Here is a 72,089-nt window from a genome sequence, read left to right on the forward strand (position 1 = left end):
CTTGAGATTGACGATGTTTGTCTTGTGCTGCTTCAGCCTTGACATCTTACGGCTCACCGGAGCTGCTCCAACGATAGAATGATCCATCACAACAGAGCAGTGCCCTGGACGCCGTCTACAGATTCCTCAGATCTTCCTCCACACCTCCGACAGCCATCTCTGCCTCAACTGCTTCAGCGACCAACCCAATGATGTCGAGGTCGACACAGCTACGGCAAAGAGGTTGTACACTTCTTGCATCACTTATTACTATACATTCACGTCGATCCATTAGGGCTTTTTTGGTTCAACGGAAAAACGTCGATCCACTGGTTGTTACCATCACTCTAAATTTCTGCATGCTCTCCTTACATAATCTCACCATATTGTTTTCGTATGCATGTCAGATATTGTACACAGTCATGTTGAACATGTAGAGAAAAAGAGAAGAGTTTTGTGCGGTAATACAATGTCAGGCAGACATCGCTCCATGGTGGGTTCAATCGCAAACCCTCCCCACCTCTCTCCAGATTGTAATCCAGAGGAAGATATCTGTTCTGAGGTGGATTCAGATGCCGCTGACCACTCCTATTTACCCCCAAGGTGTTTGCTCTACCTTGGCATGATGATGTTAGTCATATCATGCATACGTTGCCTTGCAGTGCCTACTTTTGACATCATATATGTCATCTGCTTAGTTTAGACATGTTCTGTAATGCCACCTATTTAGTTTCTATATCATATATGGGAATTATGCAGTCTCATGTCTTTTAGCCAGCCATAATATATGTGAAATGTGCAATGCCAGCCTGTTTAACCAGGAATCATATATTTGAATGATATCTTGCCCATCCTTTTCTTCATTACATTTACATTTGTCGACAATGTTTGTACATTAAACTACTCTTCCTGTGAATCAGCCATTTGGGTGAGAGATGGAAAAATCTGGAGTGAAAACAAGGCCTTTAGAGCAGACAGTGCTACCTGTCGAAGCAGATCTCTTATTGGGTCCCGATGGCTCCTCGGAAATGGATTCAGAGACAGATGACCAGTCCTATTCCCTCACTGATGTGTATGCTCTAACTTGGCATGGTTATACTACTCATATCATGCACATGGTGTCTTGCATTGCACAGTTTAGACATCATATACACAATATTCAACACCATGTTCTTAGTTCAGACATCATATCGAATGCCCTCTGTTTAGCATATAAATCACATATGTGAATTAAATGATGCGATCCTGATTACTTCTATAACATGTAGGTGAATTATGTCATGCGATCTTGTTTAGTTATTCATCATATCTTTGAATTATGTTATGCTATGCTATCCAGTTTAGATAGACATCATATATGTGAAATTATGTCATGTTATCTGTTTTAGTTAAACAATATACATGTCAACTCTTTCATGCCCTCTTTTTTCCACACTATCTATTGCATCTGTCTCTCATACAATGTATGTACATTCAACTATGTTTCCTGTTTATCAGCCACTTGAATTGGAGCGGGTGATGCCAGTATCTAGCGGACTAAAAACACGGTCTTCAAATAAAACAGTGCTACCTCTTGGTGGAGATAGCACCCCGGTTGTACATGCACAAGAACCAGCCCTACCACACATAACCCAAACTCTCGCAGATTGTACCCCTACTGCGATGGACAGAGAACCAGCTTCACCCAATCTAACCCCAACCCCAGCCGATAGTAACCCAGTTCCTGTTGACACATCACCATCTCCACCACAGAGCTCCCAAACAAGAGCAGTTAGTAAGGCAGCTCCAATGCCCAAAGGGCCAGTACTATCATGGCGAACCCCAACTCCACCAGTTAGTATGCCTATTCCTGTGGAGGAAGCACAACCAGCTAGTCGTAGTTTAGCATCTATCACATTTGATGTTGTTAAATCGTATGTGCGTATCTTCCCATCTTGGAAATATTATACTGAAGATGAAGGAAAATGCCAGTTGCAGGTGTTTGTCCAGGAGTTATGTGTAAGTAATGTTATTCATGGCAATTACTTTGCTTCGTCCCATACATCCTACCTCCATGATGGTTATAATACAACAAATTTTCCCATTTTTCTCTATAGAGAAGGACCGATTTGGAAACTCAGGATGAGGTAACCTGTGCTAATACCTCTGCTATCTTCAAAAATGCTTGGTGGCAGTGTCGGAATTACCCGAAGAAAACGTACTTCACTGGCAAAGAAACTCATCAAATTCCCTTACGTTCTCCTGAGACACATTTACTGGACGATGATTGGGAATGCCTTGTTCTGTACTAGTCCCGAACCAAGAATGTGGTAAGGTCTATGAGCTCATTTTCTATTTTTAAGTATTATATTCTTGCGTCTTACTGTACTCTGTTCATGTAGAACAAGTGCCTAAACCTGAAGAACGACTGTTCTAATTTAAGATTCCATTGCTATCATAGTTCAAAAAAGCGCTAGGCGTTAATTGTGCATTTTGCCACCGCCTTGCGCTTTACTGACCAAAGTGCATGCTTATGCACAGTTATGCATAGATTAAGCGTAGTTATGCACAATGCATTTTGCCAATGCCTAGAGCCTAGGCGCGCTGAAGCGCTCGCTTAGGCGCGCCTTTTTTTAACTATGATTACTTTGCTCTTGTATCACTGTATTTACTCATACAAACTTATTTTTAAATTGAAGGATCGAATCGAAACTCCAATGGCACAGCAGGTATGTTCACGCATGTTTCTTTAACAGGTTTGCTCTTATCAATAGCTCTTTTGATTTCAATTTCAATTGTGTATACAGTTGACTTTCATATCATGCACATTACTAGCATCACAACAGAGCCAATAGTGTTGTTGTACATGTAGACCCGTGGTACCCATCTGAAATCTTGTTGTGCCATGTAGTTTCCCATGCTTTGTATTCTTTCACTGTTGCTTTGTCTTGAACTGATATGATTTGAACTGTGTCTCTATTTTGATTTGGCAAGACAATGCAGTGACCATAGGACATAGATATATGTTTGTTTGATGCTTTTATTATGTACTAGTACTTGGCAATAGAAGACTTGGTAGTTTAATCATGTCCACCTTACTAATGAACTCGTTCACCGAAATGAGTTTCATATACTAGTACATGCTAAACTTGTTATGTGTCTGCTTGTTTCTTCTTTTAGAATGCAGATAAGGTTCAGGATAGTGACACATCCTTGTTAGTCTCCAACAAAGCTGATAAAACAGCTAAGGAAGACTATCTTGAAGACAGCGAGACAACCCCAAAGTCTTGTCTTGGTTTAGTGTTCGAGTTACTGGCCACTACCGCTTGCACAAGCTATTCAAACTCACTGTCTGAATCAGTTCAGTTTCTTGAGTCTCAACTACAAGCTGAAAGACATCGACCAGCTGTGCTGCGACAAGAAGCGGAAGGACTGCGGAAGTCCCTGGAGCATTCAGATGCATACTTTCTGGTGCAACAGCAAGCGCTGGAGGATTTTAGCGCCAAACATGACAAAGCTAATCAGCTTGCTAAGCTTATTGCCAGCATGGTGGATACCCAGGATAACGTTTCTTGAGCTCTTCTGAAGTTGTTTCAGTTATGCTCTTGTTTTGCTGCCGCGTTTATTTGCACTGGTGGCCAATTTTGACGGCCAGTGTATGTAATGTGCTGCTTTGTTCCCTATATTTGCACTGGTGGCGAACTTTGATGCCTAGTGGATGTAATATGTGTAATAGAGGTAATAGGCTAGCGTTAATTGCTTGCTTATTTATTTCCTTATTGTCTTGTTTTGTTGTTTGCTTGTAGTCACAATAGCCTATTTTTGGTAACTAGGCCAAAATAATCATGGCAACACACTGACTGTTGTAACCATGGGCCTCATGCAGGCCGTATGATCCATGGGCCTTCTTCCGGCCGTACGATCCATCGGCCTTCTATACGGGCCTTAGGGTCCATGGGCCTTCTACGAGCCGTAGGGTCCATGGGCCTTCTGCGGGCCGCAGGGTCCATGGGCCTTCTACGGGCCGTACGATCCATGGGCCTTCTACGGGCCGTACTATCCATGGGCCTCATACGCGCCGTAAGATCCATGGGCCTTCTACGGGGCGTATCATCATTTCGCCAATCATGGGCCGTACTATTCATGCACCATAACGGGCCGTTAATAGGCCGTATTTGATAACTCTATGAAAACAGCCCAACTGGTTTTTTTAACATGAAAATGGCCCAACGTATTAACGTTCCGCAAACTGGCCGACTGTAATGACGGGCTGAATTTGGCCCACAAGCAGAAAATGATAGTAACGGGCCGTATGTAACCGAATGTTGCAAATGAGCCCAAGAATCAATGGGCCCTGAGAAGGCCGAAAGACAACTTGGGCTGGAAACGGCCCAATGGAATAACGGGCCTTTAATGGGTATAACGTGATACACTATTCATTACGGGCCAGTTTCACCACGGGCCGTTAATGGGCCAAGAGTTACAAAGGGCCTCATATGGGACGAAAGAAGTCATGGGCCACACATGGGCCGGAAGTTAAAACGGGCTGGAATCATATTGGACGGCCCAGATGACGCTACTGGGCCTAATTCGGATAGGGCGTAATGGGCCCTCAGTTAGCGGGCTGTAAATGGGCTATATGCAAATAGGCAGTTAACAGGCTTTCTGTGGGCCAGCCCGCCACCTTTTGACCAAGTCAAACGGGTCGGCCTTTTCACAGGAATGGGCCTCTGTTGGGCCGTGCCACATGTCGCCGTATCATAGGCGCCTTCGGTCCAATGAGCAGATGACATCTGTGCCAGCGGTGAGCGACACGTGTTTCCTCCAGCCAATGATGATTTTACACGTGGAAAATCCCCATTGGTCGGGGCTGTTAATGGGTTATCGGATCCAAAACCCGACCCGATAGCTTAACGGTGTTCCATTACGGTGGATGCCACGTGTCGGTCACCCTTGACGAAAGCACTTCTATGACGCGCGATTTATCATCATGGAAGTGGACACTTCCGTGATGATAATTTTGGTAATGTCATGGAACACTTCTACAACAGCACAGGTATGACTATCTAGATTCTGTCATAAATTTGTCATGGATGTACATGCATGACAAAAAACGCGACCTACTGTGACAAACACATATCATCACGGAAGTGTATTTTTTTGTAGTGCTAGCTTTCGGCTTCACCCAGTCTGAGGTACACATCCGGCTGATCCGGCAGTAACAATCGCACAGGTGCTCCCCTTATGCCCTAGCCGAACTAATGGGAACGTAGGGCATAAACACAGGAGCCAGGCAACCCAGCTTGGCCAAAACTTATGTCATATCGATGCATATAATGGCGAAAAAAAGTACATATGGAGAAGCAACACATATGTAATGGGCATAAAGCCCGGGAGATAATTATATTAAGCTTCTATATAAGAAGCCCCTAGGTATATTGAGCGCACAGGGCGCGTCAAGATTGTGTAGTCAAGACACACTTTAAGCTTTTAAGGCCATAAAGAAAAAGGAAGAAAGAAAGAAAAAAAGCAGCTATAACTTAAAAAAGGGGCGGAGGTAAGGACACGAACATAGAGTCTGGCACTAGGCGTAGAATCTTCGGAGTCTGGCCGCGTTCCATGGGTTTGGCTCGAGTCGATTATCAGATGCATCATGCAGACGGTATGCTCCTCCGGTGAGAACTTTATCAATGATGAAGGGACCCTCCCACTTGGGCTTGAGCTTGTCCTTTTTCTTCTCTGGTAGGCGTAGAACGAGTTCGCCAACATTATAAGTTTTGGCACATACTTCTATGCTTTGATACCTTCGGGCCTGTTGCTGATAGAATGCGGAGCGGGCTTTTGCGACATCACGCTCCTCCTCCAGGGCATCTAAACTGTCCTGACGATCAAGCTCGACTTCTCTCTCTTCGTACATGCGCACTTGAGGTGAGTCATGAATGATGTCGCAGGGCAATACCGCCTCTGCGCCGTACACCATAAAAAATGGTGTGTATCCGGTAGTGCGATTCGGCGTGGTCCGCAACCCCCATAGTACGGAGTCGAGCTCCTCAACCCAGTGCGTATCTGATTCCTTCAAGGATCACACTAGTCTGGGTTTGATGCCGCTCATAATAAGACCATTTGCTCGTTCGACTTGACCGTTTGTTTGGGGGTGATAGACGGAGGCGTAATCGAGCTTGATGCCCATGTTGCCGCACCAAGTTTGAACCTCGTCGGCTGTGAAGTTGGAGCCATTATCAGTGATGATGTTGTGGGGGAAACCGTAACGGTGTACGACCGCTGATATGAAGTCTATCACTGGTCCGGATTCGGCCGTTTTAACTGGTTTGGCTTCTATCCATTTGGTGAATTTATCCACCATGACCAACAAGTATTTTTTTCTTATGGTTTCCTCCTTTAAGGGGTCCAACCATATCGAGCCCCCGGACCGCAAAGGGCCAAGTTATGGGGATTGTTTGGAGAGCGGTAGGTGGCATATGGCTTTGATTTGCAAAAAGCTGGCAACCGACGCAATGTTGGACGAGGTCCTGTGTGTCTGATCGGGCTGTTGGACAGTAGAAACTTGTACGGAAGGCCTTGCTTACAAGGGCCCGAGCTGCAGCATGGTGGCCGCCGAGTCCAACATGAATTTCGGCCAAAAGTTGTCGTCATTCCTCTTCGGAGATGCACCTTTGGAGTACTCTGCTAGCGCTTTTCTTATAAAGCTCTCCCTCGTGAACCTTGTAGGCTTTGGAGCGCCGCACAATGCAACGTGCCTCATTTTGGTCCTCAGGGAGTTCTTGCCTATTTAGGTAGGCTAAGAAGGGTTCTATCCACGGGGCAATGACAGCCATAATCACGTGGGCCGAAGGTGTTATTTCGGTGGCGGAGCCTCCGATTACGTCAGAGTGTTCGGGATCTGGGGTTGTGGTCGGATCCAGACTGTTATTGCCGATCTCCCCTTCCCACACGACGGACGGCTTGAACAGCCTTTCCAAGAATATATTAGGTGGAACGGGGTCGCGTTTAGTGCCGATGCGGGCGAGGATATCCGCCGCTTGATTGTTTTCTCGGACCACATGGTGGAATTCAAGCCCCTCGAACTGAGCTGACATTTTGAGGACGACATTGTGGTAAGCCGCCATTTTTGGGTCCTTGGCGTCAAAGTCTCCATTTATTTGAGATATTGCGAGGTTCGAATCCCCACGCACTTCTAGGCGTTAAATGCCCATGCAGACTGCCATCCGAAGACCATGCAACAGAGCCTCGTATTCGGCTACATTGTTGGAGTCTGTGTATAATATTTGGAGTATGTATTGAACTGTGTCTCCGGTGGGGGATGTCAGGACAACGCCTGCTCCCAGACCAGCCAGCATCTTAGAGCCGTCAAAGTGCATGATCCAACTGGAGTACGCGCCGTACTCTTTAGGGAGTTCGGCTTCTGTCCATTCGGCGACGAAGTCAGCCAGTACTTACGACTTAATGGCTCGTCGTGGTTTGTATATGATGTCGAACGGGAGGAGCTCGATAGCCCACTAAGCAATCCGGCCCGCGGCATCGCGGTTATTTATTATATCGTTGAGTGGTACTTCAGAGGCCACCGTGATTGAACACTCTTGAAAGTAGTGCCGTAGTTTCCCGGGATGCCATGAAGATTGTGTATGCTATCTTTTGATAATGTGGGTACCGTGACTTGCATGGAGTGAGGACAGTGGATACGTAGTATACCGGCTTTTGAAGCGGGAACTTATGTCCGTCCGTCTCTCGTTCGACGACGAGCACTGCACTTACAACCTGGTGTGTTGCAGCTATATATAACATCATGGGTTCGCCGATATTTGGTGTGGCCAGGATTGGATTGCTGGCCAAGAGGGCCTTTATTTCTTCCAGTCTGGCCGTAGCGGCATCCGTCCACTCGAAGTGTTCAGTGCGTCGAAGAAGGCGATAAAGAGGTAGTGCCTTTTCTCCCAATCGGGAGATGAAGCGGCTTAGGGCAGCCACACATCCAGTTAATTTCTGGATTTGCTTGAGGTCTGTTGGGGTAGCCAACCTTGACAGAGCTCGGATTTTAGCCGGATTTGCTTCAATTCCTCTATTGGAAACAATAAATCCCAATAGCTTTCTGGCAGGTACGCCGAAAACGCATTTTTCCGGATTGAGCTTGATGTCATATGTTCGGAGATTTTCGAACGTAAGCCTCAAGTCGTCTATTAAAGATTCGACGTGTCTGGTTTTGATGACCACATCATCTATGTATGCCTCCACTGTTTTGCCGACTTGTTTTTCCAGGCATGTCTGAATCATGCGTTGATAGGTTGCACCGGCATTTTTGAGCCCAAAAGGCATGGTGTTAAAACATAAGGGGTCGTATGGTGTGATGAATATCGTTGCGGCTTGATCGTACTCTGCCATCTTTATTTGATGGTATCCAGAGTATGCATCGAGGAAGCACAATGAGTCGTGTCCTGCGGTAGCGTCGATGATTTGATCGATGCAGGGGGGAGGGATCCTTGGGGCAAGCCTTATTGACGTCCTTGAAGTCGACACATAGGCGCCATGATTTGTCCTTCTTTGGTACCATCACTAGATTTGCTAGCCAGTTCGGATGTTTTATTTCTCTGATGAATCCTGCCTCGAGTAACTTGGCTAGCTACTCTCCCATGGCTTGTTGCTTAGGTTCTGAAAAACGCCGAAGAGTCTACTTGACCAGTTTGTATCCCTTTAGTAAGTTTAGGCTATGCTCGGCCAGCCTGCATGGGATACCTGGCATGTCTGAAGGATGCCAGGCGAAGATGTCCCAATTCTCGCACAAGAACTCTCGCAGTGCGGCGTCTATTGTAGGGTCCGTTGGGTGGACCTGGAATTTGACTATTTCGTCCGCTGGTTTGAAAGAGGTGGACTTGGGTCGTTTGTCGAGTATCACATCGTCCCTGTCCACTGTGGAGCGTAGCGCAGTTAGTTCTTCGGTCGCGAGGGCTTCGGATAATGACTCAAAGGCCAATGCGGCGGTTTTATTTTCGACGCGGAGTGCTATGTCCGGATGACTAGCTAGAGTGATGATTCCATTGGGCCCAGGCATCTTGAGCTTCATGTACCCGTAATGGGGTATAGCTTGGAAGCTCGTGAATGCATCCCGCCCTAAAAGGGCATGGTATCCGCTACTGAACGGGGCCACTTGGAATGTGATTTCTTCGGACCTATAATTCTCCGGCGTGCTGAATACCACATCTAGTGTGATTTTTCCCGCACATCGTGCCTCCCGACTAGGGATGATTCCTCTGAAGGTCGTGCTGCTTTGCTCGATGTGGCTCTTGTCTATTTCCATTTTGTTGAGAGTTTCCTCATAGATGAGGTTTAATCCGCTGCCGCCGTCCATGAGTACTTTAGTAAGCCGGAAGCCGTCCACAAATGGACTAAGGACCAAAGCGGCTGGTGCTCAGACTGTTCGGAATGGAGGTTCGTCACTGGCATTGAAGGTTATGGCCGTGTCGTTCCATGGATTTATTTCTGCGACATGGCAGACTTCGGCGAGGCTGCGGAGTGCTCACTTGCGCCTATTATTTGAGGCGAAAGTCTCGAAGACTATCAATACTGTATTTTTATTTTCCGCGGGATGATGCTCTACGGTATTGTTGATGAGGAGATCCTCGCCGCTCCTGGCCACCTGCCGGAGTATCCAACATGCTCTAAGGCTGTGTGTTGGTATGGTATCTGGTGTACTGTGAATTTTGCATGGCCCATTGCGCCATCCCTCCAATACGGTTCCACGCCCTATAGTGGGCTTTGGTTTCTTTGTAATTGGACCGGGTGACTTGCGAGAGTGCACCCTTTTAGTTCGGACAAGGGGTTTAATGAGAGCCGGAGGATCCCAGAATTTTTTTTGGGTTTTCCAGGCGCTTTCCATCTCACAGTACTTCTGTACTATGGCCGCCAAGTTAGCAAAGTGTGCTATATCACAGCGACTTATGGCATTGAGGATTCCCCTGTCCGTGCAATTTTTGTAAAAGAATGAAATTGCGTCTTCCTCGCGGCAGTCCTTGACCTTGCTCATTACAAGGAGGAATCTGGCCCAGAAGTGATGTACTGTCTCTTGGGGCTCTTGTCTAATGTGGGAAAGATCACTTGTATCTGGGTGGGTGGGTAGATTTAAGTCCAAACCCTGACCCGATGTGAGACCCAGAGGCAGAGGAGCTTCCGAGCTTGGCAGTTCAGGCTCTCGGATGTTACCCAATTTTTCTGGCCCGCTGTCCGATTCTAGGTTCGGAGCTTGGGCCATGTCCTCCCGTAGACGGGTATCCGGCTCGGAGAGCTCGGGAATCCAGACATAGTTCATCCTCAAAATAGAGGAAGAATCGCTGCATTGCTCCTCCACCACCGCTATCTGATGGGTGACCGGCGGAGAGTTAGTCTCCCTTTTTTGGTCGGATTTAAGCCTGATCCGATCATAGTCTGTAACGACTCCCAGGGCGGCGATGCGATCCAAGAGCTCATTCAGGGAGGAGAGCTCCATTGGATCCATCTGCTCGGTGAATTCTGAGCTGACGTTGAGGCTGTTTCTGATGACCTGAGAAGTCATCGTCGGCGCGGCGGCCGAACGGGCGGTCATGACGAAGCCTCCTAGTCGGAGAGTTTGGCCTACAGCCAGGGCTCCCCAGAGGTGATGTTGTCCTTGACAACAAGGCGAGCCATCAAACCTTACCGTGACGACACAGTGGAACTCTCAATGAAAGCACCAATGTCGGTGTCAAAACCGATGGATCTCGGGTAGGGGGTCCCGAACTATGCGTCTAAGGCTAATGGTAACAGGAGGCGGGGGACACAATGTTTACCCAGGTTCGGGCCCTCTCGATGGAGGTAATACCCTACTTCCTGCTTGATTGATCTTCATGATATGAGTATTACAAGAGTTGATCTATCATGAGATCATAGAGGCTAAACCCTAGAAGCTAGCCTATGATTATGATTGTTGTTGTCCTAAGGACTAAACCCTCCGTTTTATATAGACGCGGAGGAGGCTAGGGTTACACAGAGTCGGTTACAGAGAAGGAGATCTACATATCCGAATTGCCAAGCTTGCCTTCCACGCAAAGGAGAGTCCCACCCAGACACGGGACGAAGTCTTCAATCTTGTATCTTCATAGTCCAACAGTCCGGCACAAGTACATAGTCAGGCCGTCCGAGAACCCCCTAATCCAGGACTCCCTCAACGAGCGCAATAAAGGATGAAAGATCAAGCCGATAAGCATAGAGTGGAGCATGTTTTTGCTGTCGGTGATCAGGTTTACTTGAAACTTCAACCATATGTGCAGACCTCAATTGCTCGTCGCTCAAACCAGAAACTGGGTTATAAGTACTTTGGTCCATATACCATCATACAACGAGTGGGTGCTGTGGCATACAAACTTGATGTGCCTAGGTTTTGTCAGATACATTCAGTGGTGCATGTTTCGCTGTTGAAGAAAACCTTACCGGCAAACACTTCAACTCAGCCTGATCTTCCTTTGGCGTATACCGCGGTGGACTCGGGTATTGTGCCTCTCTGTTCCTTGGATACTAAGTGGGTGCAGGCGGGCACAAAACCACAGGAGCTGGTGTATATCCAGTGGTCTTCACTACCAGAAGCATGGTGTACCTGGGAGAACAAGCAGAGTTTGCTGAAGCTATTTCCAAATGCTCATGTTTGGGGTCAAGCAGGCAATCAGGACCGGGGGAATGTCATGGAGGTGGTCCCAGAGGCCCAACCCAAGGTGACAACGACGACCCAACAAGGCGAGTGAGCGCAAGGGCCCAATGGAGAGACTGTCGCCAGCGAGTGCAAGTGGCTATGTAAGCGTGCGTGCATTAGATAGAGGGGCATCGATGAAGGAACTGAAATACCCTTTCCTGTGTTCTCCTCTCCTCCTACCTCCTCTCTAATATTGTAATATTGTACCTTGAATCTCTCAAATCTGAGCGTAATTGATCCCAAATTCCTATTTGGTGCGCTGCCATTAGGTCAGGGTCGTTACACCACAGTACCTTTCAAACCCTTTCTACACGCCGGAAAGGTGGTTCAACTCATTGCACAATACGTTTCTGAAGGTGAAATTCTCTTCCCAGCAACACCACTTAATGCATTGTAGGACCTCTCTAATTTTCTTTACAAGGTTTATTAATTGTGCTAAGGAAGCCAGAAAAGCAGATGCATTTTCCATTTTCTTTCCGAGTCATCGAAGTCACTTCTAACTTGCTTCTACTATGCGCGCAATGCTCCAGGAATTGAAAAAAGTCAGCAACCTCACATTAATCTCAAGTCAAGCTATCTCTCTAGCATTCAAACCCTTGTGATATACAAATAGTGTGTGTGATCATGATAACATCTCTCGTTCTTTTGTTGTGCTAATGCAACCATTTCTAGGGCTATCTGGTCGGCAACCCTATGACAGACCCAAAGTTCGATCGCAGCTTCCAGGTTCAAGCTGCTCATGGCTTCAATATAATATCTGATCAAATATTCGAGGTAATAAAAAAATCCATTCGCTTTGACCAAAAGTGTGGCGACAAATTTTGTACTGTGTGTCAATCTAAAGAATTCATAGCATGTTTTATTTTTCTTTCCCAAAGGCTGCAATGAAGAACTGCAAAGGATATTATGTAAACCACGTGAATCAAATGTGAGCTAGGTGCTACAAACCGTAAAGAGTTTAAGATTCATGTATTAACCGTTTTGTTAGGAACTTATGGTACTACAAGTGCCAGCACCAGCTAGCTAATTCATGCACATCCCTTCTGCAGCTCATTTCCGAAGTCCTAGATGCACACATCTTGTGCAAAAAGTGTGTCTTCTCTGTGCCAAAGCCCACAAATGATGTGGCAATAAGAAAAAAATCTGTTAGAAGAATACATCGAGCTAAATGAGGCGCCTGGTCGACCTGCCGTCGATTGTCTTGCCAGTCTTCCATTACCCTTGAAGTGCAAGCTTGATTAAGATGTGACAATGTCATATGGTTGTCACACTATTCTCATATCACAAATTTTAGCTGGAATACCTTTCCAAACTGCAGACATACGGTTACTACCTGTCATACTTTTGGATGAACAACAACATGACTAGAGATGCTCTCGGGATCAAGCAGGTAAAGTAACAATTATGTTTTGCTAGAAATATCTTTCAGATTATTCATGTGGGATTAAAACACCGGCAAGTCTAGTACCAACATCATCTCGAACAATATTTATTGACAAATAAGAATTTGCCAAGTAGGGGACAGTCGGTGAGTGGGTAAGATGCAAAAGAGAACTCCCCTACAAATATGACATGTCAAGCAGCATACCATACCATCTCAACCTCACCATTAGAGGTTATCGTGCACTCGTGTATAGGTGAGAGCGAGCATCAAAATAACTTTTCTTACTCATAATTGCAGCTAATTTTCTTCCAGGCCTTCTTACTAAAACCCTTTGTGTACATGATCGTAGTGGAGACCATGATCTCCAGGTGCCTCAGCTCAGCACGCAAGCGTGGATAAGATCTTTGAACTTTGCCATAGTCAGTGACTGGAGGGCATGGCATCTCGACGGCCAAGCCGTGGGTCAAGTCATCTGACTCCTTTTCTTCGCATTTATTCATACGGAGAACAACAACTTTATGAATAAGCATGGTGTAACATATTCCTCTATCTTTTGTGATGAGAAATGCTACTTTTTTTGTGCAGATTTACCATTGGATACGCAAACAATTTCACATTTGCAACAGTAAAGGTGGTCTGGTTTTCTTCTTCTTCTTTTTTGCATGGAGTCTTGTTTTCCTCTTTGTACCATGTTGTCCATGGATTGGATTGGATGATAAAACTGTTATGTGGTAGATATATCTAATAGAGCTCCTGATCACTTGTTTGTGTAGGGTGGTGGCCATACTGCTCCAGAGTACAGCCTGAAGAATGCTTTGCGGTGGCCGAACGCTGGCTGGCCAATGAGCCTCTCTGATGAATTGACCATACAATTTTTATCTCTTAGCACAAATCTTTTTGCATTTTGCTTCACTCCACCTGTAAAAATCCACTGAGCGGTGATGTATGTCAAATGAAGTTTTTTCAAGAGGTGATATCATCAGAGGTCATAAAACTTACGCTGGATGTTCAGTTTGGTGCTAAAACTTAAAAAATACAGATTTATGGTCACCCAACTTGCGTTTTCGTGCAAATACGGTCACTTTATCCGCATCGGACGCTATCCCGTGCTTACGTGACATGCCAACATGACTATGGCCCACCGTAAGTGACAGGAACCATTTTTTGCAGAAACGCCCCTGTTTTGTATTTAATTGCACAAAAACCTCCTCATCAGCATGCGTGTTCCACTTAAGAGAGAAATGATAAATAAAAAGTTCATGCGCACGTACGCTTGACAGAGATATGAGAAACAAAAAGGCCGCACAGGGCTCGAATTCGCTACGCCATGCATGCAAATGCCTGTTGTTACGGCATATCTCTCTCAAGGTAGTTTTGGTGATTGATGACAACATGTTTGCGGACTAATCTTGTGCTTTGAATTATTCACAGATCCTCCCCTGGCACGAGACGCCTTCTTCCCTTCGGAGTGTATTTCAAGACGGTGTAGCTCTTTCGTTTCTTTCTCGGTGGACTAGTTGCGTAGAGGGCACCGTACTATCAAGAGGGGGTCCGCTGGGGTTTTGCATGGATGGAATCATCACGTACACATCAGTTTCTCACCCTCCGAGCATTTCCTTTCCATTGAAGAGATCTCTCCTCTCTCTTCCTTGTCCTGTCTGGGTCAAAGCGGTAGTACCGCGCATCCAGCGGTAGTACAGCTGAGAAGCCACAAGCGGCAGTACCGCTCCGCAGCGGTAGTACCGCCCGTGGCTCCACGACAGTAGTACCGCTGGGGGCCTGGCACCTCCGCCTTGTCCTCAGCTTCTTTGAGAGATTTCTTCTCTCTCTCTTGCGCCCCAGCGGTAGTACCGCACTGCCTGTGGTACTACGGCCGAAGGGTTACAAGCGGCAGTACCGCTCCACAGCGGTACTACCGCCCTTGACCCCACTGCCGTAGTACCGCTGGGCAGTCTGGTTCCTACTGCCTCGATTCGAGAGGTCTTTTTCTCGTGTCGGGTTTTGCGGCACTAGTCACGGTTGTAGTGGCGGTAGTACCGTTCCAGGAGCGGTAGTACCGCCCTACCACCGCGGTAGTACCGCATTTGGGTCTGTTCCCTACTAGTCTCCTCAGCGTGGCAGTATCGCTGGATGGCGCGGCAGTACCGTTGTCCTGGCGGTAGTACCGCCCTGTGCGGGGCTGGTTGGTGGGGGGCAACGGGATTGTTGCACCCACTATAAAAGGGAGTCCCCTTCTTCCTTCTCACCTACCTCTTTTTCCCCCAAGCTCCATTTATTGCTCAAGCTCCATTAAATACTCCAAGCTTCATTTTCGCCCGATCTATCTCTCTAGCCAATCAAATTTGTTGATTTGCTAGGGAGTGGTTGAGAAGGCTCCGATCTACACTTCCACCAAGGGATTTTCGATTCCCCCACTCATCCCTAGCGGATCTTGTTACTCTTGGGTGTTTGAGCACCCTAGACGGTTGAGGTCACCTCGGAGCCATATTCCATTGTGGTGAAGCTTCGTGGTCTTGTTGGGAGCCTCCGATTAAGTTGTGGAGATTGCCCCAACCTTGTTTGTAAAGGTTCGGTCGCCGCCTTTAAGGGCACCAATAGTGGAATCACGGCATCTCACATTGTGTGAGGGCGTGAGGAGAATACGGTGGCCCTAGTGGCTTCTTGGGGAGCATTGTGCCTCCACACCGCTTCAACGGAGACGTACTTCCCCTCAAAAGGAAGGAACTTCGGTAACACATTCTCGTCTTCACCGGATCCACTCTTTGTTATCTCTTACCTTTACTTGTGCGAGCTCTTTAGTGTTTCTACCCTTACTTGCTTGTATGCTTGTTGTTATTGCATCATATAGGTTGCTCACCTAGTTGCACATCTAGACAGCCTACTTTGAAGCAAACTTTAATTTGGTAAAGAAAAGCTAAAAAATTGGTAGTTGCCTATCCACCCCCCCCTCTAGTCAACCATATCGATCCTTTCACCTGTGCCAACCACTGCACCAAGCACGTGTTTAAACAAATATACCTTACTTCACTTTATAGTGAAAAGCAGGGTTTAGCTGATATTTTCACAAACTTGCAAGCTGGGGCCACCTACTGGATGCGCACTACTAATTACTGTAACGTTCCAAGCTTTGTTTTTTTTTCTAGTTTCAATTTATATATTTTAATGCCAAAAACTTTTGAATTCAAAATCCATTTGAATAAATTCTGGCGAAAAGAATCCGCTGATCCTCGAGTAGTTGTCGTTGCCAATACATAAAATTATATGTTTCTCCTTAGGCACATGAACTAGTACGAATTTCAAAATGGCAAAAATTTCGCTCATCCTCGATATGGCCACAAAATCTTTGAGACAAATCAACAATTTTTTTGTTTGCATTCAAATGATTTAAAATTAAAAAGCCTAGATAAAATAAAATATAACACATAATGAATATATCATTTTTATCCTGATGTTAGTCCATTAATTAGCTAGCAACTGGCCCAGATTTGAATCTTGTGTAGGTCATATTTTTGCCAAAAAAACATATTCGGTACAAAAATAATCAAAATGTTTGTGCCTCATGATTTGAATTCTAGACCTAGAGGTGTGAAGAAAACTAACCTGCCACGGTACAAAACTGGAATTTTAATTTTAAGTGATCCAAGTCCATTTTGACATACGAGTTCAAATTAACCATAAAAATATTGAGGGGAATGAAAACAAAAATTGTGCACCCTCTAAATCCGTTTAGATAACTTGATATTAGAGCAAGCTTATTGCTAATATCATTTGTCTTTTTATATGCTTGAATATATGGTTGTCCCGGCCAAAAAAGAATTTATTTGTCGGGTTGAACAATATAACAGCATATGTACCATGGTACCAGACAGCAAAGCATGTCCAGTGTGCTAGTTAGCACGTGAGACTGGAGTGATGAGTTGCTGGTTCAAATCCACATGGCCTGATTAATTTTTAAATCTACAAATCTTTCTCACGTCCACTAGCAGGTGGGTCCCACATAAAGGTAGAAAGAGTAGGCTGACTGTCAAGTGAGACCTATGTGCGAATAAATTATACAGCCATAATTATTACGTGGGTATGAATTATACAACCGTATTATAAAAAAGCTGGGGTTGTTTCTGCAAAAAGGACATCACACATGTCACACCTAATGGCTCCGCCACCAACGGTCATTGACAGTGGGGCCATGCATGTGTGGCACGCCACGCAAGCGGCGAAAACGCCCACGTACACGCTTTGTGACCGTATTTGCACCAGAACGCAAGTTGGATGACCACAAATCCGTATTTTTGAAGTTTTAGCACCAAACTGAACATACAGAGCAAGTTATATGACTCCTGGTGATATTACCTCTTTTTTCAACACCCCATCTCTCGCCCTTGCGCAATTAATCGCCTCTAATTGTTATCTACCTTGAAGATATATGGAGTCCTCGGGACCTCATATTAGTGTGGTGCACGTTGGTGAAGGAGCCAACACGCATCCTCCCTTCGCCCCGCGAGCCTTTTGGGCCGCCCATGTGCGGGAGGCGGTTCACCCCTTGTTTTTCTTTTTTCTTCTCTTTTGTTTTGTTTTTGTTCTATTCTTCATTAAAATAATTAGAGAATTCGAAAAGTTCCAATATCCAAAAAATGTGAATTTTGAAAAAAAAGTCTTCAAGAAATCATAATATGTTCACGGATTCAGAAAACGTTCTTGATTTAAAAAAAAGACCGCATATTCAGAAAACATTCGTGATTTTAAAATCAATGTTTGAAAATTAAAAAAAGTTCGCGATTTTGAAAACAAAAGGTTTTTCATTTAAAAAAAGGCCATATACTAAAAAAATCACGAATTAAAAAAATGTTTCATCTATTTACAAAAATATATTCATGAATTCACAAAAGTTCATGCATTTATAAATAATGTTCAGCTTAAAAACTATTAATGTTTTCAAAATAACAAAAAAGTTCATGAATGAGAAAAAAATCGTCGACTCAGAAAATTTCAATGATTCAAAAAAGATTCACGAATCAAAAAATGTTCGCAAATTCAGAAATGTTCATGACTAAAAAAAATCACAGTTTCATAAAAAATGTTCGTATATTCAAAAACCTTCAAATATTGTAAAAAATATTCGAGATCAAAGAATGTTTGTTAATGAGAAAAATCTTCATGAATTCAAAAAATGTTCCGGAAATTACAAAAATGTTTGCGAATTTCAAAAATTGTTCCCTAGTTTGACAAAAGTTCATAGATTCACAAATTTTTTCTCAGATTCGAAAAATATTTCATTTAACACAAAAAAGTGTTCACGAATTTAAAAAATTCATCCAATTTTTTTGAAAATGCATGTGAATTTAAAAACATGTTAATAATTTCTGAAAAATAGCGAATTTCTTAAAATATTTGCTAATTCGAAAAAATCACAAATTTCATAAATATTAATGTATTTTGAAATTGTTCACAATTTCAAAAATATTTGTGCCTTCCAAAAAGTGTTCACTAATACTAAAACTGTTCTTGACTTCCAAAAATGTTCATTGTTTCTCAGAAATATTCACTTATTTAAAATATAATCACAAAACAAAAAGTAAATATGGAAAAAATAAATAAAAAATAAGTAAAAAACGAACATGGAAAAGGAAACGGAAAATCGGGAATGAAATAAATAAAATTTAAATAGAAATGGAAAAATGGAAAAAGTGCAAATAATAAAAATAGTGTAGTTAAAAAGAAGAGGAAATGCCAAATGAAAAAGAAATAAGCCGGTTCAGGGAAGTTTCTAGAACCGTCGCCAATCGGTTGCGTAAAAACCAACATGGGCCGGCCGAAACAGAATAGAAGCGTACGGAAGGGGCTACACGTCAGGTAGCTATTTGGCGTTGTCTCAAAAAAAAAGGTAGCTATTTGGCGACCTACACGCCAAATAGGATATACGTGATCTGGGGTCAAAGGACGGCGGCAACAAATTTGTGGGCATGTGACGCTCTAGAGAGGGGGACCTCCTGTACAGCGCTCGTTGCGCCCGTAATGCAACCAGCGCTCACGCCTAAGCATTCATGGGCCGGCCTAGGCAGGCTTCACGCGCGAGCGGCTGAGCGGGTGCCTGGTTTGCCAGTCCGCTTGTTGACCGATGAACCATTGAGTGTAAAAAAACGAAAAATCCAGAATTTTTTTGCAAAATCATAATTGTTTCTGAATTCAAAAGATTTCATGAAATGTCAAAAGGGTTCACACATTTTAGAAAATTTCATGATTTTGAAAAAAAAAGTTCACAATTTTTTAAAAAGTTCATCAAATGTAAGAAAGTTCATTTTTAGAAAAAATAGCAAATTTCAGAAAAAGTTCGTTGATTTTGAGTAAAAAATGACAAATCGAAAAGTTTCATCAATTTTTTTATTTTTTTCATCGATTTTTTTATGAATTTCAAGAAAAAAATCACAATTTTAAAAAGTCCATCAATTTCGAAGTAAAATATTGCTTTTTATAAAAAGTTCATGAATTTGCAAAGAATTCATCGATTTTGAAAAATTGTTCATGGATTTTGGAAAAAGTCTTCATGAATTTAAAAAAACAAAAAAAGGACAAGAAAAGAGAAAAAGTAAAAAGAAAGAAAAAAGAAAAATAATTATAATAACCGCCCAAAAACTTACCAGTGAACCGAAAAAAATAGTTTAGGAAGCTTCCGAAAACCGGGGCTGCCACAAACAAGGGAGATAATAAAAAGAGAAATGGAAGTAATCTATTACGTTTGGTGCGCTGTCGTAGTAGTTAGTGTGTTGCTGTGTGAATTGATTGATCACGAGTTCTTTTGGAATTTGAGAGAGAAAAGAAAAAAAGAAGATGGGCCGGCCCCGCTCGTGTGTATGTGTGGGGGGCGGGGGGTATGCGCCAGTTGGCAGAATTGCCTTTAATGGGCGCTTAAAGCGCCATATAGGAAATGTCCTAGAGAGGCGCCATGCCCCCTTCCAGGTCAAGCCCATGGGCTTTCACCCAGGTCTGGCCTGGCATGGTCGGCACCCCGGCGGCTTGGGACCCATAAATAGTTGAGTTTTTTCATTTATTGATGTTGTTCTCTGATGTTTTCTGCTAAACAATCCCCTAAAAAAGATAAACAAGATTGTTTAGTAGTAAATTGGAAATGTTACAAAGGTTGTTTAACTTCATGAAATTTTAAACATAGCAATCACAATAAAAATAAATGCTAAGTTACTGGAAATGACGTTTCACCTGAGAAGTCATTCCCTTCACCATAGAAACACATAAGCTTTATCTTGATGCTTGTATGATCGATTGCTCGATAATATTCTGCAAGACGCAAAGGCTTTGTACATGTATTTATCGCTAAATTGCTTTTTTGATTTCCAAAAAAGGAGGTTTGGACTGCACTACAGAATGGTTGCTCTACAAAAAAGAAAATTGAGCGGTTTCATTAAAAAAAATAGAGCAATGCAGAGAAGGGAGAAGATGGACAAGATTAAACTCTAAATTCGAACACTTTACTTGTAACAATTTACAATTTACAGCTTAGCTCTTACAATTTGCAATTTACATGGACTTTGGAATACCCCAAGTCTTGTTCACCTTGTTAAACTACCCGTGGAATCCTGAGCGCCAAGCCTTTGATCACCTTGACATTTCCAAAGTCCACTGATACTACACAATACATCACGCTGTTCATGCACGCCCACAGGCTACGGCTTCCTACGCCTCGTATTTGCAGATGTTCTCGAATCCCATGTACTCATGCCGCGCGATCTTGTGGATCGTGTTGGAGATGCCGACTCCACCTGCACAAAAATTTCAGGGCCCGATGTTCGGTTTGAAACCATGTGATGGTTGCATCACTTGCACTGAGAGTGAGGGGAGGGAAACCTGGTACCTAGAGAGAGCGCGCTGATGAAGATCATGAAGGACAATATGAAGACGATGATCGACGCCCGTCCTAGCAGATCAATTAGCTTCCTCACAACCCTCTGGCCGACGATCGCAGCGAAAAATGCCAGGATGGTCAAGTAGACAGCTGCACAGGTTTCACTTCAGAGTAAGTAACAAGTGCTAGATAATCATGGGAGGATATATCAGAGAAAATAGAGGTAGTACCATATGGCACAGGGAACCGGTTCAGGAGGTAGTACTCTACGACGGACATGGAAGATGAGAACATATCGCGAAGGTGGCTGTAGCACTTGCGACCTGCAGTACAGACAGGTCGAATGTGCGATAAATAGGTAGTAGAAAGTAGAAACCATGATCAATACATAAGGTTATTAACATGAGTGAACAAAGATCGATTTACTTGCGGAGGAACACCGAGCTCCAGGAAGAGAGGCCCCATGATGGAGCCCCCACCGACGCCAAGCAGACCGGCAACGACACCAGCGGTGACGCCCAAGAAGCAGTACACCAGTAGCTGATGAGCTTTCAGGCTGTTCTGCTCATTCCTCTTTGATGATATCACCCTCCTCCCCTGCACCAAACCTACTGCCTCGTACATGGCCACCCCAACAGACACAGGGATCTGCGCACGTATCCAACATGTAAATGACCTACGGATCCATTTTGTATGCGCTATAGTTCAATACCTAGCTGAAGAAAATCGGTACAGTCAGTACCTGGAGTAAGTTCAGAACCCAATACCAGATGGAGCAAGTTGCCATGTAGTTCTGCAAACATGAAGAATTACATAAGCCAGATGTTACGGACAGGAATTTGGTGAACATGGTTCCACATGCACCCTTTTATGAATAGTAAATTAAAAAAATACTAGAAAAAAAATAAAAAATCTAAATATTTTTTTAACATACATAGTCGACTCATATACTTGAGTATGAAGTTTTATGAAGAAATGACCCTAGGCAAAAATGACAAAATAGACGCTATATTAGAAAACACTGTTTGCTGAATAGTAAGGACCTTATTGTATTTTCTTCACTAAGGATACTACGAGTATCTTTTTTCACGAAACTTCACACATGAGTAGAATGGTCGACCAAGTTTGGTAGTCCAAAAAAATTCAGAAATTTTTCGAATTTTTCTAGTATTTGTTTTGAATTTACTACGCATGTGGGTGCGCGTGGAACCATGTTCACCTGTGTATTTTCGAGATGTTACTGTCAATTTCTATTTCTCCGGACGTAAATTCCATACAGTATCTTTCTTCGCAGTATGAGTTGCATGCATGTAGTAGTTTGCCATTTAGAATATCTTCCTGTGCATCCTGAACTAGATTATTGAATACTATTATGGATAACATAGGCAACAGGGAAACTGAACACACAAGTGCACAGCTTGGTATTGTAAAAGGGAACAATTGATATTTAATAAAGTAGCTGATCTTTGAAGACCAAAAGTACTTCATAATTATCCAGGAATTCATGTTACTATTATAGTTTCAAATTGAAATTGCAGTTGAGGCCAGGTGCACACCTTAGTGACCTGAAGACCAAGGAATGCTACCCAGACAAAGGCAAGAAGGCCAACCTCCTTCCAGTAAACATTCTTCCAAATGGATACCTGCAGCATCAGACCAGCTGTACTCTTATGAGTCCTTTAAGATGATTGTTTCCAAGGCCAGGGAATGTAATGTTCATTGATTTTTTATTTCACCGCTTCGTCTGACGGGGTTTCATTTCGATCATGATCCGGCATATTTTCAGTCTGAGATGTGGCATTGAGTCCTTCAGACAGCGGCATGTACTCCTGTTCTTCAGCTGCTGCCAGACAGAAAACATAAGCAACATTTTTCCGCACTTCATAAATGATGAATAGTTTTGTTCATTGGTCACTTACTGGTTTGTTCCGATCGTATTGCTGTCTCCTGAGCCAATAATCGAATGAATGGGTTTCTAAGTATCCCTAATATGATGCCAAAACAAAAAGTACAGGTATCCAAGAAAAAACCAAAACAATCATTACCGTTATGATTATCGTCTCTTTCTTCCATGTTTCGATAGCCTTCAGAAAAGCTTTAGTTGAAGTAACTGAAATATAATTCGGAAATTACTCTGAGGTCAGCTACAATGACAGCTAAGATTAACTAACGTTTGCTGCAGTTTCAGGGCAATGTTTGAGCACCTATGAAGAGAATGATCAAGAGGACTGTGACGAGCCAGTCAGGGAATATCACATTGCAGATGACCCCAATGCTGACCCCTAGCATCAGCATGGGCTGTATGAGCAGGACTAGATCATAGTCTATCACTGGCATGTCCAATGTTGGGTGCTTCAGCTTGAGGTTACAGTACACAGTTGACACGGCGGCCCCCATGATCATACCTGTGGCAGAGTACACTATCTCAGTTCTCAAAAATAATCAAGAAGCTTTTTTTCTTCTCGAAAAGCAGGAGGTTAAACCTCCGGCCTAATAATCATGAAGCTAACAGATCTTCCAATGATATGTTATCTGATGATGGATTTTTTATTTTTTTTTCACCTTTTGTATTAAGGTAAATATTAAGAGAAAATCTGTTCAATCAATGGAATACATTTGAGATGTACCTTGCACTTCAAATTATAGAATGTTTTACCAAAAAAAATGTTGAAATGTTTCTGTTTATAGTGTAAAAAAAGGAATATGCAGCTAAACTGTTTATATTACAAGCTAGTTTATAGTGCCATAATGTGCAGAATAAGTGTTGGGCCATTTATGTGTGTTAGTTGTTTTAGCCTAAGTGGGCCACCAAATTCCTCAGTAAGATATACAGGACTTCATTGCAAATAATACAGTATGAATAAAAACAAACAAGAAGAATACATGGATAGATAAAAAGAAAAATAATACGTGGCATGAAGATGAACTGAATCCTCACACTTTGACATCGCCGCCGATGACTTGGGATCAAAGCCGATGATCAAGGTAAGCATCGGCACGAAGATCCCGCCGCCACCTACACCGCCGATGCTGCCGAATGCTGCTCCGAAGAATCCAATGAATGAACCCAACACAAATTTCCACCCAAATTTCATGGGCTACATGTAAAGGAACAGAGAATCAGCAAATCAACAAGTCATTTCGGCCAATAGCGACTCATGGATAAAAATGGAGAAGTACAGAATGGGTCAGAACCATCAAAGAGCCAGCTCAATTTTAACTAGCCTACTGGTTGATTTAAACAACTTAATTTGCTGACATGTGTTTCTGCGCAAGCTCTGGGATAAATACAGCTCGAAATTAACACAGAAGAAAAAGCCTTCAGTTATTACCGGCCACACGTGGTGGTAGGTGGTTCCGTCGCTCTGCCACAGGGAGTTGGCCAGCTTGCGCAGGTAGCTCACCTCCTCCGGAGGTGCCACGGCGCCGGTGAACGAGAGCCCCCTGTCGGCGACGACGGTGCAGGCCACGCCCAGCACCGCGACGACGTGCCATTTCATCCCCATTTCTCACCCTCCTGCAAATCTGTGATCTTTGAGCTCTCTCTTTGGACGCAACAGCCACAAAAGGGAGCAGGGCCGATAGGCGAATTTTTGAAGGAGATTTGAAGTGTGAGAGAGCTGCAAGAACCGAACGGGTGGAGATGATTGATGACTTCCTATGTCAAATATTTGAATAGTACGATTTGACAACTATCGACCCACCTACCAAATGATATGAAGTGTGTTACTTGTGTTATTAACGTGCAATCAAAGTGCGGCTAAAGAAAAAGTGCGATCAAAGTGGTGTTGTCAAATATCTCGGAATGGAAGTTTTAAAATGAGGATTGCGATGCGATGCACACAGGCATAAAGCCATATATTTGTTTAAGTTTGAGTAGTAACAAAGTAACCGCAACCAACGACCGCATGGTGTATGAGGTAAGCAATAACCTATTATTGAATCGTCCTTCAAACCGGTTGTAAGTATTCCGTGCCACCATCTTCTATTGATTACACTTAGAAATCATAAGCTCTCATATTTCTGCATTGTATATAGGTCCACCCTGTAGCTCAAAAGATAACCTGCAAAAAAAATTGAATCTTTGTTCTGTTAAAAACATAATCATCCTACAGTTCCTTCAAGACCAAAGAAAAGCAGAAACTCCCACACGAATTCGTGCATTAGTTTTAGACTCAAACCCACCTAACTAGTTGACAAACATACACTATTGGAATTTCGTATACGCCGGGTGTCAGGGTCTTCGCCGAGAGCCAAAACATGAGCACTCGGCAAAGTAAGAAACACCGAGAGCAGTACTCGGCAAACCTGTCTTCCCGGCAACTAACTATCGTTGTCGTCACTGTCTCACAGCGAACAAGTACCGCACGGCAAAGCGTGCAGTCGCCGAGAGCCACACACGACAAAGGGGGGCCACCTGGCCTGCCAGTTTTGAACTGACGATGTTGTCACTTGGGGTGGCCTATACCGAGAGTGGCTCTCGGCAATTATCAATAAAACGTTTTCCCTACCTGACATGTGGTCCCACTGGTCACATTTATCAGTAAAAGTTATTATATTGTTTGCTAAATATTTAAAAAGAATAATATGACGATATCTTTGCCGAGAGCAGCTCTCGGCAATGCTCGCCATACGACTATTGACTAAACCCTTTGGAACTGACCAGTGGGACATTGTCCCACATGGCAGCTGACCTTTTACCGGGGGTCACAACCCTCAGAAAAGAGTGGCACCACTGTAGTAGTGAAGTGCTGCTTAGTTGACTCCTTTTCCGATTGTAGCTCTCGGTAGTCTATCAGTTTCCGAGTGTTGCTCTCGGAAATGTGTCCCATTGCTTCTATTTCTAAGCTCTTTCTTGTCTGATCCCTGCAACTGAAAACAACTACAATACAATATTTGTATATATATGCAATGCAGAAAATGGTATCATAACAAATGAATGTGGGAGCTCCTAGCTCCCTAGTAATTCATCGAGTAACACAACACACACATAGGCATAATTTGAAGTTGTCCACATATATAGGCGAATGTTTCATACTAGTACACATCACACACAAGTTCGCAAATTCATACATATTGTTAACTTATGGAAGTTCACCACTTGCAAAACACGTGCACGTCACATAGAAGTTCACATGTTCATAGATCATCTTAAGGAGGAGGAGGGGCCATCGGGTTAAGATTCTGGAGGAGGAGGAGGAGGGGCATCACTTCCACTGCTTTGAGATTGCATAAGACCTATAAGAGTAGAGTCACGTGAGGGTGGTTCGTCGCTATATAATGAATGTTCTACTATAGTTTAGAGAATGTTCTACCTGTAGTTGATTCTTGAGCAACTTCAACCTTTCGTTCATGTCTGCTCATTCATTATTTCTGCTCTCTTGCTCAGCCAGCCGCCTTTGCTCCTCTTCAGCAGCCCGCTGCTCCATTAAATCCTGTAACATGGCATTAGGCTCATATAGGTTGGAATGGTGCTATTTCAAGGCATGGACATAAATGAAAGGTTAGGATGGTAACCTTGAGACGTGCTATCCAATACTAGGGAAAAGCCTAGCAGTGGCGCAATTTATTGGCATATCAGTAGCGCGAGTACCCGCACTACTGATACGACGCTACAGCTAAAGCTTAGCAGTAGCGCCTGCTGGCACGCGCTACTGCTATATCTACTTAGTAGTAGCGCTTTTCTGGACAACCGCTACTGGTAATTACTAGTAGCACTTCTCTCCGCCCGCGCTACTACTATTTTTTGGTATTCTATTTCTTTTTAATTTTAGGCCGTATTCATACACCTTTATATAATTTTTTCATACAATAGTAATTTAGAGATTGTTTTTACATTATAATGAGTTATTAAATCACAAGGTGAAAGAACCGCAGATTAGTTTCAAATGGATCGATCCTAAGTGACCAAGTCATGGATTATCACGATAATCCATGACTTGATCACTTAGGATCCATCCACTTAAAACTAATCTGCGGTTCTTTCACCCAATGATATAATAACATACTCATCATCATCATCATCATCATATTAATATTAAAAACTCTTGCATCATATCATCATGAACAACACTAGCTAATAATCATCATAGTTATTACTACCAACACTATTTAATCATCATAGTCATACTCTAATCACCACCAACACCAGCTAATATTAATCATCATAGTCATCACCACCAACACTCATTCTAGCTAGCTAATCACTCCTACCGCTCTTTCTCATGTAAAATAGCATAGAACATGTGGAGCGCTCCTGATTCATCGTACTGAAGCATGCAGATGAACCTATCTCCTAATTGTGGGCTGCGCTTCTGATTGATGCCCCCAAGTACTTCTCTGCGATCCTTCACAATTTTGTTCAAGTCTTTGACTATTAAGACTTGCTCGCTTCTAGAAACCCTGAATGCACTCATGTGCAATGTAGGAAGTCTTGACCGTATGCTAACCATGGACATGCGACCTTTAGCTTCCATCCACTGAGGCACAACATCATCAAAAGTCCCTGTTGAAGAACATCATAGTAAAATACTTAGCAATGAAATTTAGCTTAAAAAATAATGTATGCAAAAGATGCACTAAGGACAAATAGTAAAAGCCTACCATCTTTCCTAAATAGATGTGACCGTAGTTCAGTACGAACACTATTGGTCGCACGTTTTGAGTACTAAGATTTCTAAGTCCAGGAAAATAATTTGTCTTGACAGTATGAAGACCCTCAAGCCATGAAACACAATGACTTGTCTCCTCGCAGTTTAGTCCAGCCCCGAGACAGTGGTAGGTCATGTCTACCAAGTGCTGGACATGTTTGCTTGAATGTAAATAAGCCGTCAATAGAAATTAGTTGTCAAATATTTTTAAATAAACAAAATCCAACACATAAATATGGTTGAGAAACTTACATAATGGTAGAACTGGAGGCGTCTGCACATCGACCTAGATGTCGATATTATCTTCAATATCATCTTCCGGACGAATATCAAAGGTGATAAGCACATCAGGCTTAAATGTATAAGCCTTGCATACTGCTCTCCATTGTTTGCATTCAAAATGGGTGTATGTGTCTGTATTGTATAATTTTGCGGGAAAACTATAACCATGCTCGATCCTCAAGTTAACTCTTTTTACCTCCATAGTTTCCATACTACTGAACCAACCTTATCCAAGACATATATTCTTGCATGGCAGGGGATACACTGGTAGAATAGTAAAAAAATTAAATTCTAAGTTGAAGCAAAAGAAGAAGAAGTCATGCTTAATTACGAAAATAGACTTGTTGTTGTGACTTATTGTATCCACTTCGAAGGTGTCATCCAGCTTGATGCTGAAGCGCCTACCACCAACTAGGTGAGGCCTGTCACACAGGCCGCGCTCGTCTTCGCAGAATTCGCACATACCGAATTCCTTTTCATCGTCAGACATTTCCTATATTCATAGTTGAAACATTAATTAAAAATCGACCGAAGGCAACTACCAGGGAACTCAACACATAGATCACTATTACTCAATATGCAATAGGTTGACTTTAGGTCTGTCGAGTCTTACTTCCTAAACTCTCATCTCATGTATATGGTGGGCATTCCCTCTCTGATATTACAACTGTTGGTGATGGTCGCTACTCCTCCTTTCCCTAGTGTATTACAAATATCTAGCACAAGGAAAAGAAGGAGAAGCGACCCTCACGACAACAATCGACATTCTTCTTCTCTCATATATGATGGACACTCTGTCACTAATTTTTTGACCGTCGATGATGGTCGCTAATCCTTCTTCCCCTAGTGCATAACAAAGGTCTAGCACAAAAAGAAGGAAAAGCGACCCCCACGACAACAGTCGGCATTATTCTCTCATATATGATGGAGACTCTCCCTCACCAATTTTTGGACAGTCATGTATGGAGCCTCGACAGACTTAAAGTCAACTCGAAATGTCGTTTAACTCTCTTTCTAGCAAATCCGGGGCACCCGATATTTCGTACATATTCTAGCACAAGTCATGCTTAAATTCACGGAAAAATCCGGCATGACCTTTGCTAAAATATGACATATCGAAAGCCTGAAATTTGCCGGAACGGAAATAAACCAACACTCCGGCGAAACATAGGTCACTCAGAAATGAATGAACACTTCACACATGAGCATAAACTGGCGCTCATTGCATTTCAATGGTTTAATATTGACAAAATCATTTCAATATATCTTATAACTAAATACCCTAGTTTGGAAGTAGAGGAAGGTGGAGAAGGAGGAGGTGGACTTTTAGCTCACCGACTCGGGTGTAGAGGAAGTGGAGGTAGCTCGGATGACGATCACTCCAAGGAGACACAACTAAGCCTACATATTCCACCAAGTAAATTTTTAATTAGATCATCAAATCTCATATAGCATTCTTTGATGACAAAGTGATAATGACATAAAAAAACAAACTAGTTTTATTAATTTTCTTAATAAATATAAACTAGTTTTATAGTAAAATTTTAATTAGATCATCAAATCTCATATACCTAAATTTTCTTACTAAAAATAAACTAGTTATATTAATTCAATTAGTTCAACTTAACACTTACTATAAATAAAAATAAACTAGTTCTTACTAAAAATAAATTAGTTCTTACTAAAAGTAAACTAGTTCTATTAATTTAACTAGTTCAACTAAGCAATTACTATAAAAGAAATAAACTATTTCTTACTAAAAATAAACTAGTTCAACTAGTTCTATTAATTTAACTAGTTCAACTAAGCAATTACTATAAAAGAAATAAACTATTTCTTACTAAAAATAAACTAGTTCAACTAGTTCTATTAATTTAACTAGTTCAACTAAGCAATTACTATAAATAAAAATAAACTAATTCTTACTAAGAATAGTGGGCGGCTGGAGGAGGGAGGAGTGGGCGGCCGGTGGAGGAGGGAAGAGGGGGCGGCCAGTGGATGAGGGAGGAGGGGCGGCCGGAGGAGTAGGGAGGAGGGGGCGGCCGGAGGAGGAGGGCGGTGGAGGAGGGAGGAGGGGCGCCCGGTGGAGGAGGGTGAAGGAAATATGCCCTAGAGGCAATAATAAAGTTATTATTTATTTCCTTATTTCATGATAAATGTTTATTATTCATGCTAGAATTGTATTAACCGGAAACTTGATACATGTGTGAATACATAGACAAACAGAGTGTCACTAGCATGCCTCTACTTGACTAGCTCGTTGAATCAAAGATGGTTAAGTTTCCTAGCCATAGACATGAGTTGTCATTTGATTAACGGGATCACATCATTAGAGAATGATGTGATTGACTTGACTCATTCCGTTAGCTTAACACTTGATCTTTTAGTATGTTGCTATTGCTTTCTTCATGACTTATACATGTTCCTATGACTAGTAGATTATGCAACTCCCGTTTACCGGAGGAACACTTTGTGTGCTACCAAATGTCACAACGTAACTGGGTGATTATAAAGGAGCTCTACAGGTGTCTCTGAATGTACATGTTGAGTTGGCGTATTTCGAGATTAGGATTTGTCACTTCGATTGTCGGAGAGGTATCTCTGGGCCCTCTCGGTAATGCACATCACTATAAGCCTTGCAAACAATGTGACTAATGAGTTAGTTGAGGGATGATGCATTACACAACGAGTAAAGAGACTTGCCGGTAATGAGACTGAACTAGGTATTGAGATACCGACGATCGAATCTCGCGTAAGTAACATACCGATGACAAAAGGAACAACATATGTTGTTATGCGGTTTGACCGATAAAGATCTTCGTAGAATATGTGGGAGCCAATATGAGCACCTAGATTCCGCTATTGGTTATTGACCGGAGACGTGTCTCGGTCATGTCTACATAGTTCTCGAACCCGTAGGGTCCGCACGCTTAAAGTTCGATGACGGTTATATTATGAGTTTATGTGTTTTGATGTACCGAAGGTAGTTCGGAGTCCCGGATGAGATCGGGGACATGACGAGGAGTCTCAAAATGGTAGAGACGTAAAGATCGATATATTGGACGACTATATTCAGACATCGGAAAGGTTCCGAGTGATTCGGGTATTTTTCGAAGTACCAGGGAGTTACGGGAATACGAGGAAGAGTATTGGGCCTTAATGGGCCTTAGTGGGAAGGAGAGGCAGCAGCCAGGAGGTGGCGCGCGCCCCTCCCAAGCCCAGTCCAAATTGGACAAGGGGTTTGGGGCGCGCCCCCCCTCTCCCTTCCTTCTCCACTCCCCTCCTTTCCCCCCTTCTCCTTGTTGGACTAGGAAAGAAGGAAACCTACTCCTACTAGGAGTAGGAATCCTACTCCCTTGGCGCGCCCCTCCTAGGGCCGACCTCCTCCTCCCTTGCTCCTTTATATACGGGAGCAGGGGGGAACCCCATGGACACACAACAATTGATCATTGATATCTTAGCCGTGTGCAGTGCCCCCCTCCATCATAGTCCTCCTCGATAATATCGTAGCGGTGCTTAGGTGAAGCCCTACGTCAGTAGAACATCATCATCATCACCACGCCGTCGTGCTGGCGGAACTCTCCCTCGACAGTCGGCTGGATCGGAGTTCGAGGGACGTCATCGAGCTGAACGTGTGAAAGAACTTGGAGGTGCCGTGCTTTCGGTGCTTGATCGGTCGGGCCGTGAAGACGTACGACTACATCAACCGCGTTGTGCTTCCGCTTCCGCTTTCGGTCTACAAGGGTACGTGGACACACTCTCCCCTCTCGTTACTATGCATCACCATGATCTTGCGTGTGCGTAGGAATTTTTTTGAAATTACTACGTTCCCCAATAGTGGCATCGGAGCCTGGTTTTATGCGTAGATGTTATATGCACGAGTAGAACACAAGTGAGTTGTGGGCGATACAAGTCATACTGCTTACCAGCATGTCAACTTTGGTTCGACAGTATTATTGGATGAAGCGGCCCGGACCGACATTATGCGTACGCTTACGCGAGACTGGTTCTACCGACGTGCTTTGCACATAGGTGGCTGGCGGGTGTCAGTTTCTCCAACTTTAGTTGAACCGAGTGTGGCTACGCCCGGTCCTTGAGAAGGTTAAAACAACACTAACTTGACGAACTATCGTTGTGGTTTTGATGCGTAGGTAAAAACGGTTCTTGCTCAGCCCGTAGCAGCCACGTAAAACTTGCAACAACAAAGCAGAGGACGTCTAACTTGTTTTTGCAGGGCATGTTGTGATGTGATATGATCAAGACATGATGCTATATTTTATTGTATGAGATGATCATGTTTTGTAACCGAGTTATCGGCAACTGGCAGGAGCTATATGGTTGTCACTTTATTGTATGCAATGCAATCGCCCTGTAATTGCTTTACTTTATCACTAAGCGGTAGCGATAGTCGTAGAAGCAATAGGTGGAGAAACGACAACGATGCTACAATGGAGATCAAGGTGTCGCTCCGGTGACGGTGGTGATCATGACGATGCTTCGGAGATGGAGATCACAAGCACAAGATGATGATGGCCATATCATATCACTTATATTGATTGCATGTGATGTTTATTCTTTATGCATCTTATGTTGCTTTGATTGACGGTAGCATTATAAGATGATCTCTCACTAAAATTTCAAGGTAAAAGTGTTCTCCCTGAGTATGCACCGTTGCGAAAGTTCTTCGTGTTGAGACACCACGTGATGATCAGGTGTGATAGGCTCTATGTTCAAATACAACGGGTGCAAAACAGTTGCACACACGGAATACTCAGGTTAAACTTGACGAGCCTAGCATATACAGATATGGCCTCGGAACACTAAGACCAAAAGGTCGAGCGTGAATCATATAGTAGATATGATCAACATAGTGAAGTTCACCATTGAAAACTACTCCATCTCACGTGATGATCGGACATGGTTTAGTTGATTTGGATCACGTGATCACTTAGATGATTAGAGGGATGTCTATCTAAGTGGGAGTTCTTAAGTAATATGATTAATTGAACTTTAATTTATCATGAACTTAGTCCTGATAGTATTTTGCAAATTATGTTGTAGATCAATAGCTCGCGTTGTTGCTTCCCTATGTTTATTTTGATATGTTCCTAGAGAAAAACTATGTTGAAAAATGATAGTAGCAATGATGCGTACTGGGTCCGTGATCTGAGGTTTATCCTCATTGCTGCACAGAAGAATAATGTCCTTGATGCACCGCTAGGTGATAGAGCTATTGCAGGAGCAAATGCAGACGTTATGAACGTTTGGCTAGCTCAATATGATGACTACTTGATAGTTTAGTGCACCATGCTTAACGGCTTAGAATTGGGACTTCAAAAATGTGTTGAACGTCATGGACCATATGAGATGTTCCAGGAGTTGAAGTTAATATTTCAAGCAAATACCCGAGTTGAGAGATATGAAGTCTCCAACAAGTTCTATAGCTAAAATATGGAGGAGAATTGCTCAACTAGTGAGCATGTGCTCAGATTGTCTGGGTACTACAATTGCTTGAATCAAGTGGGAGTTAATCTTCCAGATAAGATAGTGATTGACAGAGTTCTCTAGTCACCATTACCAAGTTAGTAGAACTTCGTGATGAACTATAGTATGAAAGGGATGACGGAAATTATTTCGGAGCTCTTCGTGATGTTGAAATCGACGAAGGTAGAAATCAAGAAAGAACATCAAGTGTTGATGATTGACAAGATCACTAGTTTCAAGAAAAAGGCAAAGGGAAAGAAAGGGACCTTCATGTAGAATGGCAAGCAAGTTGTCACTCCCGCGAAGAACCCAAAAACTGGACCAAAACCTGAAACTGAGTGTTTCTACTGCAAAGGAAATGGTCACTGGAAGCGGAAATTCCCTGAATATTTGGTGGATAAGAAGGATGGCAGAGTGAACAAGGGTATATTTGATATACAAGTTATTGATGTGTACCTTACTAGTGTTTATAGTAGCCCCTGGGTATTTGATACTTGTTCGGTTGCTAAAAATTAGTAACTCGAAATAGGAGTTACAGAATAAATAGAGACTAGTTGAGGGTGAAGTGATGATGTGTGTTGGAAGTGGTTCCAAGATTGATATGATCATCATCGCACACTCCCTATACTTTCGGGATTAGTGTTGAACCTAAATAAATGGTATTTGGCATTTGCGTTGAGCATGAATATGATTTGATCATGTTTATTGCAAAATGGTTATTCATTTAAAGTCAGAGAATAATTGTTGTTCTGTTACATGAATAAAACCTTCGATGGTCATACACCCAATGAAAATAGTTTGTTGGATCTCGATCATAGTGATACACATATTCATAATATTGATGCCAAAAGATGCAAACTTGATAATGATAATGCAACTTATTTGTGGCACTGCCGTTTGGGTCATATCGGTGTAAAGCGCATGAAGAAACTCCATAAAGATGGACTTTTGGAATCACTTGATTATGAATCATTTGATGCTTGCCAACCGTGCCTTATGGGCAAGATGACTAAAACTCCGTTCTCCGGAACAATGGAACGAGCTACTGACTTGTTGGAAATAATACATACCGATGTATGCGGTCCAATGAGTGTTGATGCTCGTGGCGAGTATCGTTATTTTCTGACCTTCACAAATGATTTGAGCAGATATGAGTATATCTACTTAATGAAACACAAGTCTAAAACATTTGAAAAGTTCAAAGAATTTCAGAGTGAAGTGGAGAATCATCGTAACAAGAAAATAAAGTTTCTACGATCTGATCGTGGAGGAGAATATTTGAGTTACGAGTTTGGCCTTCATATAAAACAATATGGAATAGTTTCATAGCTCACGCCACCTGGAACACCACAATGTTATGGTGTGTCCGAACATCGTAACCGCACTTTATTGGATATGGTGCGATCTATGATGTCTCTTATCAGTTTACCACTATTGTTTTGGGGTTATGCATTAGAGACAACTGCATTCACGTTAAATAGGGAACCATCTAAATCCATTGAGACGACACCGTATGAACTATGGTTTAGCAATAAACCTAAGATGTCGTTTTTTAAAGTTTGGAGTTGCGATGCTTATGTGAAAAAGTTTCAACCTGATAAGCTCGAACCCAAATCATAGAAATGCGTCTTCATAGGATACCCAAAGGAGATTGTTGGGTACACCTTCTAATCACAGATCCAAAGGCAAAATATTCGTTGCTAAGAATGAATCCTTTCTAGAGAAGGAGTTTCTCTCGAAAGACGTGAGTGGGAGGAAAGTAGAGCTTGATAAGGTAATTTGTACCTTCTCCTGAATTGGAAAGTAGTTCATCACAGAAATCAGTTCTAGTGATTCCTACACCAATTCGTGAGGAAGCTAATGATGATGATCATGAAACTTCAGATTAAGTTACTACAAAACCTCGTAGGTCTTCCAAAGTACAGTATGCACCAGAGTGGTACGGTAATCCTGTTCTGGAAGTCATGTTACTAGACCATGATAAACCTACGAACTATGAGGAAGCGATGGTGAGCCTAGATTCTGTGAAATGCTTTGAGGCCATGAAATCTGAGATGGGATCCATGCATGAGAACAAAGTGTGGACTTTGGTGGACTTGCCCGATGATCGCCAAACCATTGAGAATAAATGGAACTTCAAGAGGAAGACGGACACTGATAGTAGTGTTACTATCTACAAAGCTCGACTTGTCGCAAAAAGTTTTTCGACAAGTTCAAGGTGTTGAATACAATGAGATTTTCTCACTCATATCGATGCTTAAGTCTGTCCGAATCATGTTAGCAATTGCCACATTTTATGAAATCTGGCAAATGGATGTCAAAACTGCATTCCTTAATGGATTTATTAAAGAAGAGTTGTATATGATGCAACCAGAAGGTTTTGTCAATCCTAAAGGTGCTAACAAATTGTGCAAGCTCCAGTGATCCATCTATGGACTGGTGCAAGCATCTCGGAGTTGGAATATACGCTTAGATGAGTTGATCAAAGCATATGGTTTTATACAGACTTTTGGAGAAGCCTGTATTTACAAGAAAGTGAGTGAGAGCTCTGTAACATTTCTAAAACTATATGTAGATGACATATTGTTAACTGGAAATGATATAGAAATTCTGGATAGCATAAAAGGATACTTGAATAAGAGTTTTTAAAAGAAAGACCTCGGTGAAGCTACTTACACATTGAGCATCAAGATCTATAAGGATAGATCAAGACGCTTGATAAGATTTTTCAATGAGTACATACCTTGATAAGATTTTGAAGTAGTTCAAAATGGAATAGTCAAAGAAGGAGTTCTTGCCTGTGTTGCAAGGTGTGAAGTTGAGTAAGATTCAAAACCCGACCATGGCAGAAAATAGAAAGAGAATGAAAAATCATTCCCTATGCCTCAGTCATCGGTTCTATAAAGTATGCTATGCTATGCACCAGACCTATTGTATACCTTGCTCTGAGTTTGGCAAGGGAGTACAATTTTGATCTAAGAGTAGATCACTAGACAGCGGTCAAGAATATCCTTAGTGAGGACCAAGAAAATATTTCTCGATTATGGAGGTGATAAAAGAGCCCGTCGTAAAGAGTTACATCGGTGCAAGTTTTTACACCGACCCAGATGACCCTAAATCTCAATCTGGATACATATTGAAAGTGGGAGCAATTAGCTAGAATAGCTCAGTGCAGAGCATTGTAGACATAGAATATTTGCAAAATACATACGGCTCTGAATATGACAGACCCGTTGACTAAACTTCTCTCACGAGCAAAACATGATCATACCTTAGTACTTTGGGTGTTAATCACATAGCGATGTGAACTAGATTATTGACTCTAGTAAACCCTTTGGGTGTTGATACATGACGATGTGAACTATGGGTATTAATCATATACAAATATGAATATTGGTGTTAAATCACATGATGATGTGAACTAGATTATTGACTCTAGTGAAAGTGGGAGACTGAAGGAAATATGCCCTAGAGGCAATAATAAAGTTATTATTTATTTCCTTATTTCATGATAAATGTTTATTATTCATGCTAGAATTGTATTAACAGGAAACTTGATACATGTGTGAATACATAGACAAACATAGTGTCACTAGTATGACTATACTTGACTAGCTCATTGAATCAAAGATGGTTAAGTTTCCTAGCCATAAACATGAGTTGTCATTTGATTAACGGGATCACATCATTAGAGAATGATGTGATTGACTTGACCCATTCCGTTAGCTTAGCACTTGATCGTTTAGTATGTTGCTATTGCTTTCTTCATGACTTATACATGTTCCTATGACTATGAGATTATGCAACTCCCGTTTATCGGAGGAACACTTTATGTGCTACCAAACGTCACAACGTAACTGGGTGATTATAAAGGAGCTCTACAGGTGTCTCTGAAGGTACATGTTGAGTTGGCGTATTTCGAGATTAGGATTTGTCACTCCGATTGTCGGAGAGGTATCTCTGGGCCCTCTCGGTAATGCACATCACTATAAGCCTTGCAAGTAATGTGACTAATGAGTTAGTTGCGGGATGATGCATTACATAATGAGTAAAGAGACTTGCCGGTAATGAGATTGAACTAGGTATTGAGATACCGACGATCGAATCTCGGGCAAGTAACATACCGATGACAAAAGGAACAACGTATGTTGTTATGCGGTTTGACCGATAAAGATCTTCGTAGAATATGTGGGAGCCAATATGAGCATCCAGGTTCCTCTATTGGTTACTGACCGGAGACATGTCTCGGTCATGTCTACATAGTTCTCGAACCCGTAGGGTCCGCACGCTTAAAGTTCGATGACAGTTATATTATGAGTTTATGTGTTTTGATGTACCGAAGGTAGTTCGGAGTCCCGGATGAGATCGGGGACATGACGAGGAGTCTCAAAATGGTCGAGATGTAAAGATCGATATATTGGACGACTATATTCGGACATTAGAAATGTTCTGATTGATTCGGGTATTTTTCGGAGTACCAGTGAGTTACGGGAATACTGGGAAGAGTATTGGGCCTTAATGGGCCTTAGTGGGAAGGAGAGGCAGCAGCCAGGAGGTGGCGCGCGCCCCTCCCAAGCCCAGTCCGAATTGGACAAGGGGTTTGGGGCGCGCCCCCCCTCTCCCTTCCTTCTCCACTCCCCTCCTTTCCCCCTTCTCCTAGTTGGACTAGGAAAGAAGGAAACCTACTCCTACTAGGAGGAGGAATCCTACTCCCTTGGCGCGCCCCTCCTAGGGTCGGCCTCCTCCTCCCTTGCTCCTTTATATACGGGGGCAGGGGGACATCCCATGGACACACAACAATTGATCATTGATCTCTTAGCCGTGTGCGGTGCCCCCCTCCACCATAGTCCTCCTCGATAATATCGTAGCGGTGCTTAGGCGAAGCCCTGCGTCGGTAGAACATCATCATCGTCACCACGCCATCGTGCTGACGGAACTCTCCCTCAACACTCGGCCTGGCATTTTGGCGCGATCGTTTCCCTTCTCCACGTGTTGCGCCTGCCATGCCGGGTCACACCACATGTCCACCAGGGCCTCCCAACAATCAGCCTTCATCCAGGGTTCCCTCACCTAGTCAGACAAAATCGAATCATTAAGGAACAAGAGGTGGATGAATCAAAGTACTAGCAACTGATGTAGTCACTTACCACTACCAAGTATTCTTCTTGCGACAAGTTGGTCCGGCAAGCAGTCTTCCTTGTCATCTTCTCTCCCTTGTCGTCGAGCGACCGACACTACGTCACGGCTTTGTACCGCAACGTGTGCTTGGTGCCAGAGAGTATCTTCCGGGCAGGTTTCACGATGCCTTTGACCGCCTTCTGCTTCTCACCGTCCACGCAAGCAAATGTTTGCTACAAGAAAGCATATGGAAATTAATACAAGGATTTGGATATGGTAAAATGCAGTGGCCGGGGCAAAGATACTTACAAAAAAGCGGTGATGACCCGGGTGGCCATGGTGTGGCACTCCGACTCAGAGAAACTGGAACGCCCCGTATTCCAGCCCAGAGATCGAGGAGAAGTCTTCTGGAATACGGCACTGCTTAGGATAGAACAAATCAGCTCTTTATTACAATATATATGGATACAAGGGGATTACATCGGCACGGTGACACTACGCCTGCCACAGTTGCTCTATGCAAGCAGCAGAACAACACGAAGCAGCGGAATAACTCTGGCAGCGGACAACAAAGATGGTGATGAACTCCAGTCTGCAGGGACTCTGGATGGAATGCTTGTCCTAGGTCGCAAACAAGGGATCCACGACAAATAAGCAATCAAATCTGGCATGACGTGCAAACTGGCATGACACGCCAGGTCAGTAATTTTTCATTTAGAATATCTTTCTGTGCAACCTGAACTAGCACTACAAAAAATACACTTCCGTGATGATACGTGTTTGTCACAGTAGGTCGCGTTTTTGTCATGCATGTACATCCATGACGATTTTATGACAGAATCAAGATAGTCATACCTGTGCTGTCGTAGAAGTGTTCCATGACATTACCAAAATTATCATCACGGAAGTGTCCACTTCCATGATGATAAATCGGGCGTCACAGAAGTGCTTTCGTCAAGGGTGACCGACACGTGGCATCCACCGTAAGGGAATGCCGTTAAGCTATCGGGTCCGGTTTTGGATTCGATAACCTGTTAACAGCCCCGACCAATGGGGATTTTCCACATGTAAAATCATCATTGGCTGGAGGAAACACGTGTCGGCTCACCGTTGGGACAGATGTCATCCACTCATTGGACCGAAGGCGCCTATGATACGGCGACACGTGGCACGGCCCAATAGAGGCCCATTCCTGTGAAAAGGCCGGCCCGTTTGACTTGGTCAAAAGGTGCCGGTCCGGCCCACGGAAAGCCTGTTAACGGCTTGTTCGCATATAGCCCATTTATAGCCCGCTAACCCAGGGCCCGTTATGACCTCTCCGAATTAGGCCCAGTAGCATCATCTGGGCAGTCCAATATGATTCCAGCTCGTTTTAACTTCCGGCCCATGTGTGGCCCATGACTTCTTTTGGCCCATATGAGGCCCTTTGTAACTCTTGGCCCATTAACGGCCCGTGGTGAAACTGGCCTGTAATGAACAGTGTATCACTTTATACCCATTAACGGCCCGTTATTCCATTGGGCTGTTGAGGGAGTCCTGGATTAGGGGGTGTCCGGATAGCCGGACTACCATCATCAGCCGAACTATCATCGGCCGGACTATCATCATCGACCGGACTCCAAGACTATGAAGATAGAAGATTGAAGACTTCGTCCCGTGTCCGGATGGGACTTTCCTTGGCGTGGAAGGAAAGCTTGGCGATACGGATACGTAGATCTCCTACCATTGTAACCGACTCTATGTAACCCTAGCCCTCTCCGGTGTCTATATAAACCGGATGGCTCTAGTCCGTAGGACACAACAACAACCATTACAATCATACCATAGGCTAGCTTTTAGGGTTTAGCCTCCTTGATCTCGTGGTAGATCCACTCTTGTAAACATCCACAATATCAATATCAATCAAGCAGGACATAGGGTTTTACCTCCATCAAGAGGGCCCGAACCTGGGTAAAACATCGTGTCCCTTGTCTCCTGTTACCATCCGCCTAGACGCACAGTTCGGGACCCCCTACCCGAGATCCGCCGGTTTTGACACCGACATTGGTGCTTTCATTGAGAGTTCCTCTGTGTCATCACCAATAGGCTTGATGGCCTCTTCAATCGATAACGACGCAGTCCTGGGTGAGACTTTTCTCCCCGGACAGATCTTCGTATTCGGCGGCTTCGTACTGCGGGCCAACTCACTTGGCCATCTGGAGCAGATTGAAAGCTACACCCCTGGCCGCCAGGTCAGGTTTGGAAGCCTAAACTTCACGGCCGATATCCGCGGGGACTTGATCTTCGATGGATCTGAGCCACAGCCGAGCGTGCCGCGCTGTCACGATGGGCACGACCTAACTCTGCCGCTGGACAGCACCTTGGAGGCCGCACACGAACCCGCTCTGACCCATAGTCTGGAGCCGATCACTCAGATCGAGGATGGATGGCTGGACACCGCCTTGGGAGCTGCAACTTCTACGGCGATGGAGCCGAAAACTTACCTTGTCCCGCAAAAAGCTCATGACTCCGAGGTGCTAGACTCTCTGCCGGACTCCGAACCTCCTGCGCCCCTTCCAGTCGAATCCGATTGGGCGCCGATCATGGAATTCACCGCTGCGGACATCTTTCAGCACTCACCCTTCGGCGATATCTTAAATTCGCTGAAGCATCTCTCGCTATCCAGAGAGCCCTGGCCGAACTACGGCCAGGATGGTTGGGACGCGGACGATGAAGAAATTCAGAGCCCACCCACCACCCACTTTGTAGCCACCGTCGACGATCTAACCGACGTACTAGACTACGACTCCGAAGACATCGAAGGTATGGACGACGATGCCGGAGACTGTCAAGAACCAGTGCCTACAGGACACTGGAAGACCACCTCGTCATACGACATATATATGGTGGACACCCCAAAAGATGGGGACGGCGAAGAAGCAACGGAGGCCGATTCCTTAAAGGAACAACCCAAGCGCCGACATCAGCGGCGCCGCTCTAAATCCCGCCACAGCAAGAATAGAGATTCCGGCACAGGAGATAATAACACCCTAGAAAGTGCTGAAGACAAACCCCTCCAGCACGATCTAGCGCAGGAGGAGGCAGAAGCAAGCCCTCACGAGAGGGCGGCAGACGAAGAGGTCGAGGATGATAATTACTTACCTCCCTCCAGAGACGAGGCAAGCCTCGACGACGACGAATTCGTCGTGCCTGAGGATACCGTCAAACAAGAGCGTTTTAGACGCAGGCTAATGGCCACGGCAAATAGCCTAAAGAAAAAGTAGCAACAGCTTCAAGCTGATCAAGACCTACTGGCTGACAGATGGACCGAGGTCCTCGCGGCCGAAGAGTATGAACTCGAACTCCCCTCCAAAAGTTACCCAAAACGCAAGTTGCTCCCCCGACTAGAGGAGGAAGCGTACAAACCTGCATCACCAGTGCACAATACGGCAGACCGACCACCTCGTGGCCGCGACAGAGAGGCGTGCAAGCCCTCCACCAAAACCGTACCCCGGCATCGCTCAAAAAGCATGAAGCAACGGGGGAACGGGCCGGACTTGCGGGATATATTGGAGGACAAGGCAAGACAATCCAGATCTATCTATGGAACACGTGGGCGCCCCAAGACCCACGACGAATACCGTCGTGCCGGATACAACTACTCCGGCCGGGCCAAACACAGCAGACAACGCTCTTTCGAGCTACGTCGCGATATTGCTCAATACAGAGGCGCCGTGCACCCACTATGCTTCACTGACGAAGTAATGGATCATCAAATCCCTGAAGGGTTTAAACCCGTTAATATCGAATCCTACGATGGCACAACAGACCCCGCGGTTTGGATTGAGGATTATCTCCTCCATATACATATGGCCCGCGGCGACGATCTTCACGCCATCAAATATCTCCCACTCAAGCTTAAAGGACCAGCTCGGCATTGGCTTAACAACCTGCCCGCAGAGTCAATTGGATGCTGGGAAGACCTGGAAGCCGCATTCCTCGACAACTTCCAGGGCACGTATGTGCGACCACCGGACGCAGATGACCTAAGCCACATAATCCAGCAGCCAGACACATCGGCCAGGCAATTCTGGACATAATTCTTAACAAAGAAAAATCAAATCGTCGACTGTCCGGATGCAGAGGCCCTCGCTGCCTTCAAACATAACATCCGCGACGAGTGGCTGGCCCGGCACCTAGGACAGGAAAAGCCGAAATCCATGGCAGCCCTCACATCACTCATGACCCGCTTCTGTGCGGGAGAGGATAGCTGGCTAGCTCGCAGCAACAACCTCAGTTAAAACGCTGGCAGTCCGGATACCAAGGACCACAATGGCAGGTCGCGTCGAAACAAAAACAAACGCCGCATTAACGGTGACAACAATGAGGATACGGCAGTCAACGCCGGATTCCGAGGCTCCTAGCCTGGTCAATGGAAGAAGCCATTCAAAAGAACCACTCCGGGCCCGTCCAATTTGGACCGAATACTCGACCGCTCCTGTCAAATACATGGAACCCCCGAAAAGCCAGCTAACCACACCAACAGAGATTGTTGGGTATTCAAGCAGGCAGGCAAATTAATCACCGAAAACAATGACAAGGGGCTACACAGCGATGATGAGGAAGAGGACCGGCCGCCGAACAACAGAGGACAAAAGGGATTCCCCCCTCAACTTCGGACGGTAAACATGATATACGCAACGCATATACCCAAGAGGGAGCGGACGCATGCACTAAGGGACGTATACGCGATGGAGCCAGTCACCCCAAAATTCAACCCATGGTTCTCTTGCCCGATCACTTTCGATCGAAGAGACCATCCGACCAGTATCCGCCATGGCGGATTCACTGCATTGGTTTTAGACCCAATCGTCGATGGATTTCACCTCATGAGAGTCCTGATGGACGGCGGCAGTAGCCTGAACCTGCTTTATCAGGATACAATGCGCAAGATGGGCATAGACCCTTCAAGGATTAAACCGACAAAGACAACCTTCAAAGGCGTCATACCAGGTGTCGAGGCCAGTTGTACAGGCTCAGTTACACTGGAAGTGGTCTTCGGATCCCCGGATAATTTCCGAAGCGAGGAGTTAATCTTCGACATAGTCCCATTCCGCAGTGGCTATCATGCTCTGCTCGGACGAACCGCGTTCGCAAAATTCAATGCGGTGCCGCATTATGCATACCTTAAGCTCAAGATGCCAGGCCCTCGTGGAGTCATCACGGTCAATGGAAACACGGAACGCTCCCTCCGAACGGAGGAACATACAGCGGCTCTCGCGGCAGAAGTACAGAGCAGCCTTTTAAGGCAATTTTCGAGTCCGGCGTTAAACGACCGAACACGGACAAACGCGCCCGGAGCAACATCAACCAAGACCACCTGGCACGTTCCGAGCACGCGTAGCAATGCAGCCTCAACCCCAGCCCTCACACAATATTAAGACAAACTCTCCGCGTAGATAATTACGCCCTGGAGATACCATGGGCATAGGGGGAGAGGCACAACCACAACAGACCCAGAGTGCGGTTCGACCACACCAGGGGCTCCCAAGTGTGTCGCTCTTTTTATCTTTTATTTCTCTCTTTTTTATACAGAACTCTGTCCGGCGGCGAACCTGCCGAACTCATGATGCAACAGCCAGGGAGGGACAAAGGCTGCGACGAACACTCAGGTGGTCTCCATTACGAGCATTAAATTTGTTAAATACACCATTCCGCGGCCTACCCCTGGAGGGAGACGCCTTTAATTCATCCAATCCCTTGCTTTCCGCACTCATAGCAAATCTTCTCGAATAAAATGCAGCACTTTTTGCCCATAATTGCATTACCTTATATATATATGTTCATTTACGACATGTTGCATCCGTACATTTTGGTACGGCCAAATACACCAGGGGCTTATGTTCCCCGCATTATGGTGTGATAAAGTCCGCACACTTTCACAAGTGCGGCACCCCGAACTTATAGCATTATATGAATCGGCTCCGAATCATGTCTTGGGTCAATAGTTGGGTTTGCCCGGCTCCCAAGTTTGGCACCTTACGTACCGTTCTATCGGCTAAGGTAGCACTGGGAGAACCACTGCGATTGTGCCCCGGTTGAGCCGGGTTAACGCCTCAGTGGAGAAAGCTAAAACTGACTATCATGATAAGGCGAGAGACTGGTCGCTGTTCGAGAGGTCTTTTCGGGTCCTTAAAGACCTACGCCGCTTCGAGCGAAGTACCGGATAATGTCCGATGAAGGCGTGGATAGCGCCCCGAATTCGGTCTTCCGAATACTAGGGGCTTCGCCGAAATTTAAAATTATAGAATTCTATGGCTAAGTGAGAGTGTTCAAGCACTATAAGTCCGGTTGCCTTGTTCGTTGTGTTGAGCGCCTCCCTAGATGGACCCAAAAATGGGAACAAGAGTGCTCAAGTTTATCCCGAACACCCCAGCACTCGTGGCATGGGGGCTGAAGCCGACGACTTGCCATCTCTCAGATTTAATAAACGGCCGCACATAAGGTAATATTTTAAATTAACAAGCGTTGCTTAGCGCATATGAACAAAGTTTTCAGCGCACAGGATAACACATTGCGAATTTACTCAATAATTACATCCCTCGGGCACTCATCCGCAATCTTGCGGGCACCCTTCAGGATAGTCTTATAGTACATCTCAGGCGTACGATATTCCTTGCCCGCTGGTGGCGCGTCAGTGATTAGCTTATCCGCATCCAGCTTGCCCCAATGCACCTTTGCGCGGGCAAGGGCCCGACGAACACCTTCAATACAGGCGGAGCGCTTGATAACCTCCACCCAGGGGCACGCATCCACCAACCGTCGCACGAGGCCGAAGTAGCTCCCAGGCATGGCCTCTCCAGGCCACACCCGGACTATGAGGCCCTTCATGGCCTGCTCGGCCACCTTGTGGAGCTCGACCAGCTGCTTCAGCTGGTCGCTAGGGGGCACCAGATGGCCGGCCTCGGCATACTGAGACCAGGAGACCTTCTCCGTTGAGCTCCCCTCCTCGGCTCGGTAGAATGCGGCGGCATCAGACACGCTGCGAGGCAGATCTGCAAACGCCCCTGGAGAGCACCGAATTCGGGTAAGTAACACGTAATTTACATTCACATGCTTGCTTTGCATGAAAAATTCCTTACCCGCCGCTATCTTCCTCACCAACTCAATCTCCTGAAGGGACTTATGGGCATCGGCCTTGGCAGTTTTGGCACTTTCGAGAGCCAAGGCAAGCTCGGACTCTCGAGTCTTTGAGTCACGCTCCAAACTCTCATGCTTTTCCATGAGAGCCTGGAGCTCTTGCCGAACCACCTCCACCCGCGCCTCCTGCTTTTCTCACTTTGCCTGTTCCGCAGCCGCATTGCGTTCGGCCGCGGACACGGCCTCCTTCAGGGTCTCCACCTCGTTCGTGGCCCCTGCAGTACCCATGTTATCCTTGTTATTTTTGTTGCAACCTAAATCCTTTTCTGTAAGGTACAAGTTCAAAGTGGTGTTACTCACCTTCTTTGTCCTAGAGCTGCTTCTTGGCGCGGCCGAGCTCTTGCTCGGACCGCTCGAGCTCCTGCTTCAAAGCACCGACTTCCGCAGTCAGTGCGGCAGAGGTCAGCAGCGCAGCCTGCAACCCATATTGACATAATTTTTTAGCAACCCTGCGTATATCTTTTTTTTTCAGATCCTCAGTCCGGCTTTTCTTTCCGAACACCGAACCGAGCATCAGGGGCTACTGTCTATGCGGTATTACATTGCATATTTTTATCTTCTTACCTCAAAGCCTGATAGAAGGCTACTGCAGGCTTCGGTCAGCCCGCTCTTGGCAAGCTGTACCTTCTGAATCACCGCACTCATAATAGTGCGGTGTTCTTCCTCGATGGAAGCGCTCTGCAGCGCCTCCAACAAATTGTCCGGCGCCTCCGGTTGGACGGAAGCTGCCGGCATCACGGTCTTGCCCTTTGTGCGAAGGGGCCGCCGGCCGGACTCCGGAACCACTGCGGGTTCCGATGTGGAGTCCGGCGCAAAGTCCGGGAGGCCGCCTTGTGGCGCCTCCGGAGCCTCCCCCTGATGGGTCCCCTCTTGGGATCCCACCTCGGCGTCCTCGGTGTCGCGAGGGGTGGAGGCGGTCGGGATGGAGTCTACATCCGACGGAGCCAACGACCCGCTCGATGAAGCGGGGAGATCATCATTGGCCGGACTACAGGCAGCATGCGGCATCAGAATGACACTATGTGACGCAGAAAAAGAAATTATAAATCATTCAGGAATCCGGATACTTACGCTGGAGGCCTGGCCCTTGAAGGCCATTCTTCCTCGCCAACGTTGATGTTGGCGGAGCTGTCCGGGGGAATAGTCCTTCCCCTCTTGGACCCTTCGGCCTCCCCTGTTGGGGAAGCCTTCCTCTTCCTCTCTCCCTCCTCAGGGAGAGAGTCCTCTTTCTCCTCCTCGTTTTCGGGGGAGGAGTCCGCCCCGGAGTCGTCGGACACCTGAAAACGGGAACTCTTTCGAGCACTCGTGGCCTCCTTCTTGGCCTTCTTCTCCGGCACCACGTGCGGTGCCGGGACCAGCAGCCTCGCTAGATGGGCGTCTACTGGGTTTTCTGGCATGGGAGCCGGGCAGATAATCTGCTCCGCCTTCCTCATCCAGTCCTGTCAAAGGAAAAGGGGAAATTAAAACCCGCATAGAGTCAAACTATGAAAAGCAAGTGTCCCGTAAAGGGGTAGAATCACTTACCTCGTCGGCTTGGCGCTGCGAGCGAAATCCGCAATCTTCAGTCGCGGATGCGGGGGCTTCGGCGCCCTTAAACAGCACCCTCCAGGCGCCTTCATACGTCGTGTCGAAGAGCCCGCTCAGCGCCTGGTGCTGTTCCGGATTGAACTCCCACAGATTGAATGCCCGCTCCTGGCATGGGAGAATCCGGCGGACGAGCATGACTTGGACCACGTTAACCAGCCTGAGCTTCTTCACCAGCTTCTGGATACAGGCTTGGAGTCCCGTCAGCTCCTCCGAACTACCCCACAGCAAGCCCTTCTCTTTCCAGGAGGTGAGCTGCGTGGGGATACCAGATTTGAACTCGGGGGCCGCCGCCCACGTAGGGTCGCGCGGCTTGGTGATATAGAACCACCTCGATTGCCACCCCTTGACGGATTCCACGAAGGCCCCTTCGAACCAAAGGACGTTGGGCATCTTGCCCAACATGGCGCCTCCGCACTCCGCTTGAGTGCCCTTCACTACCTTCGGCTTGACATTGAAGGTCTTGAGCCACAAGCCGAAGTGGGGCTGGATGCAGTGGAAGGCCTCGCACACGACGATAAACGCCGAGATGTTGAGGATGAAGTTCGGCGCCAGATCATGGAAATCCAGGCCGTAGTAGAACATGAGCCCCCGGACAAAGGTGTGAAGTGGAAAGCCCAGTCCGCGGAGGAAGTGGGGAAGAAAAACGACCCTCTCATGGGGCCTGGGGGTGGGGATGAGCTGCCCCTCATCGGGCAGCCGACGCGCGATGTCGCCGGACAGGTAGCTGGCGCTGCGCAGTCTTTTGATGTGCTCCTCCGTAACGGAGGAGGTCATCCACTTGCCTCCCGCTCCAGACATGACTGGGGAAGGTTGAGACGAGATGTGCGGGCTTGGGCGCTGGAGCTCGAGTGCACGGAGATGTATAAGCAAAGGAGGAAGAAGGCGTAGGTGAAAAGGTGAATCCTTATCCCTTATATGGGCGGGCGAAGTCTACGCGTCCCCCACCGGCCTGGTAAAACTCGCTTATCCCCCAAGCGTCACCATCAATGGCGCAGTTGGGTTACCCATGTCCGTATTGATGAGAATCCCGGATTAAGGGGGAACACGATCTCTGCTTCGACAAGACGTGCCAAGGAAACCGCTTCGCTAAATGCGCTGAGGTGGTAGAGTAAAAAATGATTCAAGTAATGGCTTGGTAGTGGCGTGACGTCATGCCGCAAAAAACGTCAGCAGATTGAACTTGTGTATATATTATTCTCTCTACGGTGGAATGTGGAATTTATTTTGCAGAGCCGGACACTATCCTGGTGTTCACAATCTTCTATCATTCGGAGGAGGAACCCGCCTTGCAATGCCAAGCAATATACGCACCGGACTTATCGTCATTGAAGCCTGGTTCAGGGGCTACTGAGGGAGTCCTGGATTAGGGGGTGTCCAGATAGCCGGACTACCATCATCAGCTGAACTATCATCAGCCGGACTATCATCATCGACCGGACTCCAAGACTATGAAGATACAAGATTTAAGACTTCGTCCCGTGTCTGGATGTGACTTTCCTTGGCGTGGAAGGCAAGCTTGGCGATACGGATACGTAGATCTCCTACGATTGTAACCGACTCTATGTAACCCTAGCCCTCTCCGAAGTCTATATAAACCGGATGGCTCTAGTCCATAGGACACAACAACAACCATTACAATCAGACCATAGGCTAGCTTCTAGGGTTTAGCCTCCTTGATCTCGTGGTAGATCCACTCTTGTAAACATCCACAATATCAATATCAATCAAGCAGGACGTAGGGTTTTACCTCCATCAAGAGGGCCCGAACCTGGGTAAAACATCGTGTCCCTTGTCTCCTGTTACCATCCGCCTAGACGCACAGTTCGGGACCCCCTACCCGAGATCCGCTGGTTTTGACACCGACAGCCGTTTCTAGCCCAAGTTATCTTTCGGCCTTCTCAGGGCCCATTGATTCTTGGGCTCATTTGCAGCATTCGGTTACATATGGCCCGTTACTGTCATTTTCTGCTTGTGGGCCAAATTCAGCCCGTCATTACAGTCAGCCCATTTGTGGACTGTTAGTACGTTAGGCCGTTTTCATGTCAAAAAAACCCGTTGGGCTATTTTCATAGAGTTATCAAATATGGCCTATTAATGACCGGTTATGGTCCACAAATAGTATGACCCATGATTGGCGAAATGACGATACGCCTCGTAGAAGGCCCATGGATCCTACGGCCCATATGAGGCCCATGGATCATACGGCCCGTAGAAGGCCCATGGATCATACGGCCCATAGAAGGCCCATGGACCATATGACCCGTAGAAGGCCCATGAATCCTAAGGACCGTATAGAAGGCCAATGGATCCTACGGCCCGTGTAGAAGGCCAATGGATCCTATGGCCCGTATAGAAGGCCAATGGATCGTACGGCCGGAAGAAGGCCCATGGATCATACGGCCTGCAGGAGGCCCATGGTTACAATAGTCCATGTGTTGCCATGATTGTTTTGGCCTAGTTACCAAAATTAGGCTATTGTGGCCACTAGAAAAACACAGAAAAAGAACTGCAGTGACTACAAGCAAACAACTAAACAAGACAATAAGGAAATAAATAAGCAAGCAATTAACGCTAGCCTATAACCGCTATTACACATATTACATCCACTGGGCATCAAAGTTCGCCACCAGTGCAAATATAGGGAACAAAGCAGCATATTACATACACTGGCCGTCAAAATTGGCCACCAGTGCAAATAAACGCGGCAGCAAAATAAGAGCATAACTGAAACATCTTCAGAAGAGCTCAAGAAACATTATCCTGGGTATCCACCATGCTGGCAATAAGCTTAGCAAGCTTATTAGCTTTGTCCTCTTTGGCACTAAAATCCTCCAACGCTTGCTATTACACCAGAAAGTATGTATCTGAATGTTCCAGGGACTTCCGCAGTCCTTCCGCTTCTTGTCGCAGCACACCGGATCGACGTCTTTCAGCTTGTAGTTGAGACTCAAGAAACCGAACTGATTTAGACAGTGAGTTTGAATAACTTGTGCAAGCGGTAGTGGCCAGTAACTCGAATACTAAACCAAGACAGGACTTTGGGGTTGTCTCGCTGTCTTCAACATAGTCTTCCTTAGCTGTTTTATCAGCTTTGTTGGAGACCAACAAAGATGTGTCACTATCCTGAACCTTATCTGCATTACTCCCTTTACCATTGCTTAATAAGGCACTCTTCCCCAATATTCGGTCAGCATTCTAAAAGAAGAAACAAGCAGACACATAACAATTTTAGCATGTACTAGTATATGAAACTCATTTCGGTGAACCAGCTCATTAGTAAGGTGGACAGGATTAAACTACCAAGTCTTCTATTGCCAAGTATTAGTACATAATAAAAGCAGCAAACAAACATATATCTATGTCCTATGGTCATTGCATTGTCTTGCCAAAACAAAATAGAGACACGGTTCAAATCATATCAGTTCAAGACAAAGCAGCAGTGAAAGAATACAAAGCATGGGAAACTACACGGCACAACAAGATTTCAGTTGGGTACCACAGGTCTACATGTACAACAACACTATTGGCTCTGTTGTGATGCTAGTAATGTGCATCATATGAAAGTCAACTGTATACACAATTAAAATTGAAATCAACAGATCTATTGATAAGAGCAAACCTGTTAAAGAAACATGTGTGAACATACTTGCTGTGCCATTGGAGTTTTGATTGGATCCTTCAATTTAAAAATAAGTTTGTATGAGTAAATACAATGATACAAGAGCAAAGATATCATAGTTAAAAAAAGGCGTGCCTAATCGAGCGCTTAAGCGCGCCTAGGCTCTAGGGTTGGCAAAACGCATTGCGCATAACTATGCTTTATCTGTGCATAACTACGCATAAGCATGCGCTTTGGTCAGTAAAGCGCAAGGCGGTGGCAAAATGCACAATTGACGCCTAGCGCTTTTTTGAACTATGATATCAATGGAATCTTAAATTAGAACGGTCGTTCTTCAGGTTTAGACACTTGTTCTACATGAACAGAGTACAGTAAGACGCAAGAATATAATACTTAAAAATAGAAAATGAGCTCATAGACCTTACCACATTCTTGGCTCGGGACCAGTACAGAACAAGGCGTTCCCAGTCATCGTCCGGTAAATGTGTCTCAGGAGAACGTAAGGGAATTTGATGGGAAAAATTTGCTGTATTATAACCATCATGGAGGTAGGATGTATGGGACGAAGCAAAGTAATTGCCATGAATAACATTACTTACGCATAACTCCTGGACAAACACCTGCAACTAGAATTTTCCTTCATCTTCAGTATAATATTTCCAAGATGGGAAGATACACACATACGATTTAACAACATCAAATGCGATAGATGCTAAACTACGACTAGCTGGTTGTGCTTCCTCCACAGGGATAGGCGTACTAACTGGTGGAGTTGGGGTTCACTGTGATAGTACTGGCCCTTTGGGCACTGGAGCTGCTAAAAGTGCAACTATCCCTAGGTGGTTTTGGTAATTCATAACAACATATAGCTCATTGAGCTAATGCTATTCCAAGACTATTATTTCAGGAAAGCTCAATGAATGGCATGGCATGGATGATTGAAAGTGGATCCTCAAAATACTAAGGCAAAGGATTGGCTCAAGCTCAAAAAGCTAAGACTCTCATTTTATATTTTTAGCATGATCCAAGATCACATTGAGTCTTCGGAAAAAAGCCCAATACTATCAAGGAGGGATGAGGTGTTTTAATTGAAGCTCTTGCCTGCTGCTTAGTTATATGCTCCAAAAACCCTCAGTACTTTCTCAACAATCCACAAAAAATGACCTAACCAGAGCAAATCCGGTCACACCGGAACTCTTCCTACCCGGCGCCCACCGATTTCAAAGTCATAGCCACTGGCCACAAACCTAGCAAATCGGTTCCACGATAGGGATCTCGGTCTCACCGCAGATGGGATTGTAATCTCTCTATTCCCTTCGTAACGTAACGGCTAACCGAAGTGAGCGATCGGTCCCACCGAAGATTGCAATGTAAACTCTCTATTTCCCTTTTGTAACATTTCGGTCTCACCGAAAAGAGCAAATCGGTCCCACGAGTTTACCTGACCAACTCTCTGGAAAGCTTATTACCAAAATTGGTCTCACCGAGTTTGTGTAATCGGTCTTACCGAGATTACATTATGCCCTAACCCTAACCGAATCGGTCTCACCGAGTTGCATGTCAGTCCCACCGAAAATCACTAACGGTCACTAGGTTTACTAAATCGGTCCGACCGAGTCTGTTGAATCGGTCCCACTGAGTTTGGTAAATTGTGTGTAACAGTTAGATTTTGTGTGGAGGCTATATATACCCCTCCACCTCCTCTTCATTCGTGGAGAGAGCCATCAGACTAAACCTACACTTCCAACTTACCATTTCTGAGAGAGAACCACCTACTTATGTGTTGAGACCAAGATATTCCATTCCTACCATATGAATCTTGATCTCTAGCCTTCCCCAAGTTGCTTTCCACTCAAATCTTTGTTCCACCAGATCCAAATCCTATGAGAGAGAGTTGAGTGTTGGGGAGACTATCATTTGAAGCACAAGAGCAAGGAGTTCATCATCAATGCACCATTTGTTACTTCTTGGAGAGTGGTGTCTCCTAGATTCGCTAGGTGTCACTTGGGATCCTCCGACAAGATTGTGGAGTTGAACCAAGGAGTTTGTAAGGGCAAGGAGATTGCCTACTTCGTGAAGATCTACCGCTAGTGAGGCAAGTCCTTCGTGGGCGACGGCCATGGTGGGATAGACAAGGTTGCTTCTTCGTGGACCCTTCATGGGTGGAGCCCTCCGTGGACTCGCGCAACCATTACCCTTCATGGGTTGAAGTCTCCATCAACGTGGATGTACGATAGCACCACCTATCGGAACCACGCCAAAAACATCCGTGTCTCCAATTGCGTTTGAATCCTCCAAACCCTTCCCTTTACTTTCTTGCAAGTTGCATGCTTTAATTTCCTCTGCCTATATACTCTTTGCATGCTTGCTTGATTTGTGTGATGATTGCTTGACTTGTCCTAAGATAGCTAAAATTTGCCAAACTCTAAAATTGGGAAAAGGTTAAGTTTTTAATTGGTTAAGTAGTCTAATCACCCCCTCTAGACATACTTCAAGGTCCTACAAGTGGTATCAGAGCTTTGGTCTCCATTTGCTTTGATTTCCATAGCTTTTGGTGGTCATAGCCTTGGTTTCACAACCTAGAAGAGTATGGCGTCTAGCGAGGGAAATTATCACCGTAGAGGTCCTTACTTTGATGGTACTAATTTTGCTAGTTGGAAGCATAAGATGAAAATGCATATTCTCGGACATAACCCCATCGTTTGGGCAATTATTTGTATTGGCTTGCAAGGTGAATTATTTGATGGGAGAGAGCCGAACCGTGAAGCTAATGCGGAAGAATTGAAGATGCTGCAATACAACGCTCAAGCTTGTGATATCATCTTCAACGGATTGTGCCCTGAAGAATTCAACAAAATCAGCCGTCTTGAGAATGCAAAGGAAATTTGGGATACTTTGATTGATATGCACGAAGGTACCGAATCCGTCAAGGAATCCAAGTTGGATGTGCTCCAAAGTCAGCTTGACAAGTTCAAAATGAAGGATGGTGAAGGTGTCACTGAAATGTACTCTAGGCTTGCTCTTATTACAAATGAGATTGCCGGCTTAGGGAGTGAAGAGATGACCGACAGATTCATCATCAAGAAGATCCTAAGAGCATTGGATGGAAAGTATTATACCGTGTGCACATTGATCCAAATGATGCCAAACTACAAAGATCTCAAGCCAACAGAAGTCATTGGAAGAATTGTTGCTCATGAGATGTCACTCAAGGATAAGGAGGAACTTCACAACAAGTCAAGTGGTGCTTACAAAGCCTCAAGTGAAGCCCCCACATCATCAAGTGAGAAACAAACCTTCAATGAAGAATTGAGCTTAATGGTGAAGAACTTCAACAAATTCTACAAGAGTAGAAGCAAAGAAAGAAGCTCCAAGTCAAGGTCTTACCATGACAAAAGATCTTCTAGTCGAGAGCGAAATTGCTACAATTGTGGGAGACCTGGACACTACTCCAATGAGTGTACGACACCCTACAAAAGAAGAGAAGATTCTCCAAGAAGAAGAAGCAAAAGAGAAGAATCACCACCAAGAGAGAGGAGGAGTAGAGATGATCGTTATGAACGAAGACCCTCATAGAGAAGCAAGGATTCAGAAAGGAAGGACAAGTCATCAAGGAGCTACACAAAACGAATACATCAAGCTCATGTTGGTGAATGGGTATACGGCTCCGACTCCGACAAACACTCCGAGAGAAGCTATCACTCCAACTCTGAATATACTCAAGATGAAGGTGTTGCTGGTCTAGCACTTGTGTCAACCAACTCCTACGACATATTTGATTCACCAAATGAAGGAATTGGAAGATGCTTCATGGCCAAAGGTCCAAAGGTAAGACATCCTGAGTATGTTGATTTCAATAGTGATGAAGATGACTTGCTTGTGGATGATGATTTACTTGTTGACAACTCTAGTGATGAATACTATGATGAAACGTCAATTAATCATGCTAATCAAGATAAGACGAATGAAAATGACAAGGAGAAAATTGAGCTACTAACTAAAGAACTAAACACTCTTAAGTTGGCTCATGAAACTATCTTCGAAGATCATCGAGAACTTTTAAGGGCTCATGAGAAGTTACGCTTTGAAAAGCTCAATTTTGAGCAAGAGCATGAGTTCTTAAAAGCAATCAATGATGATCTCCGTAAGAAAAGTTCTTCTTACATTGCCAAGAGTTTACTCCTATCTACTTACATGCCTCAAGTCAAGTCTAGTAACAATCACAAGAGAGATACTTCCTCTAGTAGTAACAATAATAATGTCAATATTGTTGCTTCTAGTAGTTCTCTTGATTCCACTAATGATTCTCTTAGCCAAGTTACACTTGAGCAAGAAAATAGCTTATTGAAGGGAATTATAGAGAAAGGTGTTTACAAGAGCCTTGCCGGGAGTAAGCAATTCGAGGAAATTGTATGAAGCAAGGAAGACACCGGAAGAATCAAGGTGTTGGTTTTGAACGAAAGTTCAATGCTAATGGAGTTGAGTGGGAAGAAGATCAATACCCCAAGACAAAGTTTGTTCCTCAACAAGTGAAGTATGATCCTACTTCCTTCAAGGGAACACAAACACAAGATGATCTTCCACCACAAGACCACAAGAACAAAGGCAAGGACAAGCTTCAAGAGATTGATGCATTTGAAGAAGCGCCTAAGGTCTCGGTCAAGTGGATTCCCAAGACTACGTCAAGTTCTACTTCATCAAGTACAACTACAACTCCAAGGATTCACATCAAGATGATGTGGATCCCGAAGAAGAAGAACTAGAGAGTTCTTGAGGGTGACTCCGCCAACATTCTTCACTCATATCATTATGGCAAGGACAAGTGCAATCAACTTCCACATCTTGCACTAGTTCAAGGAGTCACAAACCCTCATGTTGGTAAGGCAAGGGACAAGGTAACCTAATGATTTCGTGGACATCATCTTGTGTGTGCATCACTCTATGTCTATGGATATTCTTGTTTGTTCCTTGTGGGACTAACCCATGTAGGTAAGTTGAAAGTGCAACTCACTCCAAAGGATTTCTCCAAATAATCTACATCAACATTGAGCATCCACATCTTCAACACCTACATGAAGTCATCATCGACAAAACCCAAGGTTAGTTCATCCCTCTAAGGGGGGATCTCACATCTAGGGGGAGCTTAACTCTAAGAATTGAGTCAAAGCAACTCTAATGGTGTGAACACATCAATGCATTATGTAAAAGTGGTAACCCCACTTGAGCTTAAACGATGAGTATGACCTATGATCAAATGTTTATCATTTGACTCCTAAGTCAATATACTCATATATAGATGACCTAGTCATCGCCAATTGTTTGATAGATGCTAGAATTGGTTGTGCATGCTTTGCCACATATTTCATTTGCCATCTTATTGTGTGAGCATGTTGGTGCATATTTTACTCATTCAAGGACATCCACTTGTTGTTTTGATTGTTTGGTTCTTTCTTCTTTTGGCCAAGTGGATGGACAAGAATGCCTAAGAACCTTCTCTAGATATCTATGCTTTTCTCGTCTCAAACTCTATTCATGCTACATCACAAAATTTGATCAAGTCAGATTCGAACCACTCTGTGTGAGGAGCACTCGGAGTCCCCGATTCGTCATAGACTTAAACTTCCAAAACGTCTTTGTGATTCTCGGTCTGACCGATTCCTCCATTTCGGTCCTACCAAGATCACCAAGTCGATCTAGGTTTTCAATCTCGGTGCAACCGATTTGAACTTTTCGGTCACATCGAGTTGCTGTAACTGTACACAGTTATGCACCTCAGTGCCACCAAGTTGTTCCACTCGGTCACACCGACAGGGTCGGGGTATATATAGTCACGGGAATTTTTTTGGAAATTCCTCCAAACCCCTTCGCCCGCGCAATAGCTCGCTCTGCCTCCAAGGTCTCCGGATCGTCTCCTCATTGCCAGCCGCCTCCTGTCGCTGGTCTCCGCCGCCGTCAACGGAATTCAACCCCGCCGTTGCCGTCGTAGCGAGTTCATCGCCGAACTAGGGTATGGACTCGATCATTGTGCTATCCTCGTCTGATTCCTAGCACATTGTGTTCTTATTGATTCTTGCCACGATTGAAACACTCCTATCCAGTCAATGCAATCCGTAGATTAGATGAGATTTGAAAATTTAGGGTTAGGTTTCCGTCGAAACCATCTCGGACCCACCGAGTTGAAAAACTCGGTCCCACCGATTTGGCTTATGCCATTGCACTAGTAACTCTCGGTCTGACCGAGAATTGCTAATCGATGCGACCGATTTTAGGACTTTGTGAAACGCTAGTAGTCTCGATGCCACCGAACTGTGACTCGGTCCAACCGAGTTCATCAGTTTAGGTTCCAAAACTGCTTCGGTATCACCGAGTTTGAAAATCAGTTGATCCGAAATGCTTTCTGTGGAAAACTAAAACTGAATTTTTGAATCATTCTTTTGCAAAAATCTCTGCATTTTGTAATGCTCATCCACTCTATCTCACCTTTAACTCTTCACAGGGTCAGCAGTCAGTGTTTGTAGCATGTCAGACCAGAGTGACACTCAGAATAGGTTAGAAGGGCAGATGCACATGAGTGAGGGCACTAGTCCCTCCAGCACTTCAGATGAAGGCAGCAGGAGCAATCCAAGCAACCTTCCTAAGGCTGCTACCAGGAAAAGGAGGAAGAGAACCTCAGACTCTGAAGATGAGGATTATAGAGCAGAAGAAGATGAGGCTACTTCCAAGAAAGTAGTACTCAAAAAGGATTATGGCTCAGCAAAGCATACAAAGCCAGGCATGAAGATTAAAAGGCCTGCAGGAAGACAACCAATGTCCAAAGCCAGAGTCTCAACTCAAATACCTGAAAAGCCTGATCCCAAAGAGCCAGCTGCTGAAGGAAAGAAAAGGAAGGAAAGGGTCAAAAAGACCATGGCCAGAGTTGTTGGTCAACCTTCCATGATGGAAGAAGAAGAAGAGCTTGCTGCACCAGCACCAAAGGCACCAAAGCTTATGGGTGATGCTATTAGATCAGGGGCTACAACATCTAAGCCCAACGAAGCACCCAAAGCTACCCCCAAGGCCAAGTATGCACCAAAGAGGAATACCAGGAGTATTCCAGCTGCTGAGAAGAACAAGGCCCCAGTGCCTGAGGTTGCTGAGGAGGAAGATGAAGAAGGACAAGTTCTGAGGAAGCTCAAGGCCAAGATACCAGATCACAATGATGCCCATCCAGTGGCTGAGGACATGAACATCAAAAAAGATTCAGGGTTGAGGCTATGGAGGATGGCAGATCCATATGCCATAAGGAGAAGGACTGCTGTTGATTACAGGTTCCATACAAAGGAACAGCAGGACTTCTATGAGACAATCTTGTTGGACAAGAAGCCCATTGTTTGTGATATGAGGTGGGTCGACTGGACCTACATGAAGGAAAATGAAGAGCACTATCCTAGAGTGCAAGACAGTTTTGTTGCTTGTGGAGTTGCAGATTTTGTTGGGCAAAAGCTCACCAACTGGAATGATGAACTTATCATGCAATTCTACTCCACAACACACTTCTATCCAGATGGGATGATAGTTTGGATGTCTAAAGGTACAAGGTACCAGTCAACTGTTGAGGAGTGGGCAAAACTGATAAATGCCCCAAAGGAAAATGATGATGACCTGGATGTATATGCCAAGAAGAAAATGGGACACAATACCATGGCACATATGTACAAGTAGATCCCAGACAAAGCCCTAGAGACTTTCTCTTTTGAATCAGTCCACTTTCTTCTGTCAGGGATGCCTACAATCAATTGGATCCTAAGGCACACTCTATTCCCTAAGTCAGGTGACCACAATATGATCAGAGGGCATGCAATCAACTTGTTGCATTTGTTTGATGTGCCTCAGAAATTCAAAGTCATGAGCCTTATAGTTGAAACCATTAAGAGGACTGCAACAGATCAGAAGAGGAGCTGTGGATATGCCCCTCAAATTCAGGAATTGATTAACTCGAAGATGGGCACAGGCAAATATCTATTGGGTAAGGAACATTTCCCACTTTATCCAAACTTTGAGGATAATTAGGTTGTCATGAATGAGAATGATCCATCATCAGTTCAAGCTCAAGAGAAGAAGGAGAAGGCAAGGAAGGAGAAGGCTGCCAAGATGCCAACTCAAGAGGAGGCATCTGAGTATTTCTTGAAGAACAAGCAGGAGCAGCTTGGTTACTTGATAGCATCATCTCTGAGGATTGAGAAGGGATTGGCCACCCTCACTCAAAATCAGGAGAGCTTGGAAAGAATCATGGAACAAAAATTCTATGATCTAGATGTCAAAGTAATTGAGATTCAGTCAGTTGTGGAGCAGCTACATGATGACATGCAGGAGAGGAAGGGCAAGACTACCACTAATGTCTTTGCCAGAGTGCCTAGAGCTCAAAGGTCAGCTGCAGTGCCCGTGCCAGACACCAGAGCCACATCATCTGCACCAGCTACAACTCCTACAGCTCCAATGCAACCAGCTCCAGCACCAACTCCTCCAGCTCCCTCTACATCAACTGAAGCCTTTGTCCAAGGAGCCATCTCTACACCACCAACTGAAGATCAAGCCTGAGAGTCGATCTAGCACTATGAATTTTCTATGAACTTTTTGGTAACTTGTTGCCAAAGGGGGAGAAAAATGTATAGATCATAGGCTTCGAGAGAGAGAGAGTGTTGCTTTTGTTCTCTCTTGATTTGGTGGTTAAAACTTTGTTTGCTTTTAATTGCTTGAGATACTATGCTATTCTTGTGAGACATTGATGATCATGTGTTTGATCATAAGCTACACTTATGCATGTTTTATGATATTATCTTATCTATCCTATGTGATCATTCACTTTGCTTGGTGATGAGTGCATGTATTCAATCTTTATCATTTTGAGCGCTCCACCAAGATGTATGTGACATGGAAGAGTAACCCATGAGCCTAATTCCTTGTGCATTTGCAGTCCAAAGAAAATTTTAAACTATGCACAAATTTAGGGGGAGCTCTTTCTTATCACATACTTCTCAAAGCGACGATGTTTTTTAATCTTATTATCATTTGTCGAAGCTTTGATCTATATGTTGTCATCAATTACCAAAAAGGGGGAGATTCAAAGTGCAACTATCCCTAGGTGGTTTTGGTAATTCATAACAACATATAGCTCATTGAGCTAATGCTATTCCAAGACTATTATTTCAGGAAAGCTCAATGAATGGCATGACATGGATGATGAAAGTGGATCCCTCAAAATACTAAGGACAAAGGATTGGCTCAAGCTCAAAATCTCAAGACTCTTCATTTTATATTTTAGTGATCCAAGATCACTTTGAGTCTATAGGAAAAGCCAATACTATCAAGGAGGGATGAGGTGTTACTTAATGAGCCTCTTGCTTCATGTGCTTAGTGATATGCTCCAAAACCCTCAGCTACTTTCTCACAATCCACAACTGACCTAAACCCAGAGCCAAAATTGGTCACATCGAATCTTCCTACCCGGCGCCACCGATTTCAAAAGTCATAGCCACTGCCACAAACCCTAGGCAAATCGGTCCTACCGATAGGGATCTCGGTCTCACCGAGATGGGATTGTAATCTCTCTGTCTCCCTTTGTAACGTTTCGGTATAATCGAAGTGAGCGATCGGTCCCACCGAGATTGCAATGTAAACTCTCTGTTTCCCTTTTGTAACATTTCGGTCTCACCGAAAAGAGCAAATCGGTCCCACCGAGTTTACCTGACCAACTCTCTGGAAAGCTTATTACCAAAATCAGTCTCACCAAGTTTGTGTAATCGGCCTTACCGAGATTATGTTATGCCCTAACCCTAACCGAATCGGTCTCACCGAGTTGCATGTCAGTCCCACCGAAAATCACTAACGGTCACTAGGTTTACTAAATCGGTCCGACCGAGTCTGTTGAATCGGTCCCATCGAGTTTGGTAAATTGTATGTAATGGTTAGATTTTGTGTGGAGGCTATATATACCCCTCCACCTCCTCTTCATTCGTGGAGAGAGCCATCAGACTAAACCTACACTTCCAACTTACCATTTCTGAGAGAGAACCACCTACTCATGTGTTGAGACCAAGATATTCCATTCCTACCATATGAATCTTGATCTCTAGCCTTCCCCAAGTTGCTTTCCACTCAAATCTTCTTTCCACCTGATCCAAATCCTATGAGAGAGAGTTGAGTGTTGGGGAGACTATCATTTGAAGCACAAGAGCAAGGAGTTCATCATCAACGCACCATTTGTTACTTCTTGGAGAGTGGTGTCTCCTAGATTGGCTAGGTGTCACTTGGGAGCCTCCAACAAGATTGTGGAGTTGAACCAAGGAGTTTGTAAGGGCAAGGAGATCGCCTACTTCGTGAAGATCTACCGCTAGTGGGGCAAGTCCTTCATGGGCGACGGCCATGGTGAGATAGACAAGGTTGCTTCTTCATGGACCCTTCGTGGGTGGAGTCCTTCATGGACTCAAGCAACCGTTACCCTTCGTGGGTTGAAGTCTCCATCAACGTGGATGTACGATAGCACCACCTATCGGAACCACACCAAAAACATCTGTGTCTCCAATTGCGTTTGAATCCTCCAAACCCTTCCCTTTACTTTCTTGCAAGTTGCATTCTTTAATTTCCGCTGCCTATATATTCTTTGCATGCTTGCTTGATTTGTGTCATGATTGCTTGACTTGTCCTAAGATAGCTAAAATCTGCCAAACTCTAAAATTGGGAAAAGGTTAAGTTTTTAATTGGTCAAGTAGTCTCATCACCCCCCCTCTAGACATACTTCAAGGTCCTACAGCTACCTTACTAACTGCTCTTGTTTGGGAGCTCTGTGGTGGAGATGGGGCTGTGTCAACAGGAACTGGGTTACTATCGGCTGGGGTTGGGGTTAGATTGGGTGAAGCTGGTTCTCTGTCCACCGCAGTAGGGGTACAATCTGCGAGAGTTTGGGTTATGTGTGGTAGGGCTGGCTCTTGTGCATGTACAACCGGCATGCTATCTCCACCAAGAGGTAGCACTGTTTAATTTGAAGACCGTGTTTTTAGTCTGCTAGATACTGGCATCACCCGCTCCAATTCAAATGGCTGATAAACAGGAAACATAGTTGAATGTACAGGCATTGTATGAGAGGCAGATGCTATAGATAGTGTGGAAAAAAGAGGGCATGAAATAGTTGACATGTATATTGTTTAACTAAAACGGATAACATGACATAATTTCACATATATGATGTCTATCTAAACTGGATAGTAGCATAACATAATTCAAAGATATGATGAATAACTAAACATGATCGCATGACATAATTCACCTACATGTTATCTAAGTAATCAGGATCGCATCATTTAATTCACATATGTGATTTATATGCTAAACAGAGGGCCTTCGATATGATGTTTGAACTAAGAACATGGTGTTGAATATTGTGTATATGATGTCTAAACTATGCAATGCAAGACACCATATGCATGATATGAGCATTATAACCGTGCCAAGTTAGAGCATACACCTCATTGGGGGAATATGACTAGTCATCTGTCTCTGAATCCATCTCTGAGGAGCTATCGGGACCCAACAAGAGATCTTCTTTGACGGGTAGCATTGTCTGCTCTGAACGCCTTGTTTTCACTCTAGATTTTTCCATCACCCACCCAAATGGCTGATTCACAGGAAGAGTAGTTTAATGTACAAACATTGTCGACAAATGGAAATGTAATGAAGAAAAGGATGGGGAAGATATCATTCAAATATATGAAGCCTGGTTAAACAGGATGGCATTGCACATTTCACATATATTATGGCTGGCTAAAACACATGAGAATCCATAATTCTCATATATGATATAGAAACTAAACAGGTGGCATTACAGAACATGTCTAAACTAAGCAGATGACATATATGATGTCAAAAGTAGGCACTGCAAGGAAATATATGCATGATATGACTAACATCATCATGCCAAGGTAGAGCAAACACCTTGGGGGGTAAATAGGAGTGGTCAGCGGCGTCTGAAACCCCCTCAGAACAGATATCTTCCTCTGGATTACAATCTAGATGTCACACCCTAGCTAGTCATGCATCAGAGTGTGTGCATCATGTTTAAATTTTCCATTTAACTTGAAATGGGGATTTGTGAAACCCTCAGAATCATTTTTGAAAATGATCCAAATAAAAATTTCTCCAAAAAGGTCCAAGAAAATGCTCATGTTGCTCTCTGAAAATATTGGACAGAGATAAAAATCAAACCAATATTTTTAAGAGCTCATAGGTATTTATTTTGGGCATTTGGAATTAATGCATAAATATTTGCATTGGAAATATATTAGATATATATATTAATATATGTCCAAATATTATGCCAATTATAAAGGAGCTCTGGAATAATATATCTAGCCCCTGCAAAAATTGGCATAAGGTAAATAAATGATTTAATATTTTATTTAAATCAAAACAAATGTCAGAAATTAGAAAACAGAAATAATTAAAAGGGAGAGCCTTACCTGGGCTCCTCCCTGTGCAGCCTAGCCAGCTGGCCGGCCCAGCCAGCAGGCGGCCCAGCCCGCCTCCCTCCTCTGTCGTCTTCGTCCTCGACAGAGGGAGGGGAGTGTGGCCGGCGCGCGCGCGCGCCACCGCGCCATGCCACCTGCTCGCCTGCCTGCCTGCCCTCCCCTCCTCGTCTCGATGCCCCGGACGACGCCACGCCCTCCCCCCTGCTCTCTCTCACTCTCCCGCGGTTCTTCCCTCCTCTCCCTCGCTCTCTCTCTCACGGCCGAACACCACCATCGCCGCCGTTCGCCATAGCAGCCGTCACCGGCCACCCCTCGCTCCCCCGACAAGCCCAGAGGCTCCGCCTCGACCCCCTCTTCCTCCCCACTGTTTCACAGGCCTCCGGAAGCCCTGCATCGCCGCCCATGTCGCCGTTCCCCTCCTCGGCCACCGGAGATCGTCGCCGTCGAATCGGGAGCTACCGGACGTCCCCGAGCCCGCTAACCATCCCTGCAGCTCCGCGGTGAGCCATTGACCCGATTCCCCTTGCCCCGTCGTCCCTAGCATCCCGTAGCTGCCACCACCTTGAGCTCCGAAGCTCACCGCCGCCGTGCCTCGTCGCCGTCGTGGCCACAGTCACCGTAGCGCCCAACCGAGCACACCCACGTCCTCACCGCACCGCGTAGAAGCCGTAGGTGCCAACCCCGCATCTCCGCAGCCGCTGTAGCCTCGACCCCGAGCTCAACCGAGCTCCGGCAGCCGCCACAGTCGTCGCCGTCGTCGGTACCGGCCACCACAGGCACGGCCACCACCACCGTTCGACGCGCGGGAGCAAGGGCTCTCCAACGAGCCCAAGCACGGCCTCGCCCGTGCCCTGTAGCGCGTTTCCGCATCGCGCCGCCGTCTCGGGCCCCGCCGGCGTCATGTCGCCGGTGGGTTTGACCTGTTTGACCTGGGGTTTGACCCCCCAGGGTCACTGACGCGTGGGCCCCGTCGGCCAGGTGGTCAGATTAGTGCTAATCACCGCTTAATTAACCCCCCCTGACACTGACAGTGGGCCCCAGCGCCACTAACCCCTAATTAGGAATAAATTAACCCTGTTAAACCCCCCCCCCTGTCACTGACGTGTGGACCCCACACGTCAGGTTTGACCCCAGCCAGCCGCAGTTGACCACTGACGTCATGCTGATGTCATGCTGGCGCAATATTTATATTTCTGGATTTAATTTAAATCAGGAAATTCCAGAATATTATTTAAACTTCAAAAATTCATAACTTTTATTCTGTAACTCCAAATTGGACAAATTATATATGAAAAATGATCAGAAAAATCCAATCTATCCATCTGTACTATTTTCATGCATGATCAAACAAGTTAAATTGATGTTTTAAGCAGAACAAGGAAAAGCACTTTAAAAGGCCATGTTTGAGTTTGAAATTTGAATCTTTGATTCAAATTTGTTCAAACCCTTCTGGTTTTAGTTGCATTAGCCCAACACACTCATATTGCCATGTTTCATGCATGCATCATATTGTTGCACATTGTTTGGTGATGGTTGTGTATCGGTGTCCTTTGCGACAGGTTCTGCCTCCGAGGAGTACCGTGATTACCCTAACGAAGAACCGTATCAGTGCATCGAACCATCAGGCAAGCAACCAACCATTTGATCATATCGATACAATCCCATGTTCTCGCTCCTGCTCTCTTTTCCTGCATTAAGACAACGCGTTTCAAACTGCTGTGTGCTACGGTAGTTGAACCCATTTCCTCTGCATGACCTGTCATTGCCACAGTAACTAGATGAAACCCACTAGCATGTGTAGGAGTTGGTTGAGCCATATGTATGTGTTGTTCCTACCTTGCTATGCCTGCTATGCTTAGAGTCGTGTCAGGTACGGTTCATCAGGGTGATGGGCTAGAGTGAAATGATTATGTCGGTAATGAGAGTGGTGTGGTGAACACGATTTGGTAAAGGTATCGATGAGAGGCCATGTAGGAGTACATGGTGGGTTGTTTCATTGAAGCCGACCTTAAGCACTGAGATCTGTATGTGTGATTTAAGATACAGCTACTACCATGCATTGGGCCCTGAAATATGACCCCGCTCGACTTCTTATTCACCCTAGCTCTCTGTCCAGGAGTTGCAAGTAGTTTCTGGTGTTTGTAGTCTACTGGAGGCCGTGGACAGCGCTGACCGTAGGGGTGGGCTGTGATGCGGTAGGTACGTGGCCGGGTGTACCGAATACCCGTTAGGTATCTCGGGAACCCTGTTCACATCGTTCGGGGCCGTATGGGAAACCTCGGCCGGACTCCCTGCGGATGGAACCTGGATAGGCGATAAACCTGGACTAGAGGCTTAAGTGTTTAGGTAGGTCGTGGTCTACACCCACGTCGGCTTTCGCTTGAAGTCTGCCGAGCACATGTGGTGTGCAGACGCTAAGTGGTGGAAACATGTATGAAGTACACCCCTGCAAGGTTATCATAATCTATTCGAATAGCCGCGTCCGCGATAAAGGACTACTTGGTTGCCTATACAGTTCATAGACAAGTAAATGGAAACTACTAAAAGCCTCAAGATAAGTGTGAGTGCCGAGGATGGCTCTTCCGTAGGAAGACGGAGGCGGATCCTCGGTAGTGTATTGATTTGGCGAGTAGTGGACTCATGTGCGCAAAACCATTTCAAGTTGGAGTATCGTAGGATAGTCTAGCCAAGAGTCAAAGCTGGCTTGCTGCAATAACTCCACCAACCCTTCTTGATAATATGCATGTATGTAGGATCTGATGTAAGTCTTGCTGAGTACCTTCGTACTCATGTTGCTATAATTTACATTTTACAGAGGACGCTGCAACCCCTTCTGATGGGTTCTATGTAGACATTGACATCAACGAGTAGGCTAAAGACCCAGGTGGTGACCCTGAGCTTGTGAAGGACCATGTAGTATAGCTAGGCTTTCCAAGCCTCTTTTATTTTACTAGTTGTCTGTACTCAGACAAGTTACTTCCGCTGCTGGTTTGTATGACTGTATGACTTGTATGTTGGGTCGTGAGACCCGTACCTTTGTGTATGATATGTATGGCTCCCTGAGCCTTAAATAAAGTACTGGTGTCGTAGAGTCATGTTGTGATGCTTCGTTGTATTTTCACATATCGAGCATATTGTGTGTATGATTGAAATGCTTGGTATGTGTGGGATCTGACTATCTAGTTGTTTATCTTTAGTAGCCTCTCTTACCGGGAAATGTCTCCTAGTGTTACCGCTGAGCCATGGTAGCTTGCTACTGCTCTGGAACACTTAGGCTGGCCGGCATGTGTCCTTCTTCGTTCCTGTGTCTGTCCCTTCGGGGAAATGACACGCTTTGAGTACCGGAGTCCTGTTAGCCCGCTACAGCCCGGTTTACCGGAGTCCTGCTAGCCAAGTGCTACAGCCCGGACCCACTTGCTGATGACCGACACGTTCGAAGCTGGGTCATGGATGCCTGTCCCTGTAAGTCTGTGCCACTTTGGGTTTACGACTAGTCATGTCAGCCCGGGCTCCTTATCATATGGATGCTAGCGACACTATCATATACGTGAGCCAAAAGGCGCAAACGGTCCCGGGAAAAGGTAAGGCGACACCCGTGGGGATACCGTGCGTGAGGCCGCAAAGTGATATGAGGTGTTACCGGCTAGATCGATGTGACATCGAGTCGGGGTCCTGACAGCGTTGGCATCAGAGCCGGACTGCCTGTAGGTTCTCCAAGCCAAACTGGTCGATGTTGAGTCTAGAAATTCTTTAGTTATATGTAGGGGAATTGTTTGTGGGTTGGAACGTAAGGCTCTTTTTACTCCTCTATCTAATGACATTCTGATCTGAGTCAGTCCATTCTTCCACCGGGGGTTAAGGAATTAGGATCTATTCTCTCTATCAGGATCACGTGTTACTAATCAGTAGTACCTTATAAGTTTGATGGATACAAACCTAGTTCAGTTCTTTTACCACATTATGTTGCTAGGATGGTCTCAGAACTTTGATATGATGATGTTGAGTGTGTATGTAATCCTTTGTCAAATGTCTCAAAATCCTTCTTGAGCATTTACAGCTGTTATGCTGCCGAAATTTTGCTAGAAATTCTAATGCCTTTGCATTATGATTGTGCTTTCATATGGCCACTCGCGACCTCAATCAAGTGGTTCGCCTGACTCGATGCCTAGATGTACCCGGCCATACTGCCAAGTTGGTCAGGGTAATGACTGAGGCTGGATACCGCTGGTATCCTGAGTACACGGTCGAAGAGCAATTCCGAGATTTTAATCAAAGCCAGTATCTCTGCACTGTCAGGATATTTCCATCTTATCCTGGATCCACCGAGCCCCTTCACTGCTCCTATGGACTCGGGGTTACTATTGAGATGGCTGTGCAGGACGCCGCCTACTCTATGATGACCATCATGCGAGTCAGATCTGGTCTATTTCGGGACTCTGATTTCCGGTATATGCCAGGATCACTTCCGGGAGCACAAGGGTATCTCCAGGCTATCTATGCTGACCCCACCCAGGAGGATTCACGGACTCGCACCACTGCTGAGATGCTCGAGGATAAGGACCGTGAAAATCGAGCCTTGAGGTTAGAGCTCTTCAATACCCGTGCTGACCACTGGGCCACTTTGACTCGGTTCGCACCGGCGGTGCAAGCTAGATATTCAGATATGCGCGATCTCTATCCTGTGAGATCTGCTCTGCCAGACGTGATGGGTTGGCGTGATGTAGGAGGCATCACCCCACCTCGCGGTCCCCGCAGGCCACCGTCTGTTGGTCCAAGGCCTCATCCTAGCCCCTATGGTCCACAAGCTCCGCGAGATCGTCTATTTCCGGATGATCATGTTGAGCTTCCAGGCTATGGAGGTGGCTTCTACGAGGACTACTACGGATCGGTCTGAGTTAGTGGTAGTATCACTAGTTCGCAACTAGCTGTGTCGTCTATCGTCCCGCGTGACTCGTGGGATATGACCTAGTTTGTACTCTTTCCGGAGGTGTAGAAAAATAATGTATAGGAGCTTGGGATGCCTCCGATGAGATGTAATCCTTTTCTCACCATAATAGTACTTTGTTTGGTCTTGTACTAAACCTTGTATGGTGTGTATGACGATGGAATAAAAGAAGCAGTTTCTGTATCTACCATGTCATACGGATGATCATCTTGCATTTCGAGTTATTCCTTACATTTTATATCCTATGTCGGAATTTTATCATCCTGACTAAATCATTGTCTTGTTTACCTAGGATGGTCAACACGCGCACTAACCCTGCTCCTCAAGAGCAGGCCGAAGGCAGTGAAGTCAGGGATGCAAATCTGCCTCATCCTCCTTCCCTAGCCGAGGTTATGATGGAAGCTGAGAGAAACAAGCGGGAGAACAACCGTTTGTTGGAGCGTATCGAACAGAACACAGCACACCATCAGAGGACTAACGTGGTGTCACTCAGTGATTTTATCAAATTACATCCACCCACGTTCCACCACTCCGCCGAGCCTCTCGACGCTGATGACTGGCTTCGCAGTATCGCTCACAAACTGCGTTCCGCGCTGGTAGCGGAGGCTGACAAGGTCACCTTTGCTGCATATCATCTTGAAGGCCCCGCCAGTCTATGGTGGGAGAATTATGGAGCTATGCGCCCAGCAGGCCATGTCACTACTTGGGCTGAATTCAGCGAGGCTTTCCGTGAACATCACATTCCGGAGGGTCTCATGGACCGTAAACGTGAGGAATTCTGCAATTTCACCCAAGGCCGACTTTCTGTGGATGTTTACAGCAGGGAGTTTGGTAACCTCGCACGATATGCAACCGAGGAAGTTTCTACTGACGCCAAGAAACAGGCAAGGTTCCGTAAGGGCCTTAGTCCTGAGCTTCGCCGCGACCTCCATCTGCATGAGTGCACGTCTTTTTAGAAACTTGTCAACAAAGCCATCAGTGCTGAAACTGGTCAGACTGACTATGACGCAACACGCAAGCATGGCCGTGACATGGGTTCCTCATCCGGTGCTGGTCCTCAGAAGCGCCGCGTGTGGGTGCCCAACACCGCCCTGCCACCCAGGTTCACACCGAGGCCATCTTTCCAGGCGCCTCGCCCTGTTCAACAGTCTGCTCCAGCCAAGCCCTATGGGGGTCCAACTAATAATGCTCCTCCACGTACCAGTTCCGTGACTTGTTTCAAGTGTGGGGAATCTGGTCACTATATGCGTGAGTGTCCCCAGACCAACCCCAACCAGTCTGCTAAAGCTGTTGGCCGTGGCAAGCCGACAGGGAAAGTATTCCATGCCAAGCCGGTCACCGCTTCACGTGGCCATGTCAACTGTATCTCTGCCGAAGAAGCTCAAGAGGATCCCAACGTCGTTCTCGGTACGCTTCTTGTTAATTGCCACCCGGCATCTGTTCTTTTCGATACAGGAGCCTCTCATTCATTTATATCCGAGAACTATGCTCCTTTGCATAACACCGCATTCTGTGACATGCCATCCACTATGGAAATTTCTACTCCTGGTTCTAGATGGCAGACCTCTAGGGTAAGTTATGGAAATGAAATCCAAGTCGACAGACTTGTTTTCCCTGCATCGTTGATAGCCCTTAAATCTTCAGATATTAATATCATTTTGGGTATGGACTGGATGTCAGCTCATCATGCCAAAATTGATTGCTTCTCTAGGACTGTTCAACTCACTCACCCTTCGGGGAAGATAGTCAATGTCTTGACCCGATTAGCCAAGCGACAGTTATATTCTCTTAACGCCAGCCCTTTGCCAGACCTTGAGGACATTCCGGTAGTCCGTGACTTCCCGGATGTCTTCCCAGAGGAATTGCCAGGTGTTCCACCTGACAGGGATGTTGAGTTCATAATAGACCTCATTCCAGGAACCATTCCGATTGCTAGAAGACCTTATAAGATGGCACCACTAGAACTAGCCGAGCTTAAGAAACAACTCGATGAGTCCTTGAAAAAGGGTTTCATCCGACCTAGTTCATCTCCGTGGGCTTGCCCCGTCCTATTCGTCAAGAAGAAGGATGGTACGGACCGGATGGTTGTAGATTACCGACCTGTCAATTTGGTCACAATCAAGAACAAATATCCACTTCCCAGGATCAACGATCTGTATGATCAGCTCGCTGGATCCTCAGTCTTCTCCAAGATGGATTTGAGGTTGGGCTACCATCAAATCAAAATCAGAAACGGGGACATTCCTAAAACGGCCTTTGTTACTCGTTATGGCCAATACGAGTACACCGTCATGTCCTTCGGTTTAACCAACGCTCCAGCCACCTTTTCTCGGTTAATGAACTCAATCTTCATGGAGTATTTGGATAAGTTCGTCATAGTTTATCTCGATGATATACTCATCTACTCCAAGAACGAGGAAGAACATGCCGAACATCTAAGGCTAGTGTTGCAGAAACTTCGAGAGCATCGCCTTTATGCCAAATTTTCAAAATGTGAATTCTGGTTGCCAGAAGTGACCTATCTGGGTCATGTAATATCTGGTAAAGGTATTGCTGTTAACCCTGAGCGAGTTCAAGCTGTCCTTAATTGCACTCAAACCAAATCGGTCAAGCAAGTTCGGAGTTTTCTAGGCTTAGCGAGCTATTGCCGTCGCTTTGTCGAGAACTTCTCCAAAGTTGCTAAACCTCTAACCGAACTCCTCAAGAAAGATAAGAAGTTCGAATGGACTCCACAATGTGAGATCTGCTCTGCCAGACGTGATGGTTTGGCGTGATGTAGGAGGCATCACCCCACCTCGCGGTCCCCGCAGGCCACCGTTTGTTGGTCCACGACCTCATCCTAGCCCCTATGGTCCACAAGCTCCGCGAGACCGTCTGTTTCCGGATGCTCATGTTGAACTTCCAGGCTATGGAGGTGACTTCTACGAGGACTACTACGGATCAGTCTGAGTTAGGGGTAGTATCACTAGTTCGTACTAGCCGTGTCGTCTATCGTCCTGCGTGACTCGTGGGATATGACCTAGTTTGTACTCTTTCCGGAGATGTAGAAAAATAATGTATAGAAGCTTGGAATGCCTCCGATGAGATGTAATCCTCTTTTCACCGTAATAGTACTTTGTTTGGTCTTGTACTAAACCCTGTATGGTGTGTATGACGATGGAATAAAGAAGCAGTTTCTGTATCTACCATGTCATACGGATGATCATCTTGCATTCCGAGTTATTCCTTACATTATGTATCCTATGTCGGAATTTTATCATTCTGACTAAATCATTGTCTTGTTTACCTAGGATGGTCAACACGCGCGCTAACCCTGCTTCCCAAGAGCAGGCCAAAGGCAGTGAAGCCAGGAATGAAAATCTGCCTCATCCTCCTTCACTAGCCGAGGTTATGATGGAAGCTGAGAGAAACAAGCGGGAGAAAAACCGTTTGTTGGAGCGTATTGAACAGAATACAGCACACCATCAGAGGGCTAACGTGGTGTCACTCAGTGATTTTATCAAATTGCATCCACCCACGTTCCACCACTCCGTCGAGCCTCTCGACGCTGATGACTGGCTTCGCAGTATCTCTCACAAACTGCGTTCCGCGCTGGTAGCGGAGGCTGACAAGGTCACCTTTGCTGCATATCATCTTGAAGGCCCTGCCAGTCTATGGTGGGAGAATTATGGAGCCATGCGCCCAGCGGGTCATGTCACCACTTGGGCTGAGTTCAGCGAGGCTTTCCGTGAACATCGCATTCCGGAGGGTCTCATGGACCGTAAACGTGAAGAATTCTGCAATTTCACCCAAGGCCGACTTTCTGTGGATGTCTATAGCAG

General features: G+C 45.2%; 1 pseudogene; it reads right to left on the reverse strand.

Moving 5' to 3' along the window:
* Positions 1–20,735: 20,735 nt before the first annotated feature.
* LOC123162511 (sulfite exporter TauE/SafE family protein 3-like) lies at positions 20,736–24,410 on the reverse strand (annotated as a pseudogene).
* Between the last annotated feature and the right edge of the window lie 47,679 nt (positions 24,411–72,089).

Source organism: Triticum aestivum, chromosome 7B, assembly GCF_018294505.1.
Source record: "Triticum aestivum cultivar Chinese Spring chromosome 7B, IWGSC CS RefSeq v2.1, whole genome shotgun sequence".
Taxonomy (NCBI): Eukaryota; Viridiplantae; Streptophyta; class Magnoliopsida; order Poales; family Poaceae; genus Triticum; species Triticum aestivum.